This window comes from Cornus florida, unplaced genomic scaffold (assembly GCF_030987335.1).
Source record: "Cornus florida cultivar Cherokee Brave unplaced genomic scaffold, ASM3098733v1 CherokeeBrave_3.0.0_Hap2_Chr10, whole genome shotgun sequence".
In the NCBI taxonomy this organism is placed as follows: domain Eukaryota; kingdom Viridiplantae; phylum Streptophyta; class Magnoliopsida; order Cornales; family Cornaceae; genus Cornus; species Cornus florida.
The window spans coordinates 25,447,640-25,519,728 of record NW_026775580.1 but is presented as its reverse complement, the minus strand read 5'-3'; the positions used below and the strand labels follow the sequence as shown (position 1 = coordinate 25,519,728).

General features: G+C 35.4%; 1 protein-coding gene and 1 pseudogene across 1 annotated transcript; both read right to left on the bottom strand.

The window, feature by feature from the left end:
- Positions 1–30,692: 30,692 nt before the first annotated feature.
- On the bottom strand, positions 30,693–40,121 carry LOC132276970 (inositol-pentakisphosphate 2-kinase-like). The gene is made up of 9 exons (XM_059778639.1): positions 39,964–40,121; positions 39,753–39,857; positions 37,543–37,746; positions 36,895–37,042; positions 33,924–33,964; positions 33,672–33,782; positions 32,806–33,405; positions 32,052–32,259; positions 30,693–31,124 (listed from the first exon to the last, which is right to left on the bottom strand). Exons 2-8 carry the CDS (start codon positions 39,852–39,854, stop codon positions 32,101–32,103), a joined length of 1,365 nt encoding a protein of 454 aa, XP_059634622.1. The 5' UTR covers positions 39,855–39,857; positions 39,964–40,121; the 3' UTR covers positions 30,693–31,124; positions 32,052–32,100.
- A 10,542-nt stretch (positions 40,122–50,663) lies between these two features.
- LOC132280581 (small nucleolar RNA R71) lies at positions 50,664–50,762 on the bottom strand (annotated as a pseudogene).
- Positions 50,763–72,089: the final 21,327 nt, after the last annotated feature.

Sequence of the window (72,089 nt, the reverse complement as noted above, 5' to 3'; positions counted from 1 at the left end):
GTGATCTAGTGCGGGAATTCTTTTTCAATGCAGGGTTCTCTATCCCTTGAATGGCTTGGAGTGATTTTGCTTCAATGGTTTGGATTAAATGTTTTAATTAAATGCATATGTATTTTGTTTATACTTACTTGTATATGTTTATTTTGTAAAGCTGTTTTATTAAACCTCCATGAAATTCTTGTTATGATTTTTCCTACTTGGACTTTTTATCTCACCACCCTCCAGTTTCAGGTACCGAAGATGAATGAGGATTGGTAGATTCAGGCTTAGGCTGAAGAGTCGGCGTTACAGGATTTTATTTATTTATTTTGGAGAATTTTTGTGTATTTTTGAGGAAATTGACTTTGTATAAAAGAAGGCATTTTTTTTATGATCCTGGTGTATTGTGATGTATTTGAATTTGTATAAATTGAGGATTTTATTAGAATTTTTGGGGCGTGACAAAATGGTATCAGAGCATTTTATTAGAAAATTTGTGTTATGGCAAAATGGTATTAGAGCTTGTACCCAGCCGGAAGTGTGATTGTAGTGATAATGTAGACGGGTGTGAGTGGGCGACTGTGTAGTACTAGTCAGCTACCACTCGTAGCCGGGTACGTGTGGGCGGATGGCGTTCACCGGCAGCTACTGGGATGGTTGGTTAGCATGGTTGGGGAGGTAGCCCAGATTTGTTATTGTTTGTTTCTTTTTAGTGGGTGGGTGACGCATCGACTAGCTACCATGTAATAACTCGGATTTTCACGGATAATTCTTTTCCGTTGTCTTTTCCTTTTTAGGTTCAGTTTTTTACCACTTGATGTCATCTCGAGTGCTCTAGAATGATTTTCGAGACTCTTTTCCTTGGATTGACAACTTCCTTTGGGGATTGTGTCATTTCCATATTTTATTTTTCCGAACACTATTCACATTTTGTCTTTTTCTCGTTTATCCTTTTTCCTTTCACAACCTCACTTTTTGTGCTCAGATTTGATTCCGGTTGTGCATGCATTCATGATATTTGATTTCCATGATAGTGGTATTTTTACTTTTCTAGAAAAGCATGTTGATTGCTTACTTCTTCCATAAAGGGGCATTAATGCATACTTTAGTGTAATTCTTCTTAACTTGTGGGGTTTTAGTATAATTAAATAAAGTAATTATTTTTCATCTTGGAGACCATTTTGCAATTAAATTTGGAAGATATTTTCAAAAAGGACCTTTTTGTAATTTTTGAAAAAGTGTGACAAGTGTCACACTCTCATTGGTCCACTTGTTGATATTTGTGTGGAAACACTTTGATGCATTGGATGATGACATTTGGAAGGTGAGGATTCACTCACTTGTTGGCCTAGGATTGATGCACTTGTTGGCTTAGATGGTTGAAAAGTGTAGGTGTGGGATTAAGCCTAGGAAGGAGTCATGGATTGGTGACAAGTGTAGGTTCACAATTTAGTCTTGCAAATATCTTTGGGCCACTTTGGGATTATGGTTTTAAAGGAGGGTTTTTGTGCAATTGACCATAGATGTGTGTGTTGACCATGGTGTAGGATCACATAGTGAGTGGAGGATTTCTATTTCCTCCACTCACACATTTTTACATTTCATCTCTTTCTTCCTCACCACAAAACCCTAGCCTCCATGGATGAAGCTTGAAGTTTTAGGCATTGACCTTGATCTTTGAGGCCCTTCCACTTACTTTAGACCATAAAGCTTGGAATACTTTTTGTTCCCCTCATCCTCTTCTTCAAAACACTTGAAGGATCTAGCCTAACTCCTAGTTTTGCTTTGGTATCTAGAGATTCAATTCTCTAGTGAGGTATTGATCTATTATTTTGAACTATTTTTATGTCATTATTGAGTATTTTACATGCATAGAAGATAAGGACTTGTATTCTGCCCTTAAACTGTTTTAACTTGAAATAAATCTTATCAAATTAAATATATAACATGAAAATATAATCAATTAGCTTCCATTTAGCTTTGGTTTCATGTAATTTGGATTTAAAATGAATTAGTTATGAATTTTTGAAGTTGCAAGCTAGTTGCTGGAAATTTAAATCTTTTCTTATCCTGTCTGGAAATGAATTTTTATATGGAGTTTTGATGCTTTAGTTACCTTGAAATTTTTAATGGATTTTTCCCCATAGATTTTACACTACTCAGAATTTTTTCACGATTTTAGAGCATTTCTAAATTTTTTTAAAAATCCGAGACTATCTGCTGTCCATGTTTTTATTGCAGCTGGAAAACATATTTTTAGAAGATTTATTTCACTAACCTTTTGACATTGGATCGTGGCTTAAATTTCCAGTTTTACACTCTCATATGTTTACTTCCAAAATAAATTAGGTTTGCCCAATTTGGATGTAAAATGAATTTTTTATGAATTTTCAAAGTTGGAAGTTACAGGCTGAAAATGTGTTTTCTGGGCAGAATTTGTTTCAAAGTTGTGGGTCAAAAGTGTTTTAATTGGGAAAATATTTTGTTAAACTAAATTGATATTATCAAATTGCAGTGTTTAACCTTTCATTGGGCTTTGGATTCATTCAATTTGGATTAGAATTGAATTTTTTTATGAATTTCCCAAGTTGAAGGTAACAAGTTGAAATATCTGTCTTGCGGACAAAAAATTTAGGGCGATTTCATTTCGGTGGTAATTGGGATTTTCATTCCAATTGAGGTAGGAAATGTTTTAGGATTTATATGTGTTGTATTGAGTATTTCTCATGATTATACAACTTATATGTATACCTTGTATCAAATTTAGAAAGTTGGTAATTTTTATTTCTTTGTATAAGATTTAAAATTCATGATAATATATAACTTTGATTTGAATTGTGGCATACTAGAAAATCATGTTTTAATATGTTTGTTAACATATATTAAATTGGTATTGATTGAATAAAAATTGCATGTTTTATTTAATATTTATCTTTTGTGAAAGATTAAATCCCATGGCTGTACCTTGCATGAAATTGACTTGTGATATGCTTTTAAATTATGTCTTGGCATGTTATTTAACATACTTTAATTTGAGAGCATTTGGATAAGTATGAAAATCTAGAGATTTTAATTAAAATCTAATTAAGGGTTTCATTGGCCTAATTAAGTGTTTAACTTGATATTTGTGATAACTATGACTTATGTTCTAGCATATGTTAATTTGGAACCATTTGATGTTGTTTTAGAAGTTAGGGATTTGATTATTATGATTTAATTAAATTCCACTTTATTGTTCTTATGGCCTAATCGAGTTTTGATGTGGTGTATGTAATGACCATGCTATATTGTTTATCATGTATTAATTGGAGGCCATTTGATAGAGATTTGAAACCTAGGGAATTTAATTAGTTTATAGATTAAATTTCGTTTCTATGGTATTATTGATTAACTCAAGTATCTGACATTGATAGTATGTTTAAAGCATGACTTTTGACTTATAATGAATTTATGAGTTTATGTTTCCAATATTGGATTATATTGTTATAGCGTGTAACGAATCGCACTTTGAAGATTCGACATTGTCATCCTATAATAGTTGTGGATTTAGAGCATGTGTTGTGTGGATACAATCTACTTGTGCATGGAAGGTGACTTAGTGCATTATATAAATTATGTATAAGTTGTGAACTTATTTGATTATTTTTGAGTCTTAGGACATTGTTACTGTGATATGGCTAAAGTTCAGCTTTAGTGCAGGAGGTATGAGTTCTCCCTAATTGAGATAGTGCGCACTAGGGTGGTCTTCCCAGCGGGTTAATGCCCGGAATAACCAATTTGTTCTTGGTTTAGTCCGAGACGTGATGTCCAAGTCTTCCACTATTTGTTTTCGCATTCAATTCCAAGTTATCAATCATGTTTATATTGTGACTGTGGTCTTGGCTATTAGCGATTTGATGTTGTTAAGTACATCCATACTAAATTGCTATATTTAGTTGATTTAGCATTTAGATTTCCAGTTGATAACTTTGAGATTCTATATCTAGTTGCTTTGTGTAAGCATATTTCTATTTGGTTACTTTGTGTAAGCATGTTTCTAACTAGTTGCTTTATGTAAGCATGTTATATCTTGTTGCTATGTATAGCATGCTCTTGTGTTGTTGAAATTGTATAAAGGATGTGTTTTATGCTAGAAATGATCTTAGGTAGCTAGGATGCTCCCTGAGTCTCACCTTTGACATAGACGTTAGGTGGAATGAACCACAATGATTAAATCATGTACACTTGTAAAATGTAGGTCAATGCATGCTCATTTCCTACGAGTAGCTTTATATTACTCAACCCTACGATACTGGGGCATATTTCAGGTACAGGATACAAGATTGCAGATTGCAATTTCTTTGGTGATTTGCTGAGTTGAGCTTCTTTAGAAACATTCTTGTTCACATGCAAGTGTTAGCATGTTCATGATTTGTCTATGAAATGTAATTTTTCTAACTTGGAGGTCTGACATGTTAAATGTTGTAAATGAGTTGTAATTAGGCTATGGGCCATTGTAGCATGTTTAAAATACCATTTTACACTTGCGTGTATGTTCACATCATCACACAATATCATATAATGCAATTTGATCATGCCATGGGGAGTCATTTTGATGCCTTAGGGATGACGTATATCTCTAGTGGCCACTTAGTTTCCTTCGTTTCCGTATTTCGGATCCGTTATTGGGTTATTCTTTTGGTTCATCATAGGACACATTGGGTTGAAAAATCTAGGGTTGTCACAGGTGGTATCAGAGCTCCTAGGTTCGAAAACCTAAGGACGACGAGTTTTGGGTGCATATCATACTTTTGTTGCCATGTTCTATGTGTTTATATGCTTTGTGATAACATTTTTTGGTTGATAACATGTTTTTGTGCTTACGTGCTACATGTTGTATGCCGTTTGTTTAGCATTGTTTTATTGTAATGTAAAGAGCATGACATGTGACGTATGCTAGATTAGAATTGTATATGCATAATTGTGTTGCATATTTGGAATGACATGGGATTGGCCATTGAGGCACGAGTTGAGGTTGATGGTGATTGTAGTCACAGTTTCGTGTTAGTATAGGTTGTTGTCGACCTAGTATTAGTTTTGAGGTAGATGGATGGTCACCTTTTGTTTAGGCTCTTGTGAGATGAGTCATTTGGCGTTACCGTAGTGGTGGATTTGTTGGTTTTGGGCCATTATGAGGTTATGGACCTCTTAGGATCCTTGATTGTCCAGGAATATTCCTCTAGAACTTGCATTTTTCGTGGGTGGGTACGTTTGTGGGCAGGTGCATGGCACTGTCATGCTACCGTGCTGGCTAGCTACAAGCGCAGTTCGGATGGAATCAGTGTTGGTTTTGTTTTGATAGGCGTTGTCCTTTGATCGGTGATGATGATGGTTGTTTTGGAGATCATTCGTGGTGATTGATTTGGTTGTTGTTGGTATGGCTATAGTTGCCATTTTCTTTAAGTTCTCCTTGCGCGATGACGCTTTTGGGATCAAGTCGATTGATAGATGCTTGGGGTAGAGAGAGCATTGCATTATTAGTGTCACATGTAGTGTCACCCTTAGATTCAGAGATGGATTGTAAGAGTCTTACCATTGTAGAAAGGGCTCACGTTTGTTTTTAGACAAGTTGTTGTTACATTGGTTTTTGGAGTCAGTGTATGGCTAGGACTGGTCCTTCCTTTTTACCTAGGCACTCTAGGACACGATGTCCATAGGGTTCATTGTTGCATCACTTTTGTTTTCTGCAGTTTCATTTACTACTATGTTAGTAGTATGATTTATGATATTGTGATGCATGAGTAAGTGGAGGTCTATCCACATTTACCTTCTTGTTGTGTGGCGATAGCATGCCTTTCTTATATGCTTCGAGATGCCATGTTGTTACTGCGCTTTAATGACATGCTTTTGTGTTTATGTGGAGACGTGCAGCATATACTTTTGATTTTCATCTATGTGAGTAGATTTTCTTTCTGGTAGTTGCATTCCTTGTCATATGCATGATTTACAGGTTTGGTTTTCCCATTTGTTTCCCTTGGTCGCACGTAGTCTGTATGTGGGTTTCCACAATGGTTTTGTGTTGATTCGTGTTAGGGACTTCACACGGAGTGAGTCTCTTCCCTCCGTTACGTTGTGCACTGTTTTGGGGTTGGTTGGTCCATGAGGATCATCATTGTTGTCTTGAGTCCTTGGTGAGGATTTGATAGATTTTGGTCGACTTACTTGCATGTAGGGGGTGAAGTCTTTGACGTTATTGTCTTTCATTTCAGAAATGGAGTCGTGGTGTTGTCCTTCTTATGACTAGTGGTCCCCTTTCTTTTGTGTCTTCCCTTGGGGAGTTCCTACCGTGGTTGTTGACGGTTGTGGTGCTCAAAGTGAGTTGATTGATGTGAGATTCTTTTTCGGGGACTTATGTCCATATTATTGAGGATTTGTTTGATTCGTGGGGTGAGCTCGATGAACTTTTGAGAATGTCTTTCGGAGACTTATTTTCATTTTGGAGGCCTTAATGTGGTTGACTCTTAGGAAGAGTTTTGGAGGATCACTGTTAGATATGGCTTATTGAGGAGTTTTCTCGTCCTAGTTATGACTAGGCGTAGTTTTAAGGAATTGTTGTTCCAGTGATGGTTCTTGGATTGAAATTGAGGAATTTTGATTTAGCTTGGTGATGCCAAGCACGGTTTTGAGAGATTCATTTTGTGACCTTGGTTGTTAGCATTTTGATGTGAGTGCCACTTAGTGGACTTGTATTTTGAGGATTTAGTTATCCATGATAAGGTTGTGGATCTAATGTTTGATCATGGTGATTGGTTATGTAGTTAATCTGTTTTAGGGAGAAATGTATGACTTTCGATGGAATGTCTTGTGGTGAGTTTCGTTTTAATTTTTGGAGGTCTTGATTCGCTTCTCAGGCTTTGGATTCTCGATTGATGTTGTTGGTAGTAGCATTTTGAGACATTAGAGTAGTCAGTTTTGTTGTATTGAGGATTTGGGGCCTTAAGCATAATGGTGCCTATGACATTGTTGTCAGAGTTTGGGATTGGCCAAGATGGTCCGGAACATCTTTGGACTATATTCTAACTCTCACAGATGCCTGGTTGCCATATTACTTTTGGCTATGATCGTTTTGTGACATTGATGTCATTGGTATCGAGAAGTTTCATGGGTAGACCTAGTGGGGAGCAGGTTATGAATTAGTACCTTATACTGTCATACTACTGTACGAAGTTGTGTGTTGTGGGCGAGTACTAGTTGCCGTCGATGCTACCTTACTGACGAGTAAGTGTGGGCGAGCACTAAGCACTGTCATTGCTACCACACATTTGAGTACGTCGTGGGCGGGTTCTGGTCGCTATTCGTACTGTCATGTCGTCTTTGTTCGGTACTTTGATTTGATCTGTGATGATCTTGGAGTTCAATTGGTGATTGTTTATGGATCGGTTTGGAAGTTCATCAAGAGGAATGCTTACGGTTGTTGTTTTCCATTCTTTTGTTTGACCTTGGGTTCTGTGTGTAAGTTCAGACTTGTCGTGTGGCCATGTGGTCACTTTTCCTTTGAGAGGTCGTCTTGTCATGAGCACGTGGGTGCAAATGACACTGCTTTGTGTGTTCCTTTCAGCTTTGAGGTCACTAGTGTGGCGTGTTGTGTGGGATACTCAGAGATGTACTCTGTAGTTATCCTGGTTTCGCCTTTTGTTGGTTAGGGCTGGATTTCAGGGACGAAATCCCTTTAAAGTGGGAAGGTTGTACTAACCCGGATTTTCACGGATAATTTTTTTTCGTTGTCTTTTCCTTTTTGGGTTCGGTTTTTCATCACTTGATGTCGTCTTGAGTGCTCTGGAATGATTTTTGATACTCTTTTCCTTGAATTGACAACTTCCTTTGAGGATTGTGTCATTTCCATATTTTATTTTTCCGAACACTATTCACATTTTGTCTTTTTCTCGTTTATCCTTTTTCCTTTCACTACCTCACTTTTTGTGCTCGAATTTGATTCCGGTTTTGCATGCATTCATGATATTTGATTTCCATGATAGTGGTATTTTTACTTTTCTAGAAAAGCATGTTGATTGCTTACTTCCTTCATAAAGGGGCATTAATGCATACTTTAGTGTAATTCTTCTTAACTTGTGGGGTTTTAGTGTAATTAAATAAAGTAATTATTTTTCATCTTAGGGACAATTTTGTAATTAAATTTGGAAGATATTTTCAAAAATGACCTTTTTGTAATTTTTGAAAAGTGTGACAAGTGTCACACTCTTATTGGTCCCGTTGTTGACATTTGTTTGGAAACACTTTGATGTATTGGATTATGAGATTTGGAGGGTGAGGACGTTGGGATTTATATGCCCTGGCATAGCAAATTCCTATCTAGATAATAATGACATATGTTCCTGATGTTTCTGAAATATTTATACTTTATATAATTAGTGAATTCAATATATTATATTTTGATTCATTATAGAATTGATAGTGTCCACTTGATTACAAGAGATATTTATATATGTATGTGATGGCGATCAATACATGAATATAAATAGTAATCATAAATTGTTCATAGTCGGTAATTATGGTTGGACTCCTAATTAATTAAGACTTGAACTGGATCTGCGTTAGGTTGAGATATATTGCGAGAGCTATCGTATGCAATTGCTCCCTATCACCGTCATGGCATTTGACTCTTAAGCATGAGAAAAGTATAGACTCTTTTATTAATTAATAATTACTTTGATTTGTTCGGCAGATTCTTCGGGATCCTTAGACCGACACTTTGGGTAGTTATATAATTAATAGTTAGAGGGTTATGTTTTCAATATTTGCATTATTGCTACTTGTATTTATTTTGTATTGATTATGGTTGATCACAAAGTAAATTCGAAGGCCTTCGTATATTTTTAGACAAAATAATTTATTATATATTTATTTATTTAAATTATTATTTTTGTCAAACAAATATTTTATTATGATCGAGTCAAAAATAATCAATGGTACCAAAATAAATATATTAATTAAGTAGTCGGATTGATGGCTTTATTTATCCGATAACTAATTATGCATAGAGGGGTCAAAGTGCAATATTGACTTAGATGTTATTTATTATTTAATTGGAGTTCAATTAATTTCTTTTAGTGGAATAGAAATTAATTTATAAATTAATTGAATTGGGTCCATGGACCGGCCAATTATTAATTCATTATAGCCAATAAAATAATAAGCCCAAAGGATTCTCACTCATAGCCCAACTTGATATTGGAATCCTATTAGATTTGAGACATGTGAATTAGAGATTGAGAAGGATTTGTTGTTTCCTTTTCTTTATCTTTATGTTGCTTATAAATATACATGGTCTATGTATATTTTAGGGGTGAGTTTTATGAGAACGAAAAAGGAATATATTTTCTCTCTCTAGAAAATTAGGATTTATGTTCTCATCTAATGGAGGCTCCCACAAGCCTAGTTTTCCAAGGTCATTCATGGAGGCTTACGAGTGATTCCTAAAGGCAAAACAATTACCAAGAAGATGAAGATCCAAGGAGAAGGCATCTTACTAAGGAATCTACAATAAGTGAGAACATTCACTTTAGAGGAAAGATTTAAAGGTTTACTCAGACCTTTGATGTAAGTATTCAATCTGTTAATTGAATGATACATCATGTTTTATTTTTGCATAAAACTTGTCACTATGTGATGAATCAAGATCGAGGAATTAAAATCCCTCAAAAAGTTTTTAAAACTAGTACGTTTCCCAACAGTGGTATCAGAGCTAGGTTTGATTCATTACTAGAGATTAGTATCAGAAGTTTAGAGAATGTTCTAGTGTGACGCGCTTCACATGCGCGCACACCATCAGCCCTTGGATCTTCATCAGAGGCTGGAAGGTATCAAGTCTAACGCGGCATATGAAGACTCAGTGCGCCGCCAACCAATGGGCGCGTGAGAATCACGCGTATCAAGTCAGCGCCACATGGCACGTGCCAACGCGTGAAACGCGCTGGCAACTCTCCCACGCGCGTGAAGGGGTGTGGGAACACGCTGGAAACTCTCCCACGTGCATGAAGGCACGTAGGAGCGTGTGACATACTCCCCAACATCCTCCTAGCGCGTGCAGGCGCGTGGGAGCGCGTGACATGCACTGGAAACCTCCAGGAGCATGTGCAGGTGCGTCAGATGAGTTTTGAGGCATCCAATTGTGTTTGGTGATGCGTGGGATCGAGTTACAGCCTCATGCGGGTATATACAAGCTGATGAAGGACCCTCGCGCAATACTTAGAGCAATTAAATGTTAAAAGCTGAATCCATTGGCCATTGAAATTGCTTCCGTCTGTTATTTATTTATTTATGTGATGTATGGAATATATAATAACTGATTATGATTGTTCATGCATTGGATCCATGATTTTTATCTAAATGGCTTGATTTATATTAATTAAATTATAAAGATAAATTGGATTAGATTGCTAATTAATTTGAGGGCATTTATCGGGAAACGAAAAATTATTTTTGTAAATTATTTTTGCCTCAAATTAAATAAAATCCATATATTTTCTAAATTTAATTGGATTAAAATTAAGGCATTTTGCATGCATTAAATCATGAATAGAAAACCCTAGTTATATATTGTTAAAAATTGAGTGGGAGCGGGGATTTTTATACATTACCCCATGGCCTTCATTATTAAAACCATTGTAATTAGATCTTCAAAAATAAGGCCTCACGCATGATTTGAAGAGTCTTAATATTACAAAAATAGTTGTCTAATGAAAATAAAAATATTAAATGTTCATTGTAATTAAATCTTTAAAAATAAGGCCCTACGCATGATTTAAAGAGTCTAGATTATAATGACAAGATATTTAATGTTTTATTTTTCATTAGAGCTTTAATAACGTTATACACTCAATCTAAAATCAATAGTATTAGCTCCCCAACGAAGTGGTCTACACTAGGTGATTTTAGAAAGGCTAAACCAAATCGGGAATCATTTCATATAGATAGACAAGGCATTGTCTTAAGAGATATGGAAATGATGGGATTTGCCCGCCAATAGCAATAATGAACTTCGCCAACCGAATAAGTTATTGGCGTATTGGTTATCATGCAGTGGTTAAGGGACCCACATATTATTATTTTAATGGAACTGCTCACCTAATAGCAAATGAATCCCAATAATAGTAATAATAAACTCCTCCATCAGGATAAGTTATTGACATATTGATAGTGTGATTTATGATGCTACGGAGTTGAGGGACCCGCATTAATTAAAAGGGACTGTTCACCAATAGTGATAATGAAATCTTATTCTATTGAGATTTATTATACTATGTGGTTAACGAACTCATTTTAATTTTAAGTATATGTATGATAGTATTAATAATTCACCTTGCATATTGTATGAATGCATTTATATTCAGATTAATTATGTCTAATCCTGTTTATCTACTTGCTAATATATTCAATGTGACTAGACCTTATTCATATTAACTAGGAAAGGAATTTAGATATTTTATTCACAACGTAAGGGTACAAAATGTATTTAATATTCCTATACCTAATTCCTTTACTTTAAGATACTTAAAGAGATGTTTTGGTGAGATTAGATAGAGCATATGCCTGAGTACTGAGTCAAATTTAAACACCATCAAGATAGTCTGAGGAACTCCAGTTTGATATTGGATTTTGAAAAATGATTGTTTATTATTTAAAAATTGAACTGGAGGTCAATAGGGCTGACTTGAATGGTAAGTTTCAAATTGACATGATTATTGCCTTGTTACCAAACTAGTTCGACTCTTTCAGAGTAAACTATATAAAGAATCAGTTTGAGTTCACACTCGCTGATATTTTTATAGAATTGGTAACAAATGAAGGGATAATTAAAAGTATAGGCATTCCTATCAATCTAACCTAGTCTATACCATCTTCTTCTAGGCCCAAGTGGAAGGGCAAAGCAAAGAAGAAGGATGATAGTATGACTAGGCTAGCACAAAACAAGGGAATCCAAAAAGGTTAAAGGGAATAAGGCAGTGTATGTTTAGGGCAAAGGAAACTATTTCTTTTGCTGCTGACTAAGACACTAAAGGACAAACTGTCTAAGCAATGACGTGGCATAGGAAAATATATATTTAAACATTGAGCCATGTTATGTGGTTGTATCTATTAATTACTGATGAATAGATTCTGGAGCCACTAAACATGTTTGCAATTCATAGCAAGGATTTCAGGAATCCAAAAGCCTCGATGATATGGAATATATTTGTACTTGACCTGATGTCAAGGTTGTAACTAAGTCAGTGGGAGTATTATGTATGAAATTAGAGAGTATGAGGATATTAGTATTAGAGAATTATCTTTATGCACAGAGGTTAGACGCTATCTAATTTTTGTTTCACTTATGGTTTATAAAAACTGGATCGTTATTTTGTAAAACTTGTTTTATAAAATTGAATAGATATGCGATTGCTTCTGGTGCATTGAAAGATGGTTAATGTACTATAATCACAAACTCTTAATATTTGCAGGATGTAGAAACTAATGTTGCATCTTCTAGATTGAATGTTAAGAGAAAAATTGTTATTCCTGACTCATTGTATTTTTAGTGTCTATTATTGGGTTATAATCAATCAAAATGAGATTCAAAGATTGGTCAAAGAATGTTAATAATCTAGTGAGGCAGAGGAGCCTAAACCAACTTGTGAATCTTGTATTGAAGGATAGAAAATCCTAAGGGCTTAATCAGTCAAATGAAATAGACATAAAGAACAATTGGAGTCGGTACACACAGACACGTGTGGTCTTATGAACATCCAAGCAAGATTACTCAAGTTTTGGATAAATTTATCTAATGCGATAAGAGTCTTAAACTTTTGGTATATTCTGAAAGTGTCAAGACTGATGTGGAGCACAGATTAGGTAAACTTATCAAAACACTTCGATCTGATCGTGGATATGAGTATTTCTTGGGATAGTGCAAAGACTATATAATCAATGAGGGTATTGTGTACCAGTTTTCTACAATTGACGCTCAATGGATTGAGGTGTCAAATAGGAATAACAGAATTCCACTTAACATGGTTAGATCTATGAACAGTTATTCTACATTAACTCTTTCATTTAAGAGTTTAGCGTTAATGATATCGATGCGCATTATGAACTGCATTCCATTTTAGTCTATCTCAAGGATATCTTTTGAGCTGTGATGTTGACTATATCTTAGTTTGAATCACTTACACATATGGGGTAGTCTTGCACATGTGCGCTTAATATGAACAAGTAAGTTGGAAGCAGATCATAGGCATGCTTGATTTGATGGCTACTCTAAATGCACTAGGATGGATTATTTTATGATCTCAATGATAAAAGTTGATTGTTTACATTCACTGTTTATCTATAGGAGGATCATATTATGAATCATATACTTAGTAGCATAGTGTTAGAGAATATGGTATAAGTACCAGTTGTACCACAAATGAATACACTTATTATAGAAATTAAGAATAATATATGAATTCCCTATTGATGCGTCAGCATCATCTAATACACAGATTCCTGCATTGGTACATTATTGTAGTGGGAGTATTATCATCTAATCCGACAGAATCATGTTTTTAGGTGATACCTTTATGGACATCCCTGTCAAACATGAGTTGGACCCAGTAAGCTACACGGAAGCGTGAACCGATATGGATACAGATCGTTTTGGCGAGTTGCTATAAAATCAGAGTTGGAATGTATGTATTGTAATAAAATCTGGGATTTTGTAGAACTTTCTAGTAGGGTGATACCTATGGAAGGCAAATTAATCTACATAAGGAAACCAAAAGATTTCTTAGTGAATGAACTATGTGTGTACAGGGCAATGTCGTTATTTTTCCTAATTCTATATATTGATGACATCCTACTCATTTATAATGACGTGGAAGTTTTGTCATCAAGAAAAAGGTAGTTATTCAATTACTTTTAAATGGAGGATCTTCAAGATGTAAGCTATATTCCTAGGATCAAGCTTTTGCAAGATCAGGTTAAAAGGAAAATAGGCTTATCTTAATAATCCTACACTGATAAAGTTTTGACTAGGTTTGGTATGCAAAACTCAAAGAATGAGTTCTTACTTGATTGACATGGATTGCTCTCTCCAGTAGGTAGTTTTACAAGACTGACAGAAGAGATTGAGTAAATGAGACTGGAACTATATGCTTTGGCATATGGGAGTCTCATATATGCCATGGTCTATACCAAACAAGACATCCGCTACATTGTAGGGATAGTCAGAAGATATCAGACCAATCCTGGACTTGATAACTAGTCTGTTGTGAAAAATATCATTAAGTACCTAAGGAGTACCGATTATCTCATACTCATTTATGGATGTGATGATATGGTCCTAGTCAGGTATGCTAGTTCTGATTTTCAATCAGAAGTAGATACTATAAGGTTCATGACTTAGTGTATGTTCACTCAATGGAAGGGAAATCAGTTAGTAGATTGTTAAGCAGATTTCAACTGCTGATTCAAACCTGAAGGTGGAGCACATTGCAACCTTAAAGGCAACAAAGGAAGCCTTTTGGTTTGATCTCACTGATTTAGAGGTTGTAGAGCATACTAACCTGCATATCGAGCTATATTGCGACAATAGTGCAGAAGTAGTCCAAACCAATGACCCAAGGTTCCATATAGGAACAAGGTACACTGAAAGGGAGTATCATATTCTACGTGATATTGTCCGGCGAGAAAATGTACTTGTGGTTAGAACATTGCATTGGAACACAACTTTGTTGATCTATTAACAAAGGTGTCATTGATCAATAATTTTTTATCGTCATCTGGATAACATTGGAGTTAGATGCAATTTGAATTAGCTATGAGGGCAAGTGGGAGCTGTTGGGATTTATATGCCCTGGCATAGCAAATTCCTATCTGGATAATAGTGACATATGTTCCTGATGTTTCTGAAATATTTATGTTTTATATAATTGGTGAATTTAATGTATTATATTTCGATTCATTATAGAATTGATAGTGTCCACTCGATTATAAGAGATATTTATATATATATGTGATGGCGATCAATACATGAATATAAATAGCAATCATAAATTGTTCATAGTCGGTAATTATGGATGGGCTCATAATTAATTAAGACTTGAACTGGATCTGCGTTAGGTTGAGATATATTGCGAGAGTCATCGTATGCAATTGCTCCCTATCACCGTCATGGCATTTGACTCTTAAGCATGAGAAAAGTATAGACTCTTTTATTAATTAATAATTACTTTGATTTGTTCGGTGGATTCTTCGGGATCCTTAGACCGACACTTTGGGCAGTTATGTAATTAATAGCTAGAGGGTTATGTTTTCAATATTTGCATCATTGCTACTTGTATTTATTTTGTATTGATTATGGTTGATCACAAAGTAAATTCGAAGGCCTTCGTATATTTTTAGACAAAATGATTTATTATTTATTTATTTATTAAAATTATTATTTTTGTCAAACAAATGTTTTATTGTGATCGAGCCAGAAATAATCAATGGTACCAAAATAAATATATTAATTAAGTAGTCGGATTGATGGCTTTATTTATCCGATAACTAATTATGCATAGAGGGGTCAAAGTGCAATATTGACTTAGAGGTTATTTATTATTTAATTGGAGTTCAATTAATTTCTTTTAGTGGAGTAGAAATTAATTGAATTGGGTCCATGGACCGGGCCAATTATTAATTCATTATAGCCAATAAAATAATAAGCCCAAAGGATTCTCACTCATAGCCCAACTTGATATTAGAATCCTATTAGATTTGAGACATGTGAATTAGAGATTGAGAAGGATTTGTTGTTTCATTTTCTTTATCTTTATGTTGTCTATAAATATACATGATCTATATATATTTTAGGGGTGATTTTTATGAGAACAAAAAAAGAATATATTTTCTTTCTCTAGAAAATTAGGATTTATGTTCTCATCTAATGGATGCTCCCACAAGCCTAGTTTTCCAAGATCATTCATGGAGGTCTATGAGTAATTCCTAATGGCAAAACAATTACCAAGAAAATGAAGATCCAAAGAGAAGGCATCTTGCTAAGGGATCTACAATAAGTGAAAACTTTCACTATAGAGGAAAGATTTAAAGGTATACTCAGACCTTTGATGTAAGTATTCAATCTGTTAATTGAATGATACATCATGTTTTATTTTTGCATAAAACTTGTCTCTATGTGATGAATCAAGATCGATGAATTAAAATTCTTCAAAAAGTTTTTAAAACTAGCACGTTTCCCAACAGAGGATTCACTCACTTGTTGGCCTAGGATTGGTGCACTTGTTGGCTTGGATAGTTGACTAGTGTAGGTGTGGGATTAGGCTTAGGAAGGATCCATGGATTGGTGACAAGTGTAGGTTCACAATTTAGTCTTGCAAATATCTTTGAGCCACTTTGGGATTATGATTTTAAAGGAGGGTTTTTGTGCAATTGACCATAGATGTGTGTGTCGACCATGGTGTAGGATCACATAGTGAGTGGAGGATTTCTATTTCCTCCACTCACACATTTTCACATTTCATCTCTTTCTTCCTCACCACAAAACCCTAGCCTCCATGGATGAAGCTTGAAGCTTTAGGCATTGACCTTGATCTTTGAGGCCCTTCCACTTGCTTTAGACCATAAAGTTTGGAATACTTTTTATTCCCCTCATCCTCTTCTTCAAAACCCTTGAAGGATCTAGCCTAACTCCTAGTTTTGCTTTGGTATCTAGAGATTCAATTCTCTAGTGAGATATTGATATATTATTTTGAAGTATTTTTATATCATTATTGAGTGTTTTATATGCATAAAAGAGAAGGACTTGTATTCTGCCCTTAAACTATTTTAACTTGAAATAAATATTATCAAATTAAATATATAACATGAAAATATAATCAATTAGCTTCCATTTAGTTTTGGTTTCATGTAATTTGGATTTAAAATGAATTAGTTATGAATTTTTGAAGTTGCAAGCTAGTTGCTGGAAATTTAAATCTTTTCTTATCCGGTCCGGAAACAAATTTTTATATGGAGCTGTGGTGCTTCAATTACCTTGAAATTTTTAATGGAACTTTCCCCATGGATTTTACACTACTCAAAATGTTTTCACGATTTTAGAGCATTTCTAAATTTTTTTAAAAATCTGAGACTATCTACTGTCCATGTTTTTATTGCAGCTGGAAAACATATTTTTAGATGATTTATTTTACTAACCTTTTGACATTGGATCATGGCTTAAATTTTCAGTTTTACACTCTCATATGTTTACTTCCAAAATAAATTAGGTTTACCCAATTTGGATGTGAAATGAATTTTTCATGGATTTTCAAAGTTGGAAGCTACAGGCTGAAAATGTGTTTTCTGGGCAGAATTTGTTTCAAAATTGTGAGTCAAAACTATTTCAATTGGGAAAATATTTTGTTAAACTAAATAGATATTATCAAATTAAAGTATTTAATCTTTCATTGGGCTTTGGATTCATTCAATTTGGACTAGAATTGAATTTTTTATGAATTTCCTAAGTTGAAGGTAACAAGCTGGAATATCTGTCTTGCGGACCAAAAATTTAGGGCGATTTCATTTCGGTGGTAATTGGGATTTTCATTCCAATTGAGGTAGGAAATGTTTTAGGATTTATATGTATTGTATTGAGTGTTTCTCATGATTATACAACTTATATGTATGCCTTGTATCAAATTTAGAAAGTTAGTAATTTTTATTTCTTTGTATAAGATTTAAAATTCTTGATGATATATAACTTTGATTTGAATTATGGCATGCTAGAAAATCATGTTTTAATATGTTTGTTAACATATATTAAATTGGTATTGATTGAATAAAAATTGCATATTTTCTTTAATATTTATCTTTTGTGAAAGATTAAATCCCATGGCCGTACCTTGTATGAAATTGACTTGTGATATGCTTTTAAATTATGTCTTGCATGCTGTTTAACATAATTTAATTTGAGAGTATTTGGACAAGTATGAAAATCTAGAGATTTTAATTAAAATGATTAATTAAAATCTAATTAAGGGTTCCATTGGCCTAATTAAGTGTTTAACTTGATATTTGTGATAACTATGACTTATGTTCTAGCATATGTTAATTTGGAACCATTTGATGTTGTTTTAGAAGTTAGGGATTTGATTATCATGATTTAATTAAATTCCACTTTATTGTTCTTATGGCCTAATCGAGTTTTGATGTGGTGTATGTAATAACCATACTATATTGTTTATCATGTATTAATTGGAGGCCATTTGATTGAGATTTGAAACCTAGGGAATTTAATTAGTTTATAGATTAAATTCCGTTTCTATGGTATTATTGATTAACTCATGTATTTGACATTGATAGTATGTTTAAAGCATGACTTTTGACTTATAATGAATTTATGAGTTTATGTTTTCAATATTGGATTATATTGTTATAGCGTGTAACGAATCGCACTTTGAAGATTCGACATTGTCATCCTATAGTAGTTGTGGATTTAGAGCATGTGTTGTGTGGATACAATCTACTTGTGCATGGAAGGTGACTTAGTGCATTATATAAATTACGTATAAGTTGTGAACTTATTTGATTATTTTGTAGTCTTGGGACATTGTTACTGTGATATGGCTAAAGTTCGGCTTTAGTGCAGGAGGTATAAGTTCTCTCCAATTGAGATAGTGCGGACTAGGGTGGTCTTCCCAGCGGGTTAATGCCCGGAATAACCAATTTGTTCTTAGTTTAGTCCGAGATGTGATGTCCAAGTCTTCCACTATTTGTTTTCGCATTCAATTCCAAGTTATCAATCATGTTTATATTGTGACTGTGGTTTTGGCTATTGGCGATTTGATGTTGTTAAGTACATTCATACTAAATTGCTATATTTGGTTAATTTAGCATTTAGATTTCAAGTTGATAACTTTGAGAATCTATATCTAGTTGCTTTGTGTAAGCATGTTTCTAACTAGTTGTTTTATGTAAGCGTGTTATATCTTGTTGCTATGTGTAGCATGCTCTTGTGTTGTTGAAATTGCATAAAGGATGTGTTTTATACTAGAAATGATCTTAGATAGTTAGGATGCTCCCTGAGTCTCACATTTGACATAGAGGTTAGGTGGAATGAACCACAATGATTAAATCATGTACACTTGTAAAACGTAGGTCGATGCATGCTCATTTCCTACGAGTAGCTTTATATTACTCACCCCTACGATACTGGGGCATATTTCAGGTACAGGATACAAGATTGGGGATTGCAATTGCTTGGGTGATTTGCTGAGTTGAGCTTCTTTAGAAACATTCTTGTTCACATGCAAGTGTTAGCATGTTCATGATTTGTTTATGAAATGTAATTTTTCTAACTTGGAGGTCTGACATGTCAAATGTTGTAAATAAGTTGTAATAAGGCCATGGGCCATTGTAGCATGTTTAAAATACCATTTTACACTTGCGTGTATGTTCACATCATCACACAATAGCATATAATGCAATTTGATCATGCCATTGGGAGTCATTTTGATGCCTTAGGGATGATGTACATCTCTAGTGGCCACTTAGTTTCCTTCATTTCCGTATTTCGGATCCATTATTGGGTTATTCTTTTGGTTCATCACAGGACACACTGGTTGAAAAATCTAGGGTCGTCACATACCACAACGGTTATGGAGTGTGTGGGCGGGTGACTAGCATTATTAGCTACCACATCGTCTTACATATCACGGTATCTTACACCACCTGGGATAAGAATTTATGGATTTGGTTTTGCGATTATTAGAGTTTTCAGGTATAAGAAGACTGTTGGACCTGAATTTCGGGGACGAAATTCTTTTTAAGTGGTGGAGATTGTGATATCTCGAATTTTTTTTAGATTTTAATTTTTATTTTATTATTATTATTATTATTATAGTTTTGAGTTTGTTTCAGTAAAGGTGTAATTGTAGTTTTTTTTATATAGTTTAGATATATATGTGTGTGTGTGTGTAATCTGATGGATTGGGAAGCAGGTGCCGAATTGGAAATGAAAAGAGAAAAAATTGGAAAGGTTTTGCGGGTCCCATGATAATTGATTTGGTTTGGTTTTGTATATATATATATATATATATATATATATATATATATATTGTATCAGTTGAAAGGAGAAGAAAGGGGAAGGTAGCATGTGGCTGTCGAAATGATGAGAGATGAAAGTGAGAATTTTGGTAATGTACTCGTGGGGCCTATGAGGAGATAATGGGTTGAAAAGAGAAGAAAGGGGAAGGTAGCATGTGGCTGCCGAAATGATGAGAGATGAAAGTGAGAATTTTGGTAATGTACTCGCGGGGCCTATGAGGAGATAATGGGGTTGGATTTTGTTCTTTTGTTATATATATATATATATATATATATATTTGTTTACTGAAGAGAGAAGCAAAGGTGTTTCTGCCGAGAAAAGAAAGAAAAGATTGGAAAGGTGGTGGGCGGGACCCACTTGGAAGCTTTTAGCAATTTTTTTTGACTTTTTGGCAAAATTGTTTTTCTTCACATGGCTTATTTTTATGGCTTTGAACTTCCTTCACATGGGTTATCTAATGGAGTGAGATTTTATATTGGAAAGTAATGATGAAGATAGAAATGATGAGATTTTGGCAGACTCACTTTTTGACTTGGGCTTGATTTCTGCACGTGGGTTTTATTTGTTTGATGGGCTGAAAATGGGATTGTGTCGGTGCAATTGGTCTATATATTGAGTGATTGTGTGGCACTAAATTTGTATGCAGAGAAGAAAAAAAAAATAAAGTTAAGATGAGAGACAGTGAGCCGAGAGCCAAAATAAAAAGAGTTTTGAGGAGGGATAGAGAGTGAGCCGAGAGGTTACAGAGGAGGCCGAAGGTTTGAGGACTTGGTGATCCAGTGAGGGAATTCTTTCTCAGTGTAGGGTTCTCTATACCTTGAATGGCATGGAGTGGTTTTGCTTCAATGGTTTTAATTAAATGTTTTAATTAAATGCATATGTATTTTGTTTATACTCACCTGTATATGTTTATTTTGTAAAGCTGTTTTATTAAACCTCCATGAAATTATTGTTATGGTTTTTCCTACTAGGACTTTTTGTCTCACCACCCTCCAGTTTCAGGTACCGAAGATGAACGGGGATTGGTAGATTCGGGCTTAGGCTGAAGAGTCAGCGTTGCAGGATTTTATTTATTTATTTTGGAGAATTTTTGTGTATTTTTTAGGAAATTGACTTTGTATAAAAGAGGGCATTTTTTTTTTTATGATCTTGGTGTATTGTGATGTATTTGGATTTGTATAAATTGAGGATTTTATTAGAATTTTTGGGGCGTGACAAAATGGTATCAGAGTATTTTATTAGAAAATTTGGGTCGTGACAATATTGCATTTATCTCATATACTTGCTTTAAAAGAACATTTAGTTTTATTTTATATAACGACCCAAACCCGTGGGTCCGAACCGTTAATCGGGTCCTTGCCCTGACTCAGGGTCAACTAGGTCATACATTCATTTCTTGTGTCCATGGCCATCCTACTAGCCGATCCTAGTCTCGAAATACTTTAAGAAAACCACCCTATAGTGAGGTCCAAGTGGTATAGGTGGAAAAGGAAGGATCAGCCGGCTGGTGGGCCTTCATTGACAGGCTGACAAAGCAAGATCAGCCAGCTGACCTACAGGGTCGGTCGGCTGAAACGATGGGGAAAAATGAATGCTATCGGGACTTCTACTGTACAAGCGTCGGTCGACTGATGATGGGGGTTCGGTCGGCCGAACCTAGGGTTTCGGTCGGCTGATGGTGAGGGTTAGCAGGCCGAAACTAGGCCCCTGAACCTGAACACATTGGAATGGCCTCTAACTGTGTTTAACACATACACAACCTATACCGGACCTGTTATGTAATTAAATTCAGAATTCACGGCAACAAAATATGGTATTACACAATTAAATAGTCTCAATAATGGATCAAAATACGATTTCCATTCCCATTCATCAACAAATGGTTACATAGTCACAATTTCCTTTAAAATACCAACATAAGTAATAGTTTACAATACATGGCCATGGCTTACAAAAATAATACATTTAATTACGGTTTTATGGTTTTACAAAAGTGTAGTTAATATACAAAAGATGACAAAAATAATTTCCTAGTCCTTCTTAAGCTTGTGAGGGATTGGCGTCCACTACCTCCTTTCCAGGCCCTGAAAAATGTTAAATAAAATGGGCTGAGCAATTTGCTCAATAGGTGGTGCCTGAGACACACCTCTTGTGACCCCGTGAATCCAAACAAATGAATAGAACAATAGAGAGTGGGGTCATGCTAAACCGGGGAAAATACAATATCAATTCCAAGTTCAATACAAGTAAATGTCGTGCCATGAATGCAATGTCATGCATGTCACTCCCCATTTTTAGAAAAAACATCGATCACTTCACAAACTGTTAATATAACTTGTCCTTTGGTGATTCCGCAGCGACACAAGAGAAGGGTTGGCTACTGTCCCTGACCCTTGGTACCCCTGCGGCGTCATTTAGGGCCTAAATAGCTCAACCACGCTAGGGCAATCTCCCTAATTCCCTCTAGGTTACATTAACACACCGGCCCTTTGGTGACTCCGCGGCGACCGGGTTTTTCTCAAATCATTTTTCTCAAAATTTCTCCCCAAAACCCCTTTTCATTTTTATATCAAAACACTTTCCCTTTTTCTTTCATGCCCAATGCCATAGATGCATGCTACATATTTTCCCAATAGTATGAAAATAAAGGAAAATTAAGCTTCACAATTTAACATGCTTCTTCATAATAATTTCTAACAATTTAGCGAACATAATAGACATAGAAGATCAATAATTAGGCATGTTTTTCATATAAATTAACAAATACACATAATTACATGCTTTATATACACAATTAAATCATCTAAGAAACAATCAATTCAAATTAATCATACTTGACAACAATCAAAGTAGAAGAACTCACAAAGGAACAAGAAAATTAGGTATTAGAGACCCCTACCTCAATCTAAGCCAAAATCCCTAAAGTGTGCCCTAGATTTCGAAAATCAAAGTGTGCACCAAACTAGAAATTGATCCGATCAATTCGTAGATCTCAGCGAGCTCTTCAAAGTGCTGCAAACGGCTTCTAAAAATTCCAAGGATTGAAGGAGAAATCAAGCTCTAAAGTTTTAATTGAAAAAGAAAAAGATAAAGGAAAGTAAAGGGGGTGAGAGAGAGGACCAGTGGGGAGAGAGAAAGAGGAGTAAAAAAAAATGAGGCCTAAATGCCTCTTGGGTCAATCTTGAACATGAGTGTGGGGCCCACCAAAAATTAAATTTATTTTTCCTTTTATTTTTGGTTTCATTATACACCACATATATACATATATATACATTTAATTCACAATCACTTAAAACACATTAAATAAAATAAATATGATGCAAATGAATTCAACCAAGATCCCTGTGACGGCCTGGTTTTTAGGCCAGTGCGTCAGTAATGAACCGAAAGGATGATCTGGTAATGGATCCGAATTGCGAAAGCGAAAATAGAAAACAAGACTCTAAGAAGTCAAAGTGACCTTCCATGAGGTCGTGGAACTCAATGAGAACTGATGTGGAAGTAAAAGATAAAAAATATGACAAATAATCCCCCAGGGGCAAAATGATAATTTTTTGAAACTATGGATTCGGGTGCCACTGAGAATACCTCTGGAAATACAATGAAAAACTAATCAAGATGGACTCAAGAATAGCATGATTCGGAATCCGGACGAAGGAGAAACGGCATGACAAAGAAAAAACTAGCACTTAAGGCAAAAAGGGTAAACTGGTAATTATCTAGGAAGATTTGGGTTCAATCGAGCACACCGTTGGAAAGACAGTGAAAAATTAGTTAAGTTAAAAAAAAAGTTCACTCGATTTGGAGTCCGGACGAAGGAGAACGAGCGAAAACAAAAGTCGACATCGAGACGAGCACCCCATGAGCACCCTACGAGCACACCGACAAGCACCATGACATGCTAGGAAAGAAAACAATTTAGCCAGAATTGAGAGCCGAAATGAGGTCTGAAACGAATTTTTTTGGAAAAACACGAAGATGAAACCCCCCTTAAAATCGAGTTTTCTACCCGACTTAGTGGAAGAAAACGAAAAAGATACACTGCGAAATTTCCAAAATGCCCCTAGATCAGAATTGGACAAGAGGGCAAAAAGCTACTACAGTGACTGTCCATATCTGAGATCAAAACTAGGCTGCCAAACAAATTTTTCTAGAAAAACACAAAAAAGAAACCCCCCTAAAATCAAGTTTTCTACCCGACAGTGATGAAGGAAATGAAAAAAAAACTCATTACAAAATCTCCAAAATTCCCCTAGATCAGAACTGGACAAGAGGGCAAAAAGCTGCTACAGTGATTGCCCACATCTGAGATCAAAAATAGGTTACCAAACGAATTTTTCTGAAAAAACACGAAAAAGAAACCCCCCCTAAAATCGAGTTTTCTACCCGACAGAGATAAAGAAAATGAAAAAAACTCACTACAAAATCTCCAAAATTCCCCTAGATTAGAACTGGACAAGAGGGCAAAAAGCTACTACAGTGACTGTCCACATCTGAGATCAAAAACAGGTTACCAAACGAATTTTTCTGAAAAAACACGAAAAAGAAACCCCTCCCGAAATCAAATTTTCTACCCAGCAATATAAAAAAAAATGAAAAAAATACACTATAAAATGGCCAAAATGCCCCTCCAAGAAATCAGATCAAGTGGTTTAAAAAGCTTCTAAAATGCAAAACTGAAAGTTGAACTTCACGAGAGATTTCCGGTACCAAGACGACATTTTCTGGAAAAACATGAAGAAGAAATCCTCCCTAAAATCACGTTTTCTAAGTGACCATATGAAGACTGGAATTCATTTCTCAAAAGAAAACCCCAAAATGCCCTAAAATTAGATTATGCAATAAAAATGTAAAATGAGTTCATAGGAGACTCAAATCACCAAGGATGAGGTTTTTCTTAAAAACGATCATGCACGCAAATGTAACTTACCTATTAGGACATGCTACAATGGTCTATGGCCTAAAAATACCGCTAATACAAAATCTGACCCCCCAACGGCCAAAAAGGGGAAAATAAACTTGAAATGAAAATTTTGAAATCCAAAATTATGAAATGGTTTCAAATTACCGTTTAACCCTTGGCCACACTTCATACATGATTAATGAGACCCTATGAAAAAATAAAAATAGAATTCCCACACTCGATGCAACCATGGTGAAACAAAGACTTAACATTTTCCATTATTTCCATAGTAAACCTTGAAAACGAAAGTGCATAAAATACAAGATACATGTCATTGGCCTCCGGCCTCATCTTATACATGTTAAATACATTGAAAAGAGTGTACTTATGTACACTTTACATATATGGAATCAAATATACAAGTTTTGATATACAAGGCTACAAAATGACATTTCATGCTAATATTTGCATGAATGGAAATTCAAAAACTACATGTCATCCAAGGAATGATTAGCATCACGAACCAAGCCTTCGTACCTGAAATAAATCCCCAGTAACTTCGGGGTGAGTAACATAAAGCTACTCGTAGGAAATGAGCATGCATAGACGTAGCATTTTACAAAACTATCACCTTAAGGTGAAACAAGTCAAAGGGGCTCATGCCACCTAACGTCTATGTCAAAATGAGACTCAGGGAACATCCTAAGCTACCTTAGATCATTTCTAGCATAAATCACATCATTTATGCAATTTAAACAACATAGAAACATGTTATACAAAGCAACAAGATATAGGTTCTCAAAAGTATCAACTTGCAACTTAAGATGCGAAAACAACTAAAGTGGGTCATGCCACCTAGCTTCTATGTTTCAATGAGTCTAAGGAATCATCATAAGCTACCTTAGACCGTTTCTAACATAATCACATCGTTCATGTAAATCAAATAATCATGGAAACATATTATACAAAATATCAAGATATAGATTCTCAAAGTCTTCAACTTGAAATCTAAAACACGAAAACAACTAAAGTGGATTATGCCACCTAACGTCTATGTTCTAATGAATTCATAGGATCATTCCTAAGTTAAATTTGAACAAAAACACAAATCACAATATCGATACAATTGAACCAATATTGGAACTTCCAATACAATGCATAAAGCATGATTCCTCTAAGTTAACATCTTGAAACTCAAAATGGGAAATCAATTAAAGAACAAGAAGTTACGATATCATCTAGTTATCAACTTGAAACGAAATACGAAATCAAACAAAGTGGATACTTGGACATCACGCCGGATCAGACCGACACCATAGTTATTTTAGGGTTACTAGCACATGGTTAACCTCCCTATGTGCGCACTAGACTGTAGAAGGACAATCCCCCGTACTAAAACCATGTCCTAGCCGTAGTCAAACAATGACATTCCCAAGTTTCCAAAATCAACAAGTTATGCAACAACGTATATATCAACATGTATATACAAGATAATCAACTATCTACTATGCACAACCGAATTTGGAAACACGTACAATACATGCTCTAAGTCCACAGCTAATAAGGCATAACAAATGTCGAATCTTCAGTGTATGATTCGTTACACGCTATAACAATATATCTCAATATTGAAATCATAAACTCATGAATCTAATACAAGTCCAAAATCATGATTTAAACATATAACCAATGTCAAACACATTATTAAATCATTAACGCTATAGAAACGGAAATTAATTAAATAAACTAATTAATTTCTCTAAGTTTCAAATCTCAATCAAATGATCCCTAATTAACACATGTTAAACAACATTGCATGGCCATTACATACATCCATTCGAAATCTTAATTAAGCCAATGGAACAATAAAGTAGAATTTAATTAAATCATGATAATTAAATCTCTAAATTCTAAAGTAACTTCAAATGGTTCCAAATTGATATATGCTAGTAAATAAGTCCTAGTCATTTCAAATATCAAGTTTAAAACTCAATTAAGCCAATGGAACCCTTAAATCGATTTTAATTAATTTATTTAATTAAAATCTCTAGACTTTCATACTCATCCAAATGCTCCAAAATTAAAGTATGTTAAAGAGCATGCCAGGACTTAATTTAATAGCCTATCACCAGTTAATTTCATGTAAGGTACGGCCATGGAAATTAATCTTTCAAAAAAAAAAATATTAAATAAAAGTTACAATTCTTATTCAAATGACCCAAATTTAATATATGTCAACAACCATACCAATGCCAAATTTACTAGCATGTTATACTTTAATTCTAAGTTATACACATCCTTGAGAATTAAATCCTATACAAGGAAAATAATTAAATTAAATTTTAGGATTAATAAAAAACATGCATACAAGTGGTATAAGCTTATAAAATTATTAATGCAACATAAATAAAAGCCTAAGACATCCCCTACCTTAATTTGAGATGAAAATCTCAAAAGCCACCAAAATGAAACGGCTCCGAATCTGATAATACTTCGGGGTTTTGTCGGGGACAGCTTCATGAACATTAAACTCTAAAGAGGACCTACCAAAATCTTAACTTGACCTCAAACCCGAACTCAAAAATTGGCCAAAAACGGATTCTAATAAGGGGGAAAGATGCGTGTAGTCAAGACAAACACAAAATGTAAAGGCACTATGACTTTTTAACAAAGGGAAGAAGGTTTAATTGAGAAAAGAAGGGTGACAGCCCAAGAGGGGCTGCCATGGCATCTTCTGGTCGTGCATGAAGAGAGGGGAAGATGACTATTTAATTTTATAACCCCCAATTTATAGGAAAACCCTAAAAGTGCCCCGCAGGGTCCGGAAAAGTGGAATTTGAGCAGACACGCTCAAACGGCAAAACTCCATGAACGAAAAAGAACCGAAATGAGAAAATATGAACAACGGAAGAAACGGCGTCGAAAATCGAGTTTCGAGCAGAGAGATATGCCTCGAATAAGTTAGGTGGCAACCGAGGCCAAAAACCCTGAAACTGGAAAAAAACGACCAGAAGGAAATTCTAAGAGCACACAACTTGACGAAATGTGAAAATGAATCCCGTACGAGTATCTAGGCTCAAAACAAGGTATTTTTACAATAACTTTCATTAATTGCACAATGGCCCCTCTAAAAAGTGAAAACTAGACTAATAACCTAGAATGAAAATATCTTCCAAAAATATTTTCTTAAAAACTCCTGAAATAAAATGTCTTCAAAAGATATTTATGAAAAATACCCTAAGAAAAGAAAAAGATTCTGAAAAACTATGCACCCCTATGGACACCTGAAGCAACCAGAGTATTTTACTGCAAAAGTAAATATACGTATTTTATGGAAACCACTTAGAATGAAGATACGTGAAGTCAAAAACCAACTTCGAGCATGGAAAATGAGGTTGCACCAAAAAGTAACAAACGGGGAAAAGACAAAATAGGGAAAAGGACGAAAAGTAAATAGTGTCCAAAAAGTGAAAATGTGGAAATGACTCGGTCCTTAAAGAAAGTTGTCAATCTAAGGGAAAGAGTCTTGGAAATCATTTCTGAGCACTCGAGACGACACTAAGCGTCGAAAAACAGAACTCGAAAAAGAAAATTAAACGAAAAAAAATTTATCTATAAAATTTGAGAAAAAAAGAAAGAACAGAAAATTACCGGGTTATTACAATCCCTGGATGCAACAATTCCAGTAGAGGGTCCCACACGGGACCGTTCGGCCCGAAAAACTGAAAAATGCAAAAATGGTCACCCTAGCATTTCAAAGAGTCCCGAACTCAATGAAATGTTCCAAATAACTCTCAGACACACCCGACACACTCCACAGTGTTCGGTACAAAAAATAGCAAAAGGCGAAAATGCCCTTGCAGCGACAAAATTCCGAAAAAATGAAAAATGACGAAAATTAGAAACATCACATTTTAAATGCCATCAAAAGCATGAGGTGTGTTTTGTGTGCACGTGCAGGAACACACACATCAAAGACGCTTCGAACTGAATTGGGAGACAAAAATACTTTCACCAGGGATTGTAGCCTAGTGGTAATTTCTTACCTTCTATAAGTAGGTCGTTGGAGTTTCCCACCCCCATAGGGGCAAAGTGAGTGTGAGAGTCTCAACTAGGGGAAGAAAAAACAAAAAATAACCCTTCTGAATTCTATATTGCATTTATCTCATACACTTGCTGTAAAAGAATATTTAGTTTTATTTTAAATGCCATCAAAAGTATGAGGTGCAAACTAAATTGGGAAACAAAAATACCTTCACCAGATATTGTAGCTTAGTGGTAATTTTTTACCTTCTATAAAGAGGTTGTTGGAGTTTCCCGCCCCCATAGTGGCAAAGTGAGTGTAGAGTCTCAACTAGGGGAAGGAAAAACAAAAAACCAACCCTTCTGAATTTTATATTGCATTTATCTCATACACTTGCTTTAAAACAACATTCAGTTTTATTTCAAACGCCATCAAAAGCATGAGTTGTGTTTTGTGTGCACACGCAGGAACCACACGCATCAAAGACGCTTCAAATTGAAGGGCATCTAGCTCAGTACTCCAAGACTAACATCCAATGGTCTTCGTATTTTGCTCTAAGCCCTACGCCACCGTAAAATAGAAAGGAAAAAATACAATTAAACAATGGATTTCATGGAATAACAGAAGCTTCTTTCAACTGTCACAATATGTTGCAACAAGGAATTACATTATTACAATAACAAGGACTTTCACCTCACAAAGTAAATCTTAAGGACAAGAAATACAAGAACATTTACAATATTCTTTGTTTCCATGTAAAATATTTTTTAAAAATAATATTATTCTTTTTCAAGTAAAATATTCTATTATTTTTATTTTTTCTAGTGTTTGGAAAATAAAATTACATATGGCTATCAACAGACAAAATGAGATCTGGTTCTATGCTCAGTGATGGTACTATTAGGATAAGGCCCACTGGTAACATGGTTACAGATATACTCGAAAGATGAAAGATGAAACCAATGTGCATAAGTATTTTTGAAAATGTCCACCAGAACCTAGAGAAATTTGCACTACATAGGCGTTATCCATTGGACTTTGATTGGTTTCAGTTGTGATATATTTTATCAAGGCGATATATACTTAATGAAACTGTCTATCTAATTAAACTGAAAACTATAGACACATAATGTTATTTCAAAACTCATCTTTGTTCAAGATGAGATCTCTTCCAAAGCCTCCCTAGGTGAGTTTCTCACTTCCATTTGAAAAAAATTCTCTGAGACTTTTTAACATTTCAGTAAAATTTAGAAGTTGATGAGACTTTGAAGAAACATCTTTTCCATTATTTTTCAACTAGAATCATATATACATAAATAAAGTTTAACCATCATTCATCAGGTATCAAAATAACTGGACAATAATGCAAAACAAATTTAAGTCCTGAAAACAGAAGACAAAAATGGAAAATTCAGTAGACATCCTTTTACAGAACAACACAAATATGTTTACAGAAAGGCCTGGAGGAAAATGATTCTTAATTCTTAATGACATATATTCTTTTGGCTCCTATTTTGCAATCTATGAAAATCAAACATCGCTGCAGAAACTAGTGCCAATTTAGATCATGCATCCTTGAGGTTCCACAAAAAGTCATTAAACTTTGGATTTGATCACTCCAATAGATTATTTCAGTAATTCATTATATCCTCCATATTTAAAATATATCTAAACCAGACAAGTTAGTCCAATAAACTCATAAACCAGTTAATTAGTGACCCGGCCATCGAAATGGGCCGATTGCCTGTTTGTCCTGATAACTCAGTTTCAAAGAGTCATAGTTGATTCAGATGGCAGGCTTGCACAACCAAAGGAATATCAAAGGAAAATATGAAGAATGAAGAAAACCTAACCAGTTTTCCATAAAAATCAACAAGCAGAACTTGTGCTACAATAAATGAAAAAAACAATTGAAAGCTCATTTTGCCCTGCCCTGCCCAGCACCAGGTTCTCTGAGCCCAAACTTCATATAAGAATTCTCTCATTTGTTCTAGCTCTTGACTGAAACGAAGTTACGCATAGAGAAGAGAGGGAAGATGCTCCATTTATTTCTTAGCAAAGTTGGATGCTGCCCATCTTCACCCACAAATATTGTCTAAAATAAATCAATTCACCTACAAAAGAATATTGTTTAAAATATGAGTTATTAGAAGAGATAAGATAAATAATGAACATGTGAAAAAAAAAAAAAAAAAAAAAAAAAATTAGGTATAGCGCCTATAAATGATAAAATTAGAGAAAGTAGACGTAGGTGGTATGGACATATTCAATGTAGACTCGATGATGCATCTGTTAAAAGAGGAAGAGTTTTTTGCCTAGAGGTTAAGCGACAAAGAGGCTGACCAAAGCTTATGTGGGATGAAGTAATTAAAAATGATTTTACAAAATTAAATCCTAGAGAAGGCATGGTGTATAATAGGAAAGAATGGGAAAAAGAGAGTTCATGTTGCCGACCCCATCCGTCGGGGTTAAAGGCAAGGATGATGATGAAAAGGAATATTGCAGGCACCTAGATATATGTATAAATTTTTTTGTTTGTTTTATATATATATATATATATATAATATGGGTTCCTAGATATATTTATAGTTCAAGAATAAAACCAAATAGATTAAACGAAAACTGCTAGATATGCTATAGGAAGTGAAACTTTAGAGACTGTTAGGAAGATTTCAAACACCTAACTGCCTCGGGATTTTTTAACTTTGTCAGATTCGCCAGAGTAACTTACGCCAGAGAGCTTATACTGAAAGACAATTTAAATTCATGATGGCCAAATTGAACCTGTGACTAGCAAACCTTGGCCATGCTCACCAATCTCATGAGGGTACAGGTCCTCCTGGGTGATGGTAATGTGTGTTGTGTGTGTACCCAGGCCTTAGGTGAGAGTGAAATCAGATGAATCCTATGCTTACAAGTCCAAATAAAACTGAAACAATACGAGGCCATTGAAAATTATACAGAAGGAAACCAATTGATATATTCTGATGGGAAAAAATGCATGGAAAAAGATAGAGATCCATTACACAACTATCCATTACCAGCATAATCTCCAGTGGGAGAACTATCTTCAATGATTATGGCTTAGTCTCAGTATATGGCAGTATAAGCCTCAATTGTCGCAGCCTCTTTTTCTGGTTGATGCTTAGATTTCAACATCTGAGTGTAGCATCTGACTATCTGCTGGTCTAACTTATAATATTGTTCCATCTTCTTTAAAGGTTTCATATCCAGATCAAGGAAAGATGCCTAGTAAATCACAGATTCAGTGAGATATCAATATGGTGAGAACATTAGGCAATTACAAGACTCAGCTTTAAAGTTAGAAAATTTTCTACTGCCATAACAAAACAACTTGTAGCAATCTTCTAATGTGTTCTAGGAGTACTGTATAGATGCAGTAGACTAGAAGACATCAGAAAATAAAATCCCACCTTGTATACAAGCTTCTTCTTTATTATTTTTTCTCTTTTAACAAGTCACTTATACATGAACGACAGAAGGGATTTTAACTTCAATAAATCAACAAATTCGAACACCATGACGGAAAAGAGATTGTTCCATTAAAATCAAACATAAAACCATATGCTTCAATTTTCACATCATTTTAAATGAGTTATTTCCACGAATAATATAGGGGGATTGTAAGATTGGAAAAAAGATTCTATTCAAATTTTCAGCAACGATGGAAAGCTGAATTCAATTCAAATGATTTTGATGTGATGGCCAAACGCCTCCCATTTTATCTGATACCAACCAAACATGTTAAATGCAAAAGATATAAGGGCTGTGTACCTTGTAATCAAAACTTTGACTGGTTGATTCTAGAAATACAACACTATTTGCAGACCCCAAATCCCCATCCTGTCTGGGTCTAAAACAGATCATCATACTCAAGTCCTTTGCAGTTGCAGCTATCAAATAGTCCCTCACAATCTTTAAGCTTTCTTCCAAAGGAATGGAATGCAAAGACGTATATCTGTCTGGCTGTTTCTTGTCACACATATCCCTACATACCATACAAGGCTGAGAAACAATGTCATAATACGCATGAATCACTCCTTCTATGTCGAAAATATCAAGCCTCTGGGCTTCAAGGAGCCGATCAAGTAAACTTGATTTAAAAACTGCCTCAGCAACAAGCTGCAGAAAATTTGTTGTACGCAGTCCATCATCTGCCCGAATGACACATTTGAGTGCATCTTCAAATGCTTCATTAATCATACAACTAGTCCTGTCTGCGCCACCACCCAAGCCCCCAAATATGAGGTAACCATTCAAGAATACACGAAAATTGTTCTGAGGGGTAACAAAGAGAGAATTAATTGCTTTAAGTACTCTGTCCTTGGATTGAGAGAACATATCCAGAGGATCATATTCACTCGCGTCTGATACCTGAGATGAAGTTTGGAACACGCTGAATTATTGAGCCGAAATCATATATGAACAATAAAACCAATGCTAAAGTAAGAAGGCTTGGTTCACAATGGTAATCAAATTCCAAACGACATCAGAGGAAAAATAATATACAACACAATCAAATTTCTGTTGTACGAATATCATATATCAATGCTGAAACAGAAATAAGCTTAAATTAAGATCCCCCTCCCCCAAGTATAGCTTATCCTCGAGCAGAACATAGTAGAAGGAAGAAACATTACCTCTTTTTGTTGCAGTTTCAGGGCCTGGTGCATTCTAAAACGTGATATATTCTTTTTAACAGCATTCCCTTCTGCTATGAAACTTGAAATTGGAAGAAATCCACATTTGGGCTGCTTTATAGAAACAAGAATGCAAATGGAAACAGAAAGTGGTAATGTATTAAACTAGTTATTATGACTCACAGAACAATAAATATTTAATAACACTCTGAACCTTGAGAAGAAACAGAATGAAAATGTAACAGGAAGCACCTTTATCTCAACAGATATGCAGAGATCTTCTTTAAGACTACCTGAAACAAACAAAGTAATAAAGCTTATTAAAATACAACTCTTAAATGAAATGCTAAAAAAAGTGAACTAGTTTTCAGATGGAAATGTTCTTATTGCTTATACAAAAAAAACCTAGTTTTATTTTTTACTGACAATTTCAAAAAAATAAACTGGCAATTGTATTCATGAATGACTCTTCCATCAAATCCCAAGTTTAATGCGTTCTATTTCATACTATTATATAATGATTAATGGGCAACTAAGTAACACCACTGAAGACATGTAATACAGTCAACTCAACTCCATAAGGGCACTCTGTACTCTACGAGACCATATTTTGATTATTTTCTATTTCATCAGCAATTATATCTTTACAACCTTAATCAGTTTCTTTTACTATCTCTTTATAAATGAGTTCTGTGTGGCTAAAAATGGTACTTTATCTTTTTGTTTCCACACACTTCTTAGAATGGTCCCATAAAGAAAGAGAATTATTGTGATGAGTGATAGAGGCTCACATCCAACCAAAAATAAGCTCTTCTTTCAAGTCAAATTGGAGGTTCAAGAAGATTCGGTTTCCTGAGCATTCAACTGGGATAACAATCATAACACCCTTTCAATTGCTGATACTGATGTACAAGCACATAGGTTTTGAAACAGAATGTGCCAAAATTTAAACAGTTAATAAGTCGGTGTTCATCATTAAAATGAATATTTAAAATAATAATACAATTGTGCATGGAGAGAGAATTGGTGATTGGTTAGTGATATTTTAAGAGAAAAAATCCAAACATTGTCCTGATTAACAGGTCAAATGTATACTGAACATCTATCAGATACTATTGTAATCTGAAGCACATGGAATTCCCATCAAACTTATAAACTAACACCAGGAAAAGGATTCCTTGTTATAAGTTCTTTAACTTTTTCCTAGCAATGCTTTAAGGAATGTGAAATCAAGCAAAAGTTAAACAATTACCACAATTGATGGGGGTAAGAACTGAAACCCCAGACTCTGATAAGAGATTATGCGGAAGGTCAGTGATCTAAACCTAGAGGAGGAATGAATAGGTTTGATGGTTGTTTTAAATAGTTTTTCTTTTTAAAATTCTAATGAATTACCAATTATTTAAAATTTGAACTAACACAAAATATCAAAAATCAATCCATCCATCATGCCAATATCATCAAACATTCAACTATAAACAATATAATGTAAAGTAGAAGCAAGCAGGATGAACACAAGTTTTTTTATGTGGAAAACTCCACAGGAAAATATCATGGGACCTAGTCTAGTCAGATCAAATCCACTATAATAAGGAGATTTTACACTAGGTTAACAATTCAAATACCCGAGACCATAGTTACCTATTCACACAGATTGATCCACCAAACTCAGACTCAAAGTCTCCAGACACACATCCTTTAACAAATTGCACTCCTCACATAATATGCCTATTCAACAGTACTTCAATCTTCTGATTCAGTTGTACAATCAATTTCAGTTGGTTGAGTAGTTGGTGTTGATCTTCAATTTAGCTCAGCAGCTATAAGTAGTCAACACTCATATGTCATTCACCAATCTAATGCAGAATGATGCATGAAGATAAACTACATATGCACTCTAATCCCATAATAATGCTCTATGTATCTCTCTTAGGTTCTCTAAGATAATAAGGTATTTATAGACAAAATAGAGTAATGGAGAGATCCAGTAAGTTCGATCAATCAAGGACTCATATCAATTGATCAACATGCATCTAGTACCCTTTGATTGATCTGTCGATTGAAATATTCTGTCTTTTATATTTAAAATTTCAGAAATAGCAGTTTTCAAATATACTCTAACGCAATTCAATTAGGATTTTTCCAAATCAAAACATGAAACCCTATTGCACGAACCCTAATTTTGTGAGTGCATACAGTAGTGCCGATTTACTTTTGTACCCTTGCCTTTGAAAATTACCAATTTTTTTTTGTTGACCCAGGGTATCCAAGGCTTCACCCTGACTAATCCCCAAGGACCCAGGAAGGGTGCCTCCCCACCCTGGGCCGGGTAAGTCGCTGAGTATGGCAGCGGAGGCGTGGCCCCAAGAAATCATAAGTTCCTGGTGGGAATCGAACCTCAGACCTTGGTGCTTGTGAGGCACCAAAGCCCAAGTGATTTTACCACTAGGCCAACCCCTTGGGATTTTCGAAAATTACCATTCTGCCTTAGTTGCAACTTTATTCTCAATTCATCCCTTAGATAGGAGGTAAACTAACTTGACACTATCTTTCAAAAAATCTATCTAAATATGCCAAACTAAATCCTTACTTACATCAAATATGCCAAACTAAATCCTTACTTACAAGGTGTGAATAGAACCAAAGGACACAAGTAGGCATTCCAGTTTCATCTATTGACTCTATTATCAATAGTTCTACAGATGGGAAATGCACCCACCATACAATTGGCAAGGTTGTCATTGCAGGTAACCTACCTATTTCTAAATTTCACCCTCGATTCCCATCAGATGTGATACCTGTTTCTTTAACATTTTTGTACATAATTCATTGAAGAGTATCATGGAGACTACCATTTCCGTGTTCGTCTTTTCCAATTTCAACACTCTGTGATTGTGAATACCTTGTTTGCTGCATTCTAGTGCAACTGCACATGCAATTCTAAGAAACGCACCTATTAATAAGTTGGAAGCAAGTAAAGCAGGAAAACCAGATCTGATCTGAACACAATACAGACCCTATATCTGAGTGACATACAAAAAAAAAAAAATTCTAAACAAGAATCCTAGTAATTTAACTCCCAACATTAATTAAATTGCAAGATGAGATCGTGCTTTTTGATCTCTAAGGGACAGCTGCTTTACACACTTGAAAATACAACATCTTGGGAAAATTATCAAGGAACTAGCAAGCAAATTTAAGCATCTCAGGAGATAGTAATTACCATGGGGGAAAATGGAATGATCAGACATAAGAAGTGCGGAGTCACAAAAAATATTGACCTTGGCAGCATCAACTCGACAGGCAGGACGGTAACCAAGAACCTTATTTTCAATTGACTCCAGAAATTCTCTGGACACGAGGACACGAATCTGCTAAGTTGAAGGAAGCTCAAAGGTTAGAGATCTTACTGACGCCATCAAGGTCATGACATTTCCAAATATGATATCAACTAAAAGTTTTACTATAATTCCTTCACATATACAAAAAGTATATATCACTAAATTGATTGACCAAACTCATGGTTTTCAAGAGCATTAATTACAAAGATTCCAAGCCTATTCTAGTTTTTCCATTGAACGGAAAACGAAAACATGCCATAAAACAAACTAAGATTAGATATATTTATAAAGGAAAAAATAAAAAAATAAAAACACCACAGCACTAGAATGACTCCAACAAATGTATTCACAATGAGATCAAAAATAACAACTTCAAGAGCACGAAGTAAAACTTCCTTTGGACAAGCTTCAAGTCAACCTCACCCCATTTTCCATCTTCTCATCATCAATATAAACCACAACAACAACAGTAATAATAAAGCAAAGATGGCGGCACAAGACAAAAATCAAGGAAAAGTAACTTAACATACCCCAGCATCAACATATTCAGAACCTAATAACGGGCACATTACATGCCGCACAAACAGTTGTTTTGCAATCTCCCTTGTAGGAGCTGATACAAGGCTGTTTGCATCTTTCCATAGAAGGCATTCATGCATGGTAAGAGCTGGACAGCTATTTTCACATTCGGTGCTGTTCCTAGGAGCCTTTCGTATGCGTAATACTTTGCCAACCTATATAGAATAGAAGAAAGAAGTAATAAGTGATAAACAAAAATGTAAGAACAAAGCCCTTTCTCATTTAGTAATATTTTCACAATCTCCATCTCTTTCTCGTACGTAGCAGAAAATCTATAGGAAGTTTAATCTAATTGTTTAATGTTTTTTTACAGTTTCTTTCTGTAGACAAATCCACTTAGTGAAGCAATGCAATGATAACAAGAAAAAGAGGCAAATAACCTGGCATAATCCACTTGATGTTAAATTCAAAGTCTTCTTTGTGTTCGTTTTACATTATCACACTAATAATATAATTTTGTGTTTTCTTTATTCTGAGTCAAGGGTACTTCGTAATATTACATTTTCTTTATATTGGCAGTGATAATGGTCCATGAGTCCAATTGAGTTACGTCATGATACTTGATTTCTATATGTAGTCTTATTTGATCTAGAATACTAAATGGTTGTCAAAGTTTCTAAATTGTTATCTTTTGAAATCCTCATCCTAGTAAGAGTATAAAAAATCCCGGCAGCCTTGTAAGGATGTATAACCCTTCTACAAATAGAGTTGACTTCTGAAAATTTGAGATTGTGCTTGTCTAATGCGGCTTAATGTTTGAGAAAATTGGGTTTAAAGATTCTAGGTGAGAGTTGTAGATTCTTCAGTTCTTCCATTCCTTGAGCACTTTTCGAGCTTGTAAACCCGAGAACAGATATGTTTTAACTTCCAGTTATAGGAAGCGGGATGTGAGACCACAAATCAATAAAGAAATATCTTTCTATTTGGATCTCTGACCGAGGGGAGCGTGGCCCAATTGCCCCCCTTGAGGTAAATTCACCCAGGACATACAGTGCTATGATAGGCCAATATTGAAAGGAAGGATAGGAAAATTCCTCAGCTAAGCAAGTGTCAAAAGAGCAAGCATAGGAAGGATGATCCGAGTCCTATTACACAAGCCCAAACAAAATTCTAAACCCTTTCTTGCACTCTTCATAGTCCTAAATACTCAACAAGTAAGAATCTTTCAACCACTATAACTGATTGTAACCAGTCCTGAAACCCTCTCTTACTGTCGGCCTTCAATTGTGATTCATAGGTAATAAGACGATGTTCCCCACACTATCCTGCATCATGCAGAGCTACAATAAAACACAATTTCATGCTTCCAAGGAAATTAAGGTTTGGGTTATGTAATAGTCATCTATAGATTCTGAACATTAACTATATCTATATATATATATATATAAAATAAAAAAAAACCAATAACAATTGGATTCAGGTAAATTTCTATAGATCCTCAAACTTTTCTTTCTTTAACTATAAATAGTAGCATCAATTTCATTTTTATTACTCACTATGCAGATTCATCCACTTTACAGTTCAGATACTTTTATAGATTCTCTTACTGATCTACCCACTTTATAGATTCTCGTTTTCTAATTGGAAACTATTATCAATGTATTATGGCAATCCGGAAAAGAGGCAGATCAAGGAAAGCAATTCTAGCTACTAGAATTTTCCAACCACTGTGTGGTTGCCGGGGAAAATAAAGAACAGCTCAGAAATTAAAAATTATGTTATGTTCTGATTTCCAGAAAATAACAATCTCAGACACTTTATAGATTCTCGTTTTCTAATTGGAAACTATTATCAATGTATTATGGCAATCCGGAAAAGAGGCAGATCAAGGAAAGCAATTCTAGCTAGTAGAATTTTCCAACCAGTGTGTGGTTGCCTAGAAAAATAAAGAACAGAAATTAAAAATTATGTTATGTTCTGATTTCTAGAAAATAACAATCTCAGCCCAACCAATACCTGTAATACTGTCAGGCTCAGTCAAGTTCCGGACGATCAAAAGATTCGAATTCATAAATTCAATTTCTTTACATTCCCTACAGTTTCTCAGCAGCCAAACAAAGTAACTCAAACTACAACTCTCTATAAATATCATTCATATACTTTACCCACAAAAGAACTTACTAGTAGATACAATAACAAATTGAAGCAGAAATGAACATACAAAAGTTGGGGAAGAGCCGGTATAAGCAAGAACCAGATTAGCAGCTCCTTCTCCCCTGTAAGTCCAATCTCCTGCATCCTTTTGCTCTAGAATCACCTCCATACACTGCAATGCCAAAGATAATCACGTGAATTGTGCATATTCATGTATACAAACACACAAAATATGTGTGAGGACTTGTTTGATCGGGGGTGTTTTGAATTTCTCATACCTCAATCCAGAAATCCAAGAAGATAGTAGGGATTTAGGGTTTAGAGCGGTCAGTGCCCTAGCTTCTTGAACATTAGCTCCAGCAAAGTCTGTGTTCTTCCAGCAACGACACAGAGGGATTGAGGGCTTCCAAAAGGATAACGAATTTCATGTTACTTTTACCGTTATATATGCAATGTTAAAAAGCAACCAACTAATTTAACCCGGCCGGACGAGTTTGGGACTATTCTAATCCGGTAAGGGGTTGGTTTAGAAGAGAATTTAAAATCGAACTCATCCCGATTAATAATTAGTAATGTATAAATAAATATTATTTTATCTATTAAAATTTTCCTTTTTTTTATTTTTTTATAATAATTTTAAATTGAGTTAAATGCTCCCCTTCAAATTTAAATTTATTACTCTCATATTAAATAATTTAAATTGAATTAAATGCTTCCCTTCAAATTTAAATTTATTTAAATAATTTATCAGGTTTTGTTTAATTTGTTCTAATACGTCTTTTTTAAATTTGTTAAAGTAAATTACCTAAATTACTCGTCATTGTTTTAAGTATACTTTTATCCTTAATTTTTTTAGACGTGTTATTTAAAGAGGAACTCGCCCCCGTGTCAGCAGCCAAGCCTTCCCTTTTTTTTCTTCTCTTTTTTTGGAATTTCTAAAGTATTACTTAAAACAATTTCGGGTAATGTGTTTACCTTTTGCAAACCCATCTCCCTCAAAATCCCTTTGCAAAAAAAGAACCCTCTGCAAACTCATCTCCCTCAAAATCTCTTTTGGAGGTTCTATTTTTTTTTTGAAGGGGACGTTACAATATGTTTACCTTTTAAAATCTAAAACCAACCTCAAGCACAAAAATTTTCATAGTCAATTTTACGAAGTTTTAAAAAATTGAAGGATAATTTCTATGATGGGCCTGCCTTCTTCAACTGCATTTCATTAGAATTTCAAATATTACCGTAAGCATTAATTTTCAAAAATATCTAGGAGCATGTCTAGTAGATTTACACAGTATAAAAAATAAATAAATAAAATCTCTTACATTTCCTAAGGACCTTTTGCTGCCCCCAAATTAGTCTAAACCAGAGCTGTAATGTATTAGCAATAGCCATTTACAACAGAGTGGTAATAACTGGTAAAAGAAGATTTTTATTTGCATCATTGTAATACAATACTTTTGCCAGCTTCAAATGATTAAGAGAGTTCTCGGTCCTAATTAATTCTTCCAAATTACATCAGGAAACCAGGTTTTGAAGGGAAAACTTATGAACATTACAAACAAATATAAAAGTCAAGCAGTCTCATTAATATATTTAGAAACATGGTCTGCAGAGAGTTTTTTTTTTTTTTTTTTTTTTTGCCTAGAGAGAGATAGAGAGAGAGAGAGAGCAAAGAGACTTTGAAAATAAAAATTAAGGTCAGTAATCAATAGATTGCTGACATGTGGGGGAGTTTAAAATGTACTTGAAAAAATGGAAAGTAATTTAGGTATTTTATTTTATTAATTTAAAGAAGAGGTGTCAGAGCAAATTAAACCAAAACTTGACGGGGTTGCCGAAGTAATTTTTGCTCAAGTTTAATATGAGAGCAATAAATCCAAACCTGAGATGGTGTCAGAGCATTTAACCCTTTAAAATTATAACTTATGATTATTAAATATTTTACTAAACTACAAAAATTTATATAATTTATCTTAAATTTTTTTTAATTTGAATTGTTTTTCTTTTAAAAAAAAAGTATGCATATCTGAGCACGCCCGAACTTGCCCTGACCCTGATGCCGGGCGCCTCGAATCGAGTTTGGAAAAATATTTGCATTCGTGGGATGGGTTTGGGAAATGAGTGTCCCTTCCCGAACCCGTCCCGTTGACATCCCTAATTACTATATGGTTACATATATTATACATTTAAGTATTACTTAGGTTGTCTTCCTTCTTTTTTTTTCTTTTTTTCTTTTTTCTTTTTTTGCAAAACACACAAATCCACTATTTGCCTCCACGAGGACTTAAACCTCTCTCTTCCGGGTCAAGTGATTATTAATATTTAATAAAATTATGAAAAATTTCCTTTGTAAAATAGTTGATTTTTTTTTTTTCCTTTTCCATAAAAAAAGAAAGGATTTTTTATCGTCCAAGTAACCATCGTGCAGTGATTTTATCAATTTGATAAAATAAAGGTGAATTACTCCACTCTTCTTCCAAAGATTTTTTAAAATATTTATGAATTAGAGTTTTTGAAATATAATCCTAACACATTTGTCAGAGTGAAGACTTGTTATTTTATGGGTTAGGTGGAAAAATATCCGTTGATATATAGGGTTTGTGCAGAAATAGTCCCTATTTTTTGAAAATATACATTTCAGTCCATAAAATTCAAAAAAGTGTGCAAATAAGCCCCTCTGACCACTTTTTGGTCAAAATTGACATAAAATAAATTCAAAAACCCTATTTTGCCCTTGGGTTAAGTGCAAAAAGTCCCCCTCTACTATCGATATAGTGCAAAACAGTCCTTGTGTGGTATAAAACACCCCTATACTATCAATTTGGTGCAATTACCCCCCTGTTCGCATAAAAAGACATTAATACCTTCTCTAATATAAATGAAATAATATTAAAAAAATTAGGCAATGTAAAATTACCATTTTAGATCATTTATTCTTTTCTTTTTCCCTTTATTTTTTCCTTTGTATTTGGTTGATTGATTTGTAGGTTGTGATGGTGGAGGGTTCAGAGGCGGTCAAGGTGATGGAGGGAGAGGTAGAACAAGCCTCGGAGGCCCTAGAGGTGGTGGCGGCTTTAAAAGTTGTGGTGGCGGTAGAGGTGATGGAGGGGGGAGGAGGGGATAAAGGCGACTGTGGTAGAGGTGATGGAGGGAGAGGAAGGGGCAGAGACGGCCGCCGTCTCATCGTCGTAGAATGAGACCTCAACCTTTCACCGTCAACCAAACTCCGCGCGGCAAGCTCTCATCCTTACCGAACGGCAAACACCAATAGATCCAGACCCTTCTCATCAGTTGCCATCACCGATGACATATTAACGGCATCCCGAGCTCGCCGTCCTTTACCGTCGCCAACAGCCACCAACAACTGGGTTTGTGATGTGGCTTTGTTTGATGACACACTGAGTTAACTTAGCAGATCGGCATTAAACTTTGGCTATGGGGTTGAATTGAATGGCTAAAATAAACATAGTGGATGTGGTGGTGGTGGTGGGGGTGGAGCGTAGGAGAAAATGGTATAATAGGAAAAGAAAAGGGAAAAATAGGGTTTTTGAATTTATTTTATGTCAATTTTGACCAAAAAGTAGTTAGATGGGCTTATTTGCACTTTTTTTGAATTTTATGGATTGAAATGCCCATTTTCAAAAAGTATGGAATATTTCTGCACAAACCATATATATCAGGGGGTTTTTTGCACTTAACCCAAAAAGTTATATTAGAGAGGGTATTAATGTCTTTTTATACAATTGACACGCCCTTTATTGCTAGTCGCTTCACAATGGTCAAATTATGAGTGTGGTTTAAGAAGCCTTTTCGGTCAAATTTAAATTTATAAAACCACTACTAATATAGCATAGGAGTAGGGATAGTCCCACGAGATTGTAAGGGTATTTAGAATAAAAGTTAGATTAGTAGGTCAAGTGATCAAAAGAGTGGTTTGGTTTCGTTTAATTAAACTACAATTAACTAAATGAAACAATGCAATAGCAAACAATCTAAATAGAGTAGGGTGTAAAGAATAAGATAGAGGTCTTAGGGCATAGGAATCACCACTAAGCTCTTCCTCTAAACATCTAGCCTTTAACAAATTGGGGGAATTCAATGTTGTAACCAAGGTGTATGTGTGCTAACAATTGAAACAATGAGCATGGAAGTCAATAACAAGCATGAATTGTCTACTTAAGCTAGAGTGTAGTATAAATCATTAAATTAAAGCACTAACCATTCAATAAACCCACAATTGTAGCACATCTTAATCTAGAGAAATATACATCTTGTAACTAAAAAACATGGATTATCAAACACCAACATGGATTGTCTACCTAATCTAGGAATTAAAATGCAATTACACTAATGATAAGGAAATTAAATTAATTAACTAGGGGTGTAGAACAATCCACCAAGCATGATCATGGTCCATCAAATCAATTTATAAGAGTATCCATTAAGAACAATGATACATAACCATCACTAAATTCTCAATTTAACCACACATAAACATGTATCAAATCTAGAGAAACTAGTGTGGAGATATAATTCCCAATTTAATCACACATAGACATGTAAATAAACTAGAGAATTAATTGGAATAATTGATCCATACAAATCATAGACAAAGTCAAGATCTATATGTTCAAATGGTTAAAACATTTATTACAACATAGAATCCCAAAAAATGTCAAAAGTCTAGATGACTAGCCTATGACTTTTCCAAGCCCTAAGAAGTTGACTTAGCCATTCATTGATGTGAAAATGAAACCCTCAAGGGATATCTTTAAGTTTAGCTCCATTTTCTTACCACTTTTCTTGCTCAAGAACCTAATCTCTAAAGAGAGAAACTATGCCTAGCTATGTAAAAAATATCTAACAAAAAATGTCAAAAGTTGGAACAGCTATACAATTGATTCAATTTGATTTAAATACAAGTCCCTTTGTGTAGGCAACAAGTCAAAAAATAGCCTTTTCATTGGTGCAATCTCACAGCCCCTTGGTAGGTGGCATTCGGGCGTACTTGGGAATTAAACAACTCACTGTCAGCAGGATTTATTGATTGCCAGGGCCTTTGATGGATTGCTAATGGCTTTGGTCGATCGAAGATGATGTGGCATACTTATCTTGACAACTGACAACCTTATTTGCTTAGCTGGCGCTGAAGTGGCACTGTGAACTATCGCTAAAAGCTTCGATCGATCACCACTTGGAACAAATGATGAGGTGGTAGTCTTATCCTTTTGCTAACGTGGCTTCAATGGATCGCGAGTCCTTTGATCAATCGTAGATGAATCTTCGATCGATTGCCAATGTAGGGCAAATTTTCAGACTTTCTCTAGATTTTCTTCTTGACTCCAAACAGGACTTAATTGGCTGTTTTTAGCCCGTTTGAACCTTATTAACCTGAAATAGACAAAACCAAGAATTAGAACTAAACTATGAAAGTAAGATAGATGAATAGACTAAAATACCCTAACTTAGGGGCTAAAATACGCAACATTTGAGCACTTATCAGCGAACATAGGGTAATTGCACCAAATTGATAGTATAGGGGGGTTTTATACTACACATGGACTATTTTGCACTATATCGATAGTAGGAGGTTTTTTACACTTAACCCTTATTTTATTTTATTTTAACAAAGCAAACAAGCACCACAAACAAACAAACTATAGAACAAAAGCCAGGCTACCAGAAGCAACACAACCACCCAACTACCTAGGCAAACCATTGAACACTTGATTCTCCGTTGGATAAGACATAGAATATTTAGCTACTTCATAAGCTACTGTATTTGCTCCTCGACAGACGTGAGCAACTCGAACAACATGGATGACCTCCATAAGATGGTGAATATCATGGACCAAGGCAGAAATGTCTATAGGATAAGCTCGCTCACCCAGCACTGCCTCACATAAAATAAGAGAATCACTTTCCAAACATAAGCTACAAAAATGAAAGATACTAGCCCAAAGAAGTGCCTCACACATGACATACGCCTTTGCCAAAAGAGTTAAAGAAGCATCGAAAAGCTTTAACACAACGATTCTTGATAAGCACTGAAAAATGCGCATTTAAACCCCTTAAGCTTGAATGTTCTAAGACCTTATTCTATCTTATTTTCCCGTTTTAGTCTAATTTCATATTATTTCCCTTTTCAGGCACTTATCCATAAAATAAGTCAATTCAACTGAATTAGAGCATTAAAAGAAGTAATCTCGAGCTTAGTGGAAGAAAGGAGCAAAGTGGTGAAGAAGCCTTCTCTGATCGATCGAACCAAGCTCCAATCGATCACACTATGATCGTCCCAACCATGCTGTAATGGATCGAGCCTTTTGTCCTTATCTTCAAGAAACCTTTCCTTCGATCGATCGAACCCTTTTGATCTTATCCTCACCTACCACTTTGTCCTTTTTCCAAAAATATCTCTACCTTGTTATTATCCAAAAAGTGTGCCGCAAAGGTTCGATCGATCCGAGCAACCTTGTGATCAATTAAGCTGCCTCAAATTGCATGAAAAATAGAGTTCCAACCAAATTAAAGGGTGTTTATGGTGCAATCATTTGGAGGTCCTAGTGCACGAGATCTAACAATTGGGTGTGACATTAGAGCTACCTATATAAGGATTTTGGCTATTTTGAGTAAAAGAGGTTGGTTAGTTAGAGAGGCTTGGCTAGAGATTAGATAGAGAAAACATACAATTTGGGAAAATTCTTTCACTCATCTAGGGTTTCTACCAAGAACACAAGAGAAGGAGGATGAATTCTACAATAGAGATAGCCCTTGAGGGTTAGATGACTGACGAGGCCGCTTGTGAACGCCAAAATTGATGTAGTGAATATGCGGTTCAAGAAAAACCTTTTGGGTCAAGTTTAAATTTATAAAAACCACTACCAACACTACTACTAACGTAGTAAGGGTGAGTAGGGATCGTCCCAAGGGATTATGGGGATTAAGCAATGTCGGAGTTGATTGTGGAATCGCAATTAGGGCTAGTAGGTCGAGTGATCAAACAATTGGTTGGTTGGTTGATTAAAGAGCAACTAAATTAGACTAAGTAATAGCAAAAGAGTGCAATTAAGAGTAAGTAAGAGAGAGAAGAGTCTTGGGGTTTAGAGATCACCACCAAGCATTGCATTTCTATATTATTGACAAGTGATTAATGAGAGCAATTAGGGTGTTGCAATATTGGTGTGTGTGTATTTGGTTGATTCAACAAGCAAGGATGAATAGTTAAGCATGTATTGTCTAAACATCATGTGAAAGGCACAATATATCTAAGCAATGAAGGATATATTGTCTAAACAACATGTGAAAGGCACAATAAATCAAAACAAGTCATTAATCCTTTTTATTAGGCTCACAATCCAAATACAACACAAGATTAGAGTGCTAATTGCATGCAAAAGCTTGGATCATCAAACAACAAGCATAGATTATCCTCCCATTTAACACTACACTACAACTACACTACATCTACACTACTAGCATGAAAATAAACTAGGGAAGAGGCACAATCCATCAAGAGATAAGCATGAACCATCAAGAGAATCACAAAAGCATTCTTTTAAGCACAATGTTTTGACAATCTCTAAATCTATGGCATCAATACACATAGACATGCATCAATAACACAAAATCTAGAGACAAGAACATGAACATCAATTCTAGCATACATAGACATATGAATAGAATAAAATGATCAATTGGAAGTATTAAATCACATAAATCATTGATTAAACAAGATCTATATATATCAAAGTGTCAAAACATTAATTACAACACTAATCCCTTAATAATACACAAGATTAGGATATAGAAAGCATGCTTGGGACTAATTCTAGCCCCAAGAGGATGTCTAGCCACTCATGGTAATGATGCTCCAACCCTCAAGGGTTAACTCCATGGAAGAGGTTTGCTCCTTGTTGATGAAGATCTCCAATGGTATCTCTAGCCTCCTCCTCCTCTAAAATTCCTCTCCAAGAGATGATATGAAAAATAATGTTAGCTTTTTTTTTTTTTAAAAGCAATCCTTATCCTTATATAGGTAGGTCAAACTGACACCCAAAATGAGCTGGGGTCGTGCACACAATATTCTCTAATGATTGGATAAAGGACAACTTTCAATGAGATGGAATTTTAACTTTTTCGCACTGGAGGAAGTTCGATCGATCGAAAGTAAGTGAGATCGATCGAACTTAGACTGGATTGATCCAATTGGCTGAGCTTTTTGGAAAAAGACAAATCCGAGATATTTATGGGAGATATTTATGGGAAAAGGACAAAAGTGGTTAGCGGGTGGACAGCTATGGATAAAATCAATCATTTGGATAAGGACAAATGTGTTCGATCGATCGAAGAATGATGTTGGATCGATCGAACTTTTGGACTTAAGTGCTTTGGGTCAAGGCTTGGATCTATCTTGAAGTGCTGAGATCGATCAATGTTCGATCGATCGAACCTTGGACTTGGATTGATCGAACTTACTGCTTTGCTTCATTTTGCTTCTTTCTTTCTCCACTTTGCTTATTTCTTTGTTTAATCCAAGAATTGCTTCAATTAAGCTCTTATTTGGCTGAGTTAGCTTATTTTCGGGATAAGTGCCTGAAAATGGAAATAATACAAAATCAATCTAAAACGATAAAGTAAGATAGATAAAGGTACTAGAATGCCTAAGCTTAAGGGGCTTAAATACGCACTTTTCAGTGCTCATCAATGACAATATCAATGAGTGGCTAAACCATTCTCTTGGGGCTAGAGATAGCCCAAAGCATGCCTCCTACACTTTGATGTTTTGTAATTAATGGGGATTTGTGTTGTATATCTTGTCTTAACATCTTTTATATATATAAATCTTATTTTTACAATGATTTGTGTAGTTTAATACTTCCAATTGATCATTTAATTCTATCCATATGTCTATGTATGCTAAAATGGATGTTCATGTGTTTATTTCTAGATTTTGTGACATTGATGCATGTCTATGTGTGTTGATTTTATGAACCTAGTGATGGTCAAGGCATGGTGCTTAAATGGGTTACTCTTGTAGTTTATTTGATGGTTCATACTAATTTCTTGATGGATTGTGCCACCTCCTTAGTTTAATTAGTTTAATTTTCATGTCACTAGCTTAGTTGTAGTGTAATTGCCTTACTTTCTTAGATAGGTGGACAATCCATTCTTATTGTTTGATGTTCCATGCTTATGAGTGCAAGTAGTATATTTCTCTAATTTGTTGAGTGGGTATTATTGGTGGGCTTATGGAAAGATTAATAGCTTAATTTGATATGTTGTGCTATTCACTAGATTGACTAGACAATGTTTGCTTACTTGGCCATCCATGCTAATATTTCAATTAATAGCACACACTTTCATTTACAACACACAATCCCCTTAATCCATCAAATATTGAATGTCTAGGAAGGTAATGCTTAGTGGTGAACTCTATGACACAAGACTACTTTCTCATATTCTCTACACCTTATTTGTTATAGTTGTTTTACATTGCATTTCTTTAGTTTAAATTGTAGTATAATTCAACCAACAAACCATCTTTTGATCATTCAACCTACTAATCCAACAAATTGATTCCAAAACACGCTTCCAACCCCATGGGACGATCCCTACTTACTCTAGCTACATTAATAGTTAGTAGTGGTAGTGGCATTTTATAAATTCAAACTTGACCACACTACACACCAATTTGGGTGCACACCATGACACACACCAAGTTTTGGCGCCATTGCCAGGGATTTGGCAATGCCGTTTTTTGGAAACAATTAGGAATTAGTACTCTTTTGATCTTGTCTTTATTTTTATTTTTATTTTTATTTTGGCTACTTATTGTGTTTGTTCTTGATTGACTAGGTGCATTGAGCCAATGGAAGTGAAGCAAAGGAATTTCTAAAACAATGAGCAAGCTAAGCTAAGCTAAGCAAAAGCATAAAAAGCTACAAAAAAAAAAAAAAAAAAAAAAAATTGCAAAGCAAAGCAAGGCAAAAGAATAAATTGAAAAATAAATTGAAGTTGCTTAAGGACCTTTTGTGAGCTTTTCTAACTCTCTCTTTAGTTAAATCATCGGCCCGCGTGGTGGCAAGTTTTTAATTTCTTAAATAAATCGTGAGCCCACGTGGAGGCAATTTTATTTTTCTTGTATATTGTTGAAATCATGGGAGTATGGGAATAATGTATATGGAGGTTTGTTGATTGATTTATTCTGGAGGAGAAGTGATTGCTACGTACTTGTTGCTAGTTGTTGTTTAGATTGTGCATGCATGGTCGTAGGTCGTTAAATCCTACTCTTGTCCCACTTAATTTGAATCTTGAATCGTTCATTCATAATCCTAGGGGAAGGGGTAATTCTAGTGACTCCATTTCATCAATGGAGGAACAAAATGAGGATCATGTGGAGGACCTAGCTTGGTCACATTGACCAACAAGGTATTCTTCACCCTAATGTGCATCATGACAATATTCAAGTACCATTAGGCATGCCAAGACCTTTCATTCCACAATAATAAGGCCAAGTTCTATTAGGAATGCCTCGGTCAATTTTTGTTCCACCCCCACCTCCCGTTGTTCAAGCAAATCATGGTGCTCGTGTAGAGCCACCGGTTGTGAATCCTCCTTTTGCTTTAAGAGATCATTATGTGCCAAATGAGTATAATGCACTACCATGCATTCAATTACCTCTATTTAGAGCACACCATTATGAGATTAAACCACAAATGATTCAAATGCTTCCCAATTACCATAGGCTACCAAGTGAAGAACCATATAAGTTTTTGGATGAGTTTCTTGAAGTGTGTTCCACCGTGAAATACACGGACATGCCGAAAGAGGTTTTGAGACTTAAACTCTTTCCTTTCACCCTTAAAGATAAAGCAAAATACTGGTTTAACAATTTAAGGCCTTTTTCGATAACTTCTTGGGCAGAGATGCAACAAGAGTTCTTGAAAAAGTACTATTTGGTATCAAAGACCAATGTAATGAGAACTTCAATTCGAGAATTTTCTCAAGGGGATGGGGAAATGTTTCATGAGGCATGGGAGCGATTGAACGACTTACTTAGGAAGTGACCACACCATGACATTCCTAAATCGCAATTGGTTCAATTTTTCTTCGAAAGTTTGTCGGATAATTATAAAGCAATGGTTGATGCTTCTATGGGTGGGTTTTATCTTGATAGGCATGAAGATGATGTATAGCGCTTATATGAGAGTATGAGTGAGAATTCAATGCATCGATCATTATCATCTAAAAATGGAAGAAATATAGGTGGAAGGAAGAATGTCGACTTATATCAAGTTGACCATTCTAATGATATCGTCGCCGAAGTGAAGTCTTTATCCCAAAGGTTTGATCAATTTTTGATCAACCAAAATTCGGTGAACTAAGTGTCTTCCTCCCCTAAGCATACTCATCATACTTCCAATGAATCTTGCATGACTTGTTCTAGTGTTTTATATTCTACTTCCAATTATCCCCATGGACATGTGCAAAGTGAACACCATGAACAAGTAAATGCTACTTTTGTTAACCAAGGGAATAATCTCTGTGGCACTCATTATAATGCCGGGTGGAGGAACCATCCAAACTTCTCTTGGAAAAGCCAAGGGGAATACTCAAACCCTCCCCAAAGTGGTTTTCAAGGCAAGTATTTTCCTCCCCCAATGCAAGGCCAAGGTTCCCACGGTTATCGTTCATCTTATCAAGCATCACATGGACACCAATTTTCAAACTCTCACTTTCAAACCAAACTTCATATTCTCAAGGAAATTTAAGAAGTCCCGTATTTGAGGAGAAAGTCTTAACCGCTTTGGGTACTTTAGAGGCAAATACCCAATTACTTTATTCTCATTCTCAATCAATTGTAAAGCTAGAAACCCAAGTCGGGCAAATAGCTAGTACATTGAATGCTAGGGAAAAAGGGAAAATGTCTTTGAATCCACCACCCAAGCAACAATGTTGTGGAGACCAACTCCTCTTCGGAAGGTCACACAATTGAACATGTAAATGCGGTGACCACTTTGAGAAGTGAAAGAATTATTGATAATCAAATTGGTGTTCATAATGAAGAGAGTGAACCGGTGTAACCAAAAGTTGACACTCATCCCGTTTCACATCCTATTCCTCCTTTATTGCATGTGAAAGAAACTTTTGCTGAGAAAGATTTAAAAAATGATTGTGACAAAGTTTTGAGCCCAAGGCTTCATTTCCAGATGCCTTAAAAGGATCCAATTCTCTTAAAAAACAACAAAGCAAAGCAAATGAGATAATTGATGTGTTTAGGCAAGTGAAAATCAATCTTCCTCTCTTGGATGCAATTAGATAAATTCCGGCTTATACCAAATTTTTGAAAGATCTTTGCACCCTTAAGAGGAAGAACAAAAGCCAAGCACCAAAAAGAGTTGTTTTGATCGAGAAAATAAGCTCAATTTTGTAACACAACACCCTCCCAAAATTCAAAAACTCTGGTTCACCTACTACTTCTTGCATTATTGGTGATCATGTCATTAACCAGGCTCTTCTTGATTTAAGAGCAAGTGTGAACCTTCTTCCATATTCAATTTATGTTCAATTGGGCTTAGGTGACTTAAAATCGATGTCGATAGTTTTGCAACTAGCCGACCGATCCATCAAAAAGCCCCGGGGTATCATTGAGGATGTATTGATCAAAATTGATAAGTTCTTCTTCCCGGTTGATTTCGTTGTCATTGATACGGAACCAGTCCCAAATCCCAAGAGCCAAATTCCCGTTATCTTTGGCCGTCCCTTCTTGGCAATCGCTAATGCCAACATTAATTGTAGGACGGGGATAATAAAAATTTCATTTGGCCACATAAAGGTGAAGTTCATTTTCAATCCAACCTCCAATTCTATGGACAAGCATAAAGAAATACATGTTGTTGAAAAATGTCATGGAAATGAATTTGCCAAAAATGAGTCTTTGCTTGATGTTGAAACTCCAAATGTTTTGCCTTCCAAAAAGTTTTCAAAAGAAAGTGTTTTCAAGTCAAGTGTTAAAAGGGCATGGAAGCCCGAAGATTTTGTTGATCAAGGACCATCAATTCCACTTGAATGAAATCCAACAAGTTCCTTAGGGAATAGTTTGTTGGGTTGGATTTAAAGTTCTTTTCATCCCATTAAGGAGGGGATGCATACTAAGATTTTTTATCCGGGCTAAAAGAGCCCAACATCTTGCTAGAGACATTAAACACTAGTGCTTCGTAGGGTTTTCCAACCTTATTCCTTCCTCATTTTTATTTTATTTTATTTTCTTGCGTCGTCTAGATACAATCTGGGATTATATTTGTCGTTTGAGACTTTGATGGGGAATGCATGCACTTTCAGCTCAAAATTAGGTATTTAGTGCCCTATTCGATCGATTACAAGAGATCTTTGATCGATCGAACACCATCTCTGCATATTTTCATCTCTCTATCCCATCGTGCGAGATTCTCTGCATATTTCAGGTCTTTGTGTATCGTTCAAACTTATTCTTCAATTTTCCAAGTTCCCTCGATCGTTCCAGTTATCCCTTCGATCGATCTCAGTTCTATACTTAGAAAATTTTTGAAGCTCTGCATATTTTCATCTCTCTGTCCCATCGTTTGAAGTTTTCTACAGGATTTTAATCCTTAGATCGATCGCAATTCAATCGATCATTCTTCGATTGATCTGTGTTCTCTCTTTTGACTTTGACTTTTTAAAAATTCAAATTTCAAAATTTCTAATATAATTTTTTTTTTCAAACAAATCCAAAAAGATTTTAAATTTTCAAAATTAAAAAATTTTCAAAATTATTTTGTCATTTTGTAGGTTCGATCGATTTGAGCACCTTCGTGATCAATCCATGTTCGATCGATCTAATGAACCATGTGATCGATCACACATGTCGGGACCAGTTTTTAAAAAATGACCCAAAGGTCATTTGGATCATTCATTTCATCGATCCAAAGCCCTTGCTCTCTCCCCCGACGCCCTTTACTCATCTCCGGTGAGACTCCGATAAGGTCCGAAGCTCCATCTTCTCCATCTCAAATCTCGATCTTCTCGTCTCTCATCTCTCTCCACTTCTCTCCTCAGTTTTAGGTAAATTCGTTCATTTCATTTTCATTTTTGATTTTGTTTTATGATGATTTTACTTGCCATGTTTAGATTAGAGTGTTTGAAACTCATTTTTGTTTCCATTTTTGGAATTTTCAAGCCTGTATATATATATATATGTATATATTTGTATATAGTTTTTATTTCTAAATTTAGATCCGGGGGTCACGTGCCGTTTTAAGTGACCATTTGTGCATTGTTGAGGTGTATAAGGGATCACGAGCCTTGAAGTGACCATTGGGATGCGCCCCGTGTCTTCCATATCATGAACGGGTGACTTTTCATTTCTCAGCAGGTTCGATCGATCACGCTAGTGCCCTGATCGATCAGGGCACGATCGATCCAATACATATCATGATCGATCTAACATGGATAGATCATATTTCTTTCATGATCGTTCGAACTTCACTATTTTGCATATTGATGCTCCCATACCCTCTCTTATGTCCATGCTATTATATTTATGCCCAATGCCTATGTTTTCCACATTGGTTGCATTATGTTCTTGTCATATCTAGCATGTCTCACATTATTTGATCATTCACTGTCTATACTTGGCTTGCATTACCACTTGCTTAGATAGGTTCATGTGTTATACTCTGAGTTGTCTATCTTAATCTGACAAACATGTTTCTATCTGTATGCTTTTATTTCTGTATCTCATATACTATTTGCTGTTACTAACTACAATTGCAAGTGTTTTTTCTTTTTGCAGGCCATGACTAGGTACAAGACCACGGCTAATCGGACCTATGACCGCCGAGTGAGGCAGAGGATAGAGGAGCCTGAGGAGTCAACTTGTACACAGTTCGAGCATTCCTCTTCTTCTTCTTCTTCTTCTTCTTCTGCTTCTGCTTCATCTCAGGAGGGTGAGCCCACACCACCTCCTTCACCTATTCCAGTGCCACCACTAGCACAACCTGGCATTGCCCAAGACAGGGTCACTCGGAAGTTTGCAAGCCTTTTAGTGGCGCATGAGTCTATTTTTGTTGAGGACATCTTTGCACGGTCGATCACGACCAAGTGGTCATATGATGAGATCTACAGCCGCTATCTTTCTCCCATCTTAGCCCTAGTGGCCTATCCAGTATACCCGAGACTTGTTCTCTTATTCTACCTGAACCTCAAGCCAGCTCCGAGTAACTTAGCTGAGTTACATACTACCATCGACGGGCATCTCATCCGCATTACTGTCGAGACATTAGCGATAGCTTCTTAGTGCCCACATGCCTACCCTCCAGACATTGATTATCCGATTTTACAGAGGCTATCATTTACAGATATGGCCACAGCTCTTCATGGCACCATCACTGTCGCCGACACTTATGCCACTCGGACCTACTTGCCTGACAGCATGTAGTTCTTTGATTCAGTTTTATACCGAAATATTTTTATAGCTGGGCATAAAATCTAGAGGCGGGCAGATTTCCTAGCAGCTTTATATGCTATCTATGCAGGGCATTGGTTCTCAATTCCTACACTCTACTGGAGTGTCATAATAAAGCTATATATTGATTTTATCAGCAAGAGTAACCCAAAATGGCCCAAGTTCCTTCTCTATGCCCATTTGATTATACAGCTCCTCTGGTACTAGCACTATCCTTTTGACCCGGAGGATGACATTGAGACTGGGGCATACCATTACAGGAAGAAGGACTGGAATAAGAGCTATAACGCTCTTATTAAGAGTTTGGAGGTAGAGGCAGCTCAGGCGGCGGAGGATCTTGAGGCTGAGGAGGAGGCAGCAGTAGTAGCAGTGGTGGCAGAAAGAGTTTACATGGATATTGACCCAGAGTAGGAGCCTCCAGTGGGGTCACCACATCGCTCTCCAGAGCAAAGCCATCATTCGCAGAACCAGGACAAGCATCAGTCTCCTGATGACTCCAGATTGCCACGTTGGGATGATCCAATTATTCCTGACACTCAGGCTCAGACACACAGCTTAGGGGAGCGTATCCAGACACTGGAGGATGTAGTTATCTCCCTCAAAGAAGATGTCATGACAGTGCTACAGGACATTTCTAGATATATCTGGGGTTCACACCCTGCCAAACCGTCTTTGACCTCTCTCTCTTTATCATATTTATACCTATTTTCTTAGACTGATACTTTGATACTGTTATTCCATTTTTGCGGCCAGTCTGTTGGCCTAATTACTGTGATGTACCTTATACTTTTTTTTTTCCATGATATTTTGGATGTTTTGATCTTATATTGATATATCTGTTGCTGATTGACTCCATTATTAGGTGCATCCCAGTGACTTCAGTGAGAGAGTGCAGCCCATATTTTTCAGGACCGCTTTTATTCCTCTCTCTCTATTTCATTTACTATCCCACTTGCATTTGCATGCCCACTGTGCATCATTATTATCCTATTTGTTATTTGATGAGGTTTTTTTCTAGTGCCATCTTTTTAGGACCACAGTTAATCCCAAGTTTGGGGGGGTTATACTACCCACTTTGGATACTTGTATCTCGACCATTCATTGCCATAACTACACTGGTATACTATTTCCTCTTGATTTTGTTCTCTTTGCACATTGAGGACATTGCGCCATTTAAGTTTGGGGGTAATGTGTATTCTTTGCATTCAATTCAAGATTTTGAGCATGACTTGTGTATTTGAGGAATTTTCTATGATTGGTCCATGACTAGTTATAATTTTGATCTTTTGAGGACTATATTGCTTAGAATTTAAAAATTGCTTGACTTAAGAATCCAATACTCCTTGTATGTTTTGTGGATGCCATTTAGGAGTAAATTTTTCGAAAGATTGATATCATGCTTGCACTTGTGGTCCACATCATCTTGATTTTGTAATTGTTTTAAGATTCACTCTAGGATTCTACACTAGCACAGGTGCACACTAGCATTCATTTGTGAGGTATATGCTTTGTTGATTATTGATTTGGTTATATCCCAATTGAGCTAGTAGTGCATTGAAAGCTTTCATTCTTAACAAAGGTGGATAACAAACCATTTTCACTAAGTAGCCGGGATTCTAGCCTCATCAAGCACTGAATTTCTCGCGCCGAAAGGTAGAGGGCCCAAAATCTAGGTTAATAACTTGATAAAAAAAAATAAAGAATAAAAAATAAAAAAAATGTTGTTGCAAAAACAAATAAAAAGTGAGGACTTCTCCCAATATGTGAGAAGTGGAAATGATTAGATAGAGGTTGTTTTAATTTGTAACCTAGTTGATCTAAGCTTGTAAGTCCTTAGGGGTGTTTATACACCTAATGCCCTAAAGTCGTCTGGTTTGGGAGTCATTGACCTAATGCTCGACCTCATGGATCGCTAGAAAGCTTAATAGATCAACACATTGCACTATGCTTCCATCTTTGATCCTTAGGATTAAAAAATAATAATAAATAAATAAATAAAAAATAAGCGCACCTAGTGAATAAAGCTTTGATAAAAGGTCCATTTTTTATCTTGATGATCGGTATTAGATTTGTGTGCTAGTTTAAGGTCGGATGTGATCATTTCTTTAGTTGGCTTAAATAGTAACATATTTGATGCCGGTTCACTTAAAAAGGATTCTAGAGTTGTTTTGATTTGCATGATCATTGTCTTGATGTGTGGAAGACCATATTTGTTTGCTTGATGTTGAAATTTTGAGAAATTGCTTGGAAATGGTTGAAAAATTGCATACTTGAGGTAGTTTTCTCCCAATACTTGTTTGGAATATTGGTGCCTCTTTTGTGAGAAAGAGCTTAATGTTTGTGGGTATCATTTCTGGAAACCCTCACGAGACTTCACTCGTCCACTAGGGGTAACCTAGGGGTTTAAAAGGCTTGTTACATATGTTAAATGCAATCGTGTTCCGTACGAAAATGGCATTATCCATTTATTGCTTTCTAGTTCATAGTTATATAGTTGTTCATTTCTTTATTTTCTTCATAGTTCATTGCTAGTGCTGAAAAGTGCGCATTTAAACCCATTAAGCTTGAATGTTCTAGGACCTTATTCTATCTTATTTTTCCGTTTTAGTCTAATTTCATGTTATTTCCCTTTTCAGGCACTTATCCCCAAAATAAGTCAATGTAGCTGAATTAGAGCATTAAAAGAAGCAATCTTAAGTTTAGTGGAAGAAAGGAGCAAAGTGGAAGCAAAGTGGTGAAGAAGCCTTCTTTGATCGATCGAACCAAGCTCCGATCGATCACACTGTGATCGTTCCAACCATGCCATGATGGATCGAGCCTTTTGTCCTTATCTTCAGAAAAATTTCCTATTCGATCGATCCAACGTTTCCTTTGATTGATCAAACCTGTTAGTCATTAATTAACTCTAGAGGCGGGGTGAATAGAGTCAATGGCCAATGTTTATAATTTAAAATTTTATTTCCAACTAAAGAGAATGCAATGCACAATAGAAATATTCAAGCAATATAAGCACAATTAAAGAGGATAGAGATAGGGAATTGCAAACAGTGACTCGGCGATTTAGCGAGGTTCGGAAGCTCCTACTCCTCGACTCAAGGTCCTCCCTTGAGACTTTCCAAAATCACTAAAGCTCCTTCTTAATGGTGGAGAGCAAACCGTCAATTGAAACAAGACTTTGCTTCTCTTCCTTGCTTGGAGAACACCTTTCTCCTAAGCTTTGCTTTTGGGTCACACCAACCCTTACAAGATAGTAGAGATATATAGATGAAGATTACAATATTGTTTCTCTCTCTCTCTCTAGAAGATATTACAAGAATAACTCTCACACTAGAGTAAGTGGAAGAAATAAATGAAGCTCTAGTCTCTGAACTGATATGAGAGAGGAAAATGAGAAGTAAATGCTCATATCAGAATTTTAGGCTCTTTGAATGCTCTTGAATGAAGTTCTTGAATATTCTCACAAGGAAGACCTTTTGTTTGTAGACCAACCTTCTGTATTTGTAGATATTTCGAGTTCAATAGAGCTGTTGTAGGTGGTTGGGAGCATTAAATGAAGTTGTAGCCGTTAGAAATTTGAATCTGCAGACCTGCGACCAAACTAGTCGACATGTAGAATAAACCAGTCAATGTATGCTGTAAACTGATCGACGTATGCTACAAACCAGTTGACGTATCCTTTATATGAACCGGTTGATGTATGCTTAATCCAGTCGACGTAAAAGTGCATTTTCTTAAAATTTTGCTGCTAACTAAATACCGGTCGACATGTGTGTTAAACCAGTCGATGTATATGAGCTCCTCTCTGAATTTTACTTCTGACTAGATACCGATTGACGTATGCATCAAACCAGTCGATGTATGTATCAAACCAGTCGACGTATGCATCAAACTAGTCGACGTAAATGATATGTTCCTGAGATTTCAGTACTGCCTTGATACCGGTCGACGTATATGATTGATCATGCTGTTTTGAGCCCCTTCTTCTTGTACTTTGACAAACACCATAATTTGACATTTTGAACTTTGTTAAGTACACCTTTCTTCTTGAAGCTTTTAGTGGCCATATGATAACATAAAGTTCCTCTCTTCCTTTTTATAACAGAGTATACATGTTCCTTGCATTCAAACTCAGTTGAACCATTAGTATATAAAACTTATTTAACTGATTTGTTATCATCAAAACAATGAATTAAGGCTTTTAATCAACAATCTCCCCCTTTTTGATGATGACAAATCAAACATGTGATCTTGAAGTAATATAGGGTTGTATTTGAAAAATACTCCCCCTGTCAATTTGCACACAGGGTATATAATAATCATCTTTGAAGGATTAAAAATTTTAGGCAGGCATGACTGAATATATATTGCAAGCAAGTATTTAAATTTGGAGATGTTATCTCCCCTTGACTGCATGCTTCAAGAAAATATAGGTAATATTAAAGTTTAGTGAAGAAAAAAAAAAGAATAGTCATTTCACACTTTTCATGAAGTTCATCAATGACTAATTGTAACTGGCATGTAACATTTCATGACTCAACTAAACTGAATATCCATGACTCAACTAAGTTTAATTGAATAGATTATCATAAACTAATTTGCAAAAGGTCATAACATTAAACCAATTAACAAAAGCCACAGCAAAATATCATAGTTTTGTCAAATCAAAATGGCCCTCATAATAACCCAAGTGCAAATTAAATCAAAATAACCCAAGTGCAAAAGGCCTAGATTCTAAATTATAGACCCTAGATCACATTTTTTCCCCCTTTTGTCACATCAAAAAGAGGGGAAGGTCAAATAACTAGTAAGGTGGCTAATTGAGATTGGTGTGCAATTTTTGGAGATCATCTTTCATGCTCCTCAACTCTTCTCGTAGCATTATTACTTCTTCTTGAGTTTGACGAGACACAGCCAATTGCTGAAGGATTAGCTCGCGAATAGATGGTTCTGCAGATGAACCAGCCTATAAAGTGTCAAGAGGAATCTCATTTTCTATATTAGCTGGAGGGATTTCATCATTGCTTTGGTTGCCCCTGTTTCTTCCTCATCCAATTCTTCAGGTTCACTTTCGGTTTGTGCACCACCTACAATTTTGGGATTAAACCAATTTCCATCATCATCTTTTTAATATCATTCAAAGTAGTACCGACTTGTCAAAGCGATGTTGAGACCGCAGCTTCATTTTAGGCTATCCAGCAAATAATACCCTTTTCACCCGGAAGATCTTAGTGAGAGGCACTGCGTAGTATAGATGGCATTTCTCACGATTGACACAATCCATCATATGATGGTATATTAACTGAGGCACATCAATTTTGTGTCCCTTAAGCACACATCAAGTCAGAAGAGCTTCCATGTACGAAACGTCGGAATATCCGTTAGTTTTGGGAATGATGGAATGCACGATGATGCGATAGATTAATCGGGCTTCAATGGTGAGGTCACTGGATTTTATGATATCTATGTCCTCAGTAGTTTTGTCATGATTGATATCACGAACAGCTGTGAGAGGATCAAAGTCATCACTTTCATACCAAGAATGAGTTTCATAATGGCGGAGACCACCCTCAGGAAGATTTAGTAGTACTCTTAAATCACTTTTGCGAAGAGAAATGTCAACGCCCTGGACATATGACTGAAGGGTATTTGTTTCATTAATTTTCTTGAGATGTGTGTAAAAAAGGCGAACTAATTTTGGATAAAACGGAATTTCCATTGAGACGAAATCAGCCAAGCCTATAGCCTCGAAAAGATCATAGGTATTGAGATTGTTGGCTATATAATCTAGTTTTTTGAGAGTTTTCCCATAAGTGACTTTCTTTTGAAGAAATATGGTTTCGAATGTCTCCTTATCTTCAGAAGATTGGAAGAGGCTAAAATTGGGAGGAGGAGGTGGAATTGAAGCACTGGCTTTATGATCATGAGAGGCCTTGGATCTCTTCTCTCGGGTTTGGGAAGAACGGGGTGGGTTTCTCCTAGGACTCATTGATGTTTATAGTTTGAGTCTGGAATGGCAAAGTTAATAGGTTAATAGAGAATATATGGAACCAATATTGATTGGAAGGATTAAAACAACTAAACCCTAATTTGAAGCAATAGGAATCAATGCAGGGAGAATAAAAAAATCTTTAATGAACATATATGTCATGAATTAAGCAGGAATTGAGGATTGATGATTCGAAATATTAGAGAGAATTTATCTTTGAACCCTAAATTTAGTTTTACCAACAAAGATTATGAGGGATTCTCTATAAAAGATGAACATATAAATCATGAGACAAGTTGAATCATGAGGAGGAAGATGTAATACCCCTAATTTCAAAAAGGGATAAAAATGGAATTTAAATTTTATTTTTGTGTATTTTAAATTGATTTTGTATCTATATGCTTATGTGTCCAATTGTTTGTTTATTTTAATTCATTGTGTTATTTTTTTTAATTGTTTGTTTATTTTAATTAAGGGTGTAATTCTTTATTTGTTTGTTTATTTTAATTAATTGTTTTATTTATTTTATGTGTTTTAAGTGATTCGTTGCTTGCTTATTTGATTTAATTAATGGGTTTTATTAAATTAATTATTTATTAAGTATTTAATTTTTGAACAGGGTAATTATGTAATTCCCATTAACTGGGGTTTTAGATACATTTTAGTTAGGGTTTTTGGAGCCGTCTCATAAGCATCTGATATGTAACTAAACTGGGTTACTTTGTGGGTCGACGAAGTTAGGGCTCTGTGGATTAGGGTTTTAATCTTGCAATTATAAATACCTCAGTATATGTTAAACCTAAGGTTACATATTGTCGTAACTTTTACACGGAAAAGTCTGCCAAATAGAGAGAGTTACAGAGGGAGTTTTGGTGAGAACAGAGCAGTTCGTGAGAATTTCGACTGGGGTTCCAAGGTTTAACCAAGGAGAAGGAAGGAGCAGAGGTTCTAGGAGGTTAGACAAGTTTCAGTGGATGTCGGAAAAACTGAGACTAACGGCAACAAGGGTTTGTTTGCAAACCTATTCAGGCAAGTTCTATCTTCCTCTTTCCCTTTGGGCCGTGTTCTGTGCACCTAGATAATCTCTAGGGTTTAATCAAGCAGAAACTGGAATTGATATGTTTATTATGTGTTATATTGTTGGTCTGTATATGTGTTGAAATCAATATCTGTTACAGTGTATGTAAGTGTTGTTTCAGTTTTCTGTACTTTAAGCATATGGTTTCTATCGTAGCCTTAATTTATGCATTTGATTGCAACTCTTGTAGACACAATATAGGAACTCTACTGGGGTTATAAAAAACTCATAGGGATGTTATTATTCTATTTTAAATACGTGTGCAATCTGTTCCGTTTCTATTTCTGCATATAGTTTCAGTTTTGATACTAAAAGCTTGGTAAGTTCAATAGCAACCTTAAGCTTTGTAATTGATTTAAATTACTGTAATCAAACCTTGGAGATGTTAATAGAGTGATAATAAACCCTTAAGATCAGTTTAAGAAATAAACAAAAGGGTAGGGACTGACCAAAGAACGAGCAGATAGGTAAAAACGGAGCAGAGATGAACTGGAGGCTCTCAAGAGGGAGAGAGCCGGCTCTAGAAAGTCAAGAGCCGGCTCCCCTTCAGCAAGAGCCGGCTCCTAGGGAATTGGAGCCAGCTCCAATAGGGGAAGAGCCGGCTCTTCCATTCCAAGAGTCGGCTCCAATTTGTTTTACGTCCAGAAAGTGTTTTCTAGGGCTCTGTTTGGTGTTTTGAGCACTGTTTGAGCTTCTGAGTGATTCTAATGAACTGTAGGGACTTAACAGAGAATCTAAGTAGTTAATTCTAAGTGTTATTAAACTTATTGTTGTATGGTTTAAGTCTCTAAGACAAAGGATGAAGCAGTGTAAAAATATACAACGGTGTATGCTACTAACAGAGAAATGAACTAAATGGCTTGATTAAATTTTAGAAATTTAATGAGACTTCATGGAGGGATTAAATAGTTAATTTTTGGGTGTTATTAAGACCCTAAATTGATTTAAGGTTAATTCTAAATTAACAGATCAAACTGTATAACACTTATGTACATTGTATACGGTTAGTGGATAGAAGAAGTTTTAAATACTTAAGCTTATTTTTAGGCATTCCAGTGGGATTTAATATATTTATAAAATGGTTTTAAATATATTATAGGGTCATTGATGTGTTAGATGTGATCTATGCAGGCTCTGGATGTTAGTTGTTGATTTATTAAATCATCTCCTGCAACTATATGGTTAATTGTTTGGATTTAAATTGCTGAAACACTTAAAAATCTTCTGTAATTATTTGGATATTGGTTTTGGATTTTAAATTATTGTACTATTATTTATAGCCTCTAATTTACATGGTTTTGGATTTAAGTTATTGGAATACTAAATACTATTCTGCAATGGTATGGATGGTTGGTTTTGGACTATAAGTTACGTGCTTATTATTTATGCCTTGTAATTTACCTGGAATTATGTATTGGAACATAATTGCTGAATTCTTATACTTAATTCGGTCAATTATTTGGAATCATATATTGGATTATAATTGCTGAATTCTTATATTAAATTTGACCAATTATTTGGAATTATGTATTGGATTTTAATTGCTGAATTCTCACATTAAAATTCTGTCAATTATCTGGGTTTGGTTTTGCATTGTAAATTACTTGCTTATCATTTGAATGTTGTAATTTACATGGATATGGAGGATGGTATGCACCGGTATGGGACTGTGGCATACTAGGTATGGTTTAGCTCAAAATGATAATTCCTACCTTATAAATTTTAATTGGTGAACAGCTTTGCCTGTTCTATCAATTATATGGATTTTGTGGATTGTATGTACTGGTATGGGACGGTGACATACTAGGGACAGACTGGTTCAAAATACTCAGTCCTACCTATTTTGGGAAGAAGGGTACGAATTATAAAAACATAATTCTCATTATATTTAAGTTTGTGCAGTTGAATAAACTGAACGACTTACTAGATCTCTTATATAAGTCTGTGCAGCTGAATAAGCTGAACGATTTATTGGAGTTCCTATGGATGGATTTGAATGGACTTTAAATATATGGTTATGGTACCACGAGATGAGCTTGAGTCTCAGACTCGTTGGTTAGGACGCGTATATGCAGTGGATGCGTAGCTAGCTATAATAGGTTGAGGTGTACCCTGTTAGGTCTAGGGACTCATGCCCACCTTTGGGTGCGTTTTCGCATGTTACCTTCTATTTAGGTTGAGACCCCTATTGTAGTTCAGTGAATGTCCCATAGTGTGGATATATATATGTATGGACTAGATAGATATTGTGAGGTATCTATGGTGTATCTGCGTATCGGGTCACTGTATGGATTGCAGTTAGATTAGAACTTGCTCGTGGGCCTGACCCACTCTTCTATTATTCTTTACAGGTGTTCGTTAGTTCCAGGCTGCAGAGCTTGATTGTGCTGAGCAGATACAGTTGTTCACTCCACCGATGACATAGGAGTATATTTTGTGTGTAGACTTGGGTTTTGTTTTCCGTCTTTTGATTTCAGTGGGTTATTTTAGGGGTCCACTAGATGGATTCCCGAGTTGTATTGGAGAACGATATGTGTTCGTGGTGAATCAGTTGTATCTGAAATATCTTATTTATCAATGGAGTTATTTTTCTGAGGTTTTCAAATATTGGATTACTCTTTTAGTTTTCATTTCAGCAAATTTTATTTATCATGTGTTCGTTCATTGCTAATTTGTTTGATATCCTCGGGCAATCGGGCGTGGGCCTGGCCAACCCGCATCCGGAAATCCGGGGGTATCACAGTTGGTATCAGAGCACTCCAGGTTCTAGTGTCCTTAGGAGTGTTTTCATTGTAGGACTTCCGCGTTGCGTCTCTTAAAACTTAGAGCCATATTAGGATTGGTTGTACTCTGCTTACGGTTCGTTAGGAGGAACGGATGTCAATTATATTCCATAGTTATGGAATGGTTGACACTAGGATAAGGATGGGGTCCACGACGAAAGCAATACGGACCTAACGGAGTAAAGGAGTATGTTGTCGATTTCTTTGCAGGAAACAGAACTTAGGATTGAAGGCTTAGTTCGAAGATTAGCATTGCTTAGAAAGTATACGCCATGGAAGGGTTAAGGTGTAGGTGGTAGGTCACCGTTTATCGGGACCAACACAATTTCAGTTGTGTTCAAAGAGGAGAGAAGCGAAGAGTGGGATTCTGAAGAGGATCCTGAGGAAGAAGATTTCGGCGTATCCAAGAAAAGGGATACTGAAATTTGAGGATGACGAATCGCACAAGTGTGTTGTCATTCACCAGTAGTATAGTAAGTGATACTCTGGTAGAGTTGGTGTGAACCAACCTACATATGGATGAATTTGTGTATCATGTCTTAAGGAGTTAATTGAAAAGTACTCTTTGGGAGTTTGGGAATCGGATGGAGTTCTTGTCAGAATAAAGACGTGATTTATATCACATTCTGGAGCGTACGGGAATTAAGATTTAACATGCTAAGTTGCTTTAATAAAGCCACGATAGACGGTTTGCGTATTAGGTGGATGAGGGTTAAGCCATTGGATATTTACTTAAGCAAACGATTGTGCAGTTAAGCTACTGTTAATGGATCAGTTTCAGGGTTGGATAATTACCAACGAAACTATGGAACAGACTTTTGCGAACTTGAATTCAAAGGAGGTTTTCTTTTTTGGAATGGAGGATATCTTTAAAAAGGATTATATTTTGGTTGTTTTATGTGTTGTGTGTATCTACGTGTTTCATCTTGATTGTTATGTGTTTTGGTTTTGTTATTACATGTTTTATTTTTGTTAATTAGTTCGGATTGGGAGTATAGATTGGTTAGGGACACAAGTATGTGATCAATCAATTATTATTTTAATGACATGGGTAATAGCGCTATGTACGCTAGGATTTAGGAAGGTATGGTCATAGGATTAGGTAGAAATGCAAATTTCTAGCCAATCTATTAGACCTGGATCTGCATCAGTATGGGATGCTACTTGGGATGGGATAGTTAACCTATCATTACGTGTTGGATAGTTTTTGTGTGTCCTTTATATCGGACATATATATATATATATTTTATTTTTGGAATGTGGTGGAACCTATACATAGAGGCAAAGTCCACAACGGAACGGAAATGAATTTTAAAATATAATTCAACATTTCGTGAATTCCGAGGACGGAATTCCATTTGTTAGGGGGGAAGAATGTAATACCCCTAATTTCAAAAGGGATAAAAATGGAATTTAAATTTTATTTTTGTGCATTTTAAATTGATTTTGTATCTATATGCTTATGTGTCCAATTGTTTGTTTATTTTAATTCATTGTGTTATTTTTTTTAATTGTTTGTTTATTTTAATTAAGGGTGTAATTCTTTATTTGTTTGTTTATTTTAATTAATTGTTTTATTTATTTTATGTGTTTTAAGTGATTCGTTGCTTGCTTATTTGATTTAATTAATGGGTTTTATTAAATTAATTATTTATTAAGTATTTAATACTTGAACAGGGTAATTATGTAATTCCCATTAACTGGGGTTTTAGATACGTTTTAGTTAGGGTTTTTGGAGCCGTCTCATAAGCATCTGATATGTAACTAAACTGGGTTACTTTGTGGGTCGACGAAGTTAGGGCTCTGTGGATTAGGATTTTAATCTTGCAATTATAAATACCTCAGTATATGTTAAACCTAGGGTTACATATTATCGTAACTTTTACACGAAAAAGTCTGCCAAATAGAGAGAGTTACAGAGGGAGTTTTGGTGAGAATAGAGCAGTTTGTGAGAATTTCGACTGGGGTTCCAAGGTTTAACCAAGGAGAAGGAAAGAGCAGAGGTTCTAGGAGGTTAGACAAGTTTCAGTGGATGTCGGAAAAACTGAGACCAACGGCAACAAGGGTTTGTTTGCAAACCTATTCAGGCAAGTTCTATCTTCCTCTTTCCCTTTGGGCCGTGTTCTGTGCACCTAGATAATCTCTAGGGTTTAATCAAGCAGAAACTGGAATTGATATGTTTATTATGTGTTATATTGTTGGTCTGTATATGTGTTGAAATCAATATCTGTTACAGTGTATGTAAGTGTTGTTTCAGTTTTCTGTACTTTAAGCATATGGTTTCTATCGTAGCCTTAGTTTCTGCATTTGATTGCAACTCTTGTAGACACAATATAGGAACTCTACTGGGGTTATAAAAAACTCATAGGGATGTTATTATTCTATTTTAAATACGTGTGCAATCTGTTCCGTTTCTATTTCTGCATATAGTTTCAGTTTTGATACTAAAAGCTTGGTAAGTTCAATAGCAACCTTAAGCTTTGTAATTGATTTAAATTACTGTAATCAAACCTTGGAGATGTTAATAGAGTGATAATAAACCCTTAAGATCAGTTTAAGAAATAAACAGAAGGGTAGGGACTGACCAGAGAACGAGTAGATAGGTAAAAACGGAGCAGAGATGAACTGGAGGCTCTCAAGAGGGAGAGAGCCGGCTCTAGAAAGTCAAGAGCCGGCTCCCCTTCAGCAAGAGCCAGATCCTAGGGAATTGGAGCCAGATCCAATAGGGGAAGAGCCGGCTCTTCCATTCCAAGAGCCGGCTCCAATTTGTTTTACGTCCAGAAAGTGTTTTCTAGGGCTCTGTTTGGTGTTTTGAGCACTGTTTGAGCTTCTGAGTGATTCTAATGACCTGTAGGGACTTAACAGAGGATCTAAGTAGTTAATTCTAAGTGTTATTGAACTTATTGTTGTATGGTTTAAGTCTCTAAGACAAAGGATGAAGCAGTGTAAAAATATACAACGGTGTATGCTACTAACAGAGAAATGAACTAAATGGCTTGATTAAATTTTAGAAATTTAATGAGACTTCATGGAGGGATTAAATAGTTAATTTTTGGGTGTTATTAAGACCCTAAATTGATTTAAGGTTAATTCTAAATTAACAGATCAAACTGTATAACACTTATGTACATTGTATACGGTTAGTGGATAGAAGAAGTTTTAAATACTTAAGCTTATTTTTAGGCATTCCAGTGGGATTTAATATATTTATAAAATGGTTTTAAATATATTATAGGGTCATTGATGTGTTAGATGTGATCTATGCAGGCTCTGGATGTTAGTTGTTGATTTATTAAATCATCTCCTGCAACTATATGGTTAATTGTTTGGATTTAAATTGCTGAAACACTTAAAAATCTTCTGTAATTATTTGGATATTGGTTTTGGATTTTAAATTATTGTACTATTATTTATAGCCTGTAATTTACATGGTTTTGGATTTATGTTATTGGAATACTAAATACTATTCTGCAATGATATGGATGGTTGGTTTTGGACTATAAGTTACGTGCTTATTATTTATGCCTTGTAATTTACCTAGAATTATGTATTGGAACATAATTGCTGAATTCTTATACTTAATTCGGTCAATTATTTGGAATCATATATTGGATTATAATTGCTGAATTCTTATATTAAATTTGACCAATTATTTGGAATTATGTATTGGATTTTAATTGCTGAATTCTCACATTAAAATTCTGTCAATTATCTGGGTTTGGTTTTGCATTGTAAATTACTTGCTTATCATTTGAATGTTGTAATTTACATGGATATGGAGGATGGTATGCACCGGTATGGGACGGTGGCATACTAGGTATGGTTTAGCTCAAAATGCTAATTCCTACCTTATGAATTTTAATTGGTGAACAGCTTTGCCTGTTCTATCAATTATATGGATTTTGTGGATTGTATGTACCGGTATGGGACGGTGACATACTAGGGACAGACTGATTCAAAATACTCAGTCCTACCTATTTTGGGAAGAAGGGTACGAATTATAAAAACATAATTCTCCTTATATATAAGTTTGTGCAGTTGAATAAACTGAACGACTTACTAGATCTCTTATATAAGTCTGTGCAGCTGAATAAGCTGAACGATTTATTGGAGTTCCTATGGATGGATTTGAATGAACTTTAAATATATGGTTATGGTACCACGAGATGAGCTTGAGTCTCAGACTCGTTGGTTAGGACGCGTATATGCAGTGGATGCGTAGCTAGCTATAGTAGGTTGAGGTGTACCCTGTTAGGTCTAGGTACTCATGCCCACCTTTGGGTGCGTTTTCGCATGTTACCTTCTATTCAGGTTGAGACCCCTATTGTAGTTCAGTGAATGTCCCATAGTGTGGATATATATATGTATGGACTAGAAAGATATTGTGAGGTATCTATGGTGTATCTGCGTATCGGGTCACTGTATGGATTGCAGTTAGATTAGAACTTGCTCGTGGGCCTGACCCACTCTTCTATTATTCTTTACAGGTGTTCGTTAGTTCTAGGCTGCTGAGCTTGATCGTTCTGAGCAGATGCAGTTGTTCACTCCACCGATGACATAGGAGTATATTTTGTGTGTAGACTTGGGTTTTGTTTTCCGTCTTTTGAGTTCAGTGGGTTATTTTAGGGGTCCACTAGATGGATTCCCGAGTTGTATTAGAGAACGATATGTGTTCGTGGTGAATCAGTTGTATCTGAAATATCTTATTTATCAATGGAGTTATTTTTCTGAGGTTTTCAAATATTGGATTACTCTTTTAGTTTTCATTTCAGCAAATTTTATTTATCTCTTTTGATATAATTATTCTGTGTTCGTTAATTGCTAATTTGTTTGATATCCTCGGGTAATCGGGCGTGGGCCTGGCCAACCCGCATCCGGAAATCTGGGGGTATCACAGATGACTTGGAAGATCTTACCTTGAATGATGCGGGAAGGAATGAGGCTTGAGAAACCCTAAATCTCCTTGAGGAGAAAAGAGAACGAGAGTGAGAGGAAATAAAAAGCGAAAAGTGAAATATATATATATATATATATATATATATATATATATAACACGGGTATGGTTCAAAAATAACCCGGAGAAAAAAAATTGACCCATCACAGGAACCGGTCGATGAAGCATTCCAGGCGTCAATCAGTTCACTTAATTCGGTTGATGTAAGGTATGGAAACGTCAACCGGTTTGAGCAAGTATGCTGAACCAAGCCTGTTGTCAAGTTTGAACCACTTCATTTTCACAAGCCATTCCTAAGTTCCTTCTAAGTGAACAGAAATGATCTTCTTGAATAGGTTTAGTGAAAATATCCGCTAATTGCTTTTCAGTGCTTATATATGTAAGCACGATATCACCTTTTGACACATGATCCCTTAGAAAATGATATCTAATTTTGATATGCTTTGTTCTTGAACGTTGAATGGGATTTTTGGAAATACATATGGCACTTGTGTTATCACATATAATGGGGATATGATTAAGGAAAAGTCCAAAATCTTCAAGTTGTTGCTTAACATAAAGAGTTTGAGCACAACAATTTTTGGCTGCAATATATTCGGATTCGGTCGTTAATAGAGCCACGTAATTTTGTTTCTTGCAAGACCAAGACACTAGGGATTGTCCAAGAAAGTGACATGTCCCACTAGTGCTTTTTCTATCAACTTTGCATCCACCAAAATCAGCATCCGAGTAACCAACAAGATCAAATGAGGTGTGCCTAGGATACCAAAGACCTAAATTTATGGTTTTGCTCAAGTAACGAAAAATCCGTTTAACGGCACTTAGGTGAGATTCTTTAGGACAAGATTGAAAACGGGCACATAAACAAACACTAAACATGATGTCCGGTCTACTTGCTGTCAAATACAAAAGACTACCAATCATACCTCGATTCTTTTTAATATCTACATTAACCCCTTTTTTTCATCTTTATCAAGTTTCAAGGATGAGCTTATAGGAGTATGGGCATGTTTAACTTCCTCCAAGCCAAATTTCTTTAGCAAATCTTTAACATACTTTGATTGGCAAATGAAGATGCCATCAAGTGTTTGTTTAATTTGTAATCTTAGAAAGAAAGTGAGTTCACCCATCATGCTCATTTCAAACTCACTTTGCATGCAAGAAGCAAATTTTTCACATAGCATTTCATTAGATGATCCAAAGATAATATCATCAACATAAATTTGAACAATTAATAGGCTGCAATTAATAGTTTTAGTAAATAGGGTATTGTCAATTTTTCCTCTAGAAAAACCATTTTCAAGTAAGAAACCACTTAGTCTTTCATACCAAGCTCTTGGAGCTTGTTTCAAACCGTATAAGGCTTTCGACAACTTAAAAACGTGGTTTGGACAATCATAACTTTCAAATCCCGGTGGCTGTTCAACGAACACTTCTTCATCAATGAAGCCATTCAAGAAGACACTTTTTTCATCCATTTGATATAATTTAAAATTCTTATGGGATACAAAAGCAAAAAGTATTCGTATAGCTTCAAGTCTAGCAACGGGAGCAAATGTTTCCTCATAATCAATTCCTTCTACTTGATTATAACCTTGAGCGACAAGTCTTGCCTTGTTTCTTATAATTGATCCCGATTCATCCTTTTTTGTTTCTAAATACCCACTTTGTGCCAATGATGGTCTTGTTTCTAGGTCTTGGAACCAATTGCCAAACCTTATTTCTTTCAAATTGATTGAGTTCTTCTTGCATTACCAATAGCCAAGACTCATCATTTTCAGCTTCATGAATATTTTTCGGTTCAAGCTGTGAGACAAAGGCAACATAATTGCATATATTGGTCATTTGAGATCTAGTGCTAACTCCTTTGGATGGATCACCAATAATTTGATTGATTGGATGATGAGGTACTTACTTCCAGGTTTTAGGAAGTGTATCCTTATCAGAGAGGCTTTCTTTTGAATTGACTTTGGAGAGATCTTCTAGAGATGAATCATTTAAATCAAGATTTTCAAGGTTCTTTTTTATTTCAACCACATCCTCATTTTCATCAAAAAAGCATCTAAGAGGGGGTAATGGTGATTCATCAAATACAACATGTATAGATTCAATAACTACAAGT

Bases quoted from the DNA above. Each gene is read 5' to 3' on its own strand.
- LOC132276970 (XM_059778639.1), bottom strand. From the start codon at position 39,854: ATGGAGGTGATTCTAGAGCAAAAGGATGCAGGAGATTGGACTTACAGG. The intron at 37,043-37,542 runs GTATGTTAAGTT...TCAACTTAGCAG, and splicing joins CTGAATATGTTGATGCTGGG to ATTCGTGTCCTCGTGTCCAG. The intron at 33,965-36,894 runs GTAATTACTATC...TGTTTGTTTCAG, and splicing joins TCATTCCATTTTCCCCCATG to GTAGTCTTAAAGAAGATCTC.